Genomic DNA, 72,089 nt, shown 5'->3' with positions numbered 1-72,089 from the left:
GTATGACGGTAAGGAGAAATCATGCCTTAGTTTAAAGTGCAGGTAATCACACATATTTTTCTTTCACTCCCGCTACAGGTCATATAAGTAGTAATACAATACAAAATAATTGATACGACGAAGTTACATGGACTTCCTCATAGTTCATGGTGGTGCTTTTAGCAGTGGACTGTAATTTGAAGGTGATGGTGGATGGATTACGGATCTAAGGGGGGATTACACAGGATGCCAGACACTGACCTATTATTTTGAGAGGGCTGGCATGCGCTAGAGCTGGTTCGGTATTCACGCACTCACGCACTGGTAAACGGACGATTCGGAATGTCACTCTCACGGTTTCACTTGGTTTTGGGATGAATGATGATGACAATTTCAAGATGGATGATAGACACGACGTTCGTTCAAACCATATCAGATTTAACACAACGAAGTTAGAACATATGAGTCACTCCTTGGTTAAAGCGACCTCGTTCGTATCGTATCAGATAGAGCGCGATAGCTAGTTAGATAATAAGCCTGGGCGCATCAGCTATTTTGAAGTCACTCGAGCTAACTCAATGTCATTCAAGCACGGTCGACAGATGACCCGTAATTGCTGGTTGTCTATTCAAAATCTGGATTTGAGGTCGGTGGGGAAATAAGGAATGACGGCCACATAATTAGCCCAACCAGTTCATTAAAAAATATTTTTCACGTACGCTGGATTGGCCAATAGAAATAGGAATAGTCAATGCTTTTCTTCAAAATATTAATGAATTTACAACAACTTTCTTATTCATTATTCAATCGACCAAAATTCATCCTGTGATATTCTATTTTGTAATAATTCCCAATTCAATTATAATAAAATCATACTAGTATCACTAACAAATGTTGAAATACGAAAATATTTTATATGATTACATCTAGTTATAGTCCAAACCCATTGGTAAATGTTATTTTAAAAGTGAGATCAGGCTAATAGTTATATTGAAATGTCCTTTTAGCAGGTAGAAGACAATGTACGTTGAAAAGTTTGGGGTTTTCTTTAAAGGTGATTTAAAGCTTTTTATTCTTCTGAAAAATAGTGCCGGCGATAATAAATAACTCAGACTTTTAGAAATCAGTGTGCTATGTCAAATTCAGGAAAAGTTTCCCATGAACTGTAACTAAATCGTAAGCACGTCCTTCAAAGGGTTTTGGGTTAAACGTGATTCATTTTTAGAATTCAAAAACTTTTATTCAAGATTGAATTTAAAATTTACAAAAAAAGACTACTTACAAAGTAAATAATATATAAAATTCTTCATCATCATCATGACCGACTGTCATTCGCAAAAATATGCCAGATATAATAATAAAATAAACTACGTTACATACAGAAAAAAATGCCAGATTTTATAAAAAATCGAAAACTGACTATAAATTAACACTTTAAATAAATAATTCATGATTTTGAATACTATTTTACGAAAACAAAATTTATTGAAGGAATATTAATTGTTTTGTAACTAATAAAATCTATAAAAATAATCATCTAAGAAACTTGGTCATCACTTAAATATTGATGTTAAATTTCATTTATTGGTAAGATAATACATGTTTCAATAGGCCAGCATGCTGATTTTTCAAGTAAAGTGATGTAATATTCTAGCTTTTGGGTGAGCTAAGCTGTTTGCGGTATTGAAAAACGCTAGATTTAACGCCTAGCGCCAGATGCTAGATCAGGCAATAAAACTTGACTTAAAACTTAAAAGTTGACAACACTGATCATGACCCAGATGACTTGATCGTCAGCAGCCAGCCTATACCATATCCCTCTTGACATTCAGTGGTACGCGAAGTCTGTGTCAGTAGAACACCATATTTTATTTTCAAGAAAAATTGATAGTCAGTTTTTAAATTTAAAAAATACAATAAAACTGTCAATTATTCAAAAATATTACCACAACTTTTGTGAGAAGTTATTAAACTACACTATAATGATAAAAATAATCATAAAATAATATGAAATAATGATATGAATTTGTTCAACGAACGCATATTTTATAACAGATTTTTTGAAGTAATTTTGTTCTAAGTTTATATTTGAATTAAAATTATATATTTAATTTTATTGGTTTCAAATGGACGAATGGTGACGTGCCGCTTATGAAGTATTTTTTCAATGTAGACTTAATATGTTGAGCAAGAGGCAATTTCCCGTAAATAATCTATTCATAAGGTAATAAATATACCTACCTATATTTTTGGTTATCAACGTATTAATTTATTACATAAAACACTTTACAGTGTAAATTATATATCTAAATACGTACAGTCCGAGTAACAGTCCAAGCAAACTACGCTAATAATAAAAGTACCCGGTTGATATTTTAAATTTTATGATTATAAACTTTTCTAGTTGACTAATTTTATTAGGGTAATCCATTATTTACTTTTAAGAGGAGGGATATCATTGATCGCTATAGCAGATTAACATAGAGACGAAGGTCGAAAGTCAGGACCAGTGGGTATAATTTTTATTGCCTCTACTTTGAATGAAAATGAGAAATAGGATAGGATTTGATAACATTCTTTATACAACTTACCCTTAAATTTATTTTGGTTTGATTATATTACTGTACTCGTACATAAATAAAGTCGTATTAAATTTAATTGCTTCGAAGGATGATATTAATTGAAGCTTTGATATTTTTAAGGTTAGATTTACATCAACAAAGTACACAATAATATTTGTTTCCTGTTAAATTTTATTTATGTTCAAATTTACATTTTACTTAAATAATAATAATATAACTGATGAGTTATAAGATAATAACATATTAGATAACTTCTGATTGTTAGCATGTTATATTATAATAACTAAAGGCTTGTATGGACAACATCTTGGCCTTGCTCACTCACTTACCCTTTAGATTTTTTAAATATACATACATACGCATAATTAGCTGTATTTTTTTTTAGAAAAATATAATCCTAATAATAGATTTTAAAATCAAAAAACTATTTAATAATAAATTACTAAAATTACCAATTGTTAAGCAATGAGCAAAAACTTGGGTAGAGTACAATTTATATTTTACAGAGGACAGCATACAGTTTTAAGTAGATTTCCTCACCTCCTTCTCACTTGCAACCTTAGTTGACCATAACGTGACGATATCTCATCATCACTCCTTCTCAATCATCAGTAGCTTGCTGCTACAACTATAGCTGTTGTGGAGGTGGTTCTGTATACCCCTTTCAGAAATGGCTCACTGGCAGAACATTTTATCTCAACTGATGATAGCTGATGGAAAAAAAAATGTCGTGAGCCGGCGTCGGGCGGTATACGTTATCTGCTGAATGATGGCGCCACATGCTAACATTTTACATAGCATTCGATACTTTTTATACTGTGATAAGCTTAGTTCTAAATTCGAACTCCGGACAATTTATGATGGTATACCTATAGCAGTGACGCGATAATATGGTGCGCAGCCGTCTTTTGTAATGGTGTCGATCACTTCGCCCTGGCAACCGATGTAGTCCAGTGATAAAGCAGGGCAGATATACATATTAATCTAATATATAAAAATCAATATTTTGTCAATATCCGATTGCAATAAAACTTTGTCAACTTATTGCTTGCACTTGCGCAAAGAGTATAGGCTATATCGTATATATAAAAATGAATGTCTGTCTGTCTGTCCCGTATGCGTTCCTATACAATTCATCCGCTTGCGATGAAATTTTGGTAAGTGGTTGTATGCACACCCGCGAAGGTTTCTGAATTAGAAAAATCATCATCTTCTTCTTCTTCTTCATTCTATTTTCTTCTATTCGTATACCATTCATCTGATTAGGACGAAACTTTCGTCAGTTGTTGTACGCATACCCGCAAAGGTCTCTGAATTAGAAAAACCATCTTCTTCTTCTTCTTCTTCATTATATCTTTTATTCGTATGGTTCCTATACCATTCGTCCGATTACAATGAAATTTTGATCAAGTGTTGTGCTCACGCCCGCAAAGGTTTCTAAATTGTTACAACCATCTTCTTCTTATTCTTCTTCATTCTATCTTAATTTATTCATATAGTTTCTATACCATTCATCCGATTACTCCGATCACTTATTATTATTTTTTTAAATATCTAAGATAAATGTATCCACGAAGCGACCATGTGCGAAGCCGGATAGTTCAGCTAGTAATATTATATAAAATTATATCATAACCAATAGAAAAAAAATCTTTTTGAAAACAAAAAGAAATTAGAAAGTTACATTCTTAAATCTTGTGAATTATTCGTTGAATAAAAAATAGTTAATAATAATAATATATTGTTAATTTATTCATTGTAGTGTATCCCAAAATGAATTCATATTTTTTTTGTTACAAAATTAATTTACTTACCTTCAAAGAATTTAGGCACTGTAAGATGAATTAATCTAAAAATTTATTATATATATGCCTTTTTTTAAAGTATATATTTTACACTAATATTAAAATTTCTAATCAAAAAATGAACCAACGAAATTCATTATTAGATCGACGACCCTGAAATATCTGAAATGTTCTTTTGTACTTTAATAACATTAGATTATTGAATTATTCAGCATATAAGTTTTAATTAAAATGTTGAATCTTAATCAACGCAAGGTAAATCCAGAGTTCCTGTTTATAAACTTGAGAATTGTTCCGAATTTATTGCACGGTTATTGTTAAAACTTTAATTGAAAGGGTTATTGTTTTTGCAAATATGATCATTTACGCGCAACCTCCCCTTATAAAGTTGTGTTATTGCAAAAGTTACAATTTATGTCAAAATGCTAGCGTCTACTCTTTGCGGATATTTTAATATACATATCAAAAATATGCAAACTTTCCCATTCGAGTCATACTTTGAATAATTTATCTGAAGTTATACTTTTCTAATACGTACCCATTTGTTTGGTAATAATATATTTTTTCTTAAAAGTAGCTTTGAGTACCTACACTAATAATAATACGTCTAATTTGTAAATCAATTATATTAAAAATCAATAACTACTGTGCGAAAACATCTTCTTGGCTACGCTTCTAGGCGCTGTTGTTTACTAAATGGGAGGAGCTTGTTAGTTTATAATGGCAGTGCGGTTAAAAATGGGCAGAGCATGTTAGTTCACAGTTTTAACACGTAGCCAAGAAGATGTTTTCTTACTATACATCAACCTTTATTTTATTTTTACATTTTTAGAAACATTCCAAAAATTACTAGTTGGATTATTTTCTTACTCTTTTCTTAATTGGACCATATAGACACCACTCGGCAACTCCAAGAATCCCTGTCACTCATAAATGTTCTAGCATCTTCCCAGGTCAAGCTCATGGCGTATACACTTTGTGTGGATAATATTTAGCGGCCTTCCAGGACGCCGGAATCCAGTTGTCTTTAAAAACATGCAAGCAAAGTTGAATTCTATTGAGGAATCAACAGAAGGTGGCCGAATGATTGGATTATATAATATATTCATTATTGTGCATAGGATCGTATATAACAACAAAAATATTACATATAGGTACCTTTATTTAATTTGGAATTGTACCCGGGATTCTTTTACCGTTACACAAGCAGTTTATCGCCGGGCTATAGAGCTTTTAAGAGTGTACACTACAGCACCTCAAGATATTTTAAATTCTAATGATTCCAGACAATCTAAATTTAATGCACTGATCCATAGTCCTAACGGTAGATTTAATAAAATGATAATAACTATCTGAAAAAAATACAATTCTGGCATTTAAATAATTAATTAACGCTATGATGTCAATCGTAACATTAAAATCGCTCTACTGAAAAGTTACCATTTTACAGTTCCGACCTTATAGGTATGTAAGAGCTAATGGTCGGTTCGATTTTTAACGAATCTTATAGCTCTTCCTCTATTGCAACCATAACACAGATTCAACAGCGGATTTGACTTTCATTTCATCTCACAGTATACTGAAAATGAGTGTTATTGTATATTTTCCATAATTTCAAGACTTACGGATCTGTAAACAACAGAGAGTTTTTTGTTTTATTGCAATAATTGGTATTTTGGGGCGCATTGAAGACGTATGTTTACCGTTTACAGTAATATAGATAAGAAAACCACTACCATTAATATAGAGGTATTTATGGTACTGTTCGGTTATACGGAATACAGCGGAAAACGCATTTTGAAAATAGCCGATAAACTGGATTATTTGTTAGTTTGGGTTAGTTTAGGTTAGGTTATGTTAAGTTAGGTTAGGTTTGGTTTGGTTAGGTTAACCTAACAAATAATCCAGTTTATCGGCTATTTTCAAAATGCGTTTTCCGCTGTATTCCGTATAACCGAACAGTACCGTATTTACTTGTCATTATATTTATATCAACGAACGTATAGACATATTAATCGGTAAAACAATTTAAATTATTTAATAACATACCGCGTATGGATAACCTATATAATAATAATAAAAACTAGGTAATTAAAAATAATTGATCGTATTAGTATTGAGATCAAAGAAATATCGTGAAATCACGTTTGTTTACAAACGACAAATAATTCTTCAAATTTAATGAATAATTCTAGATTCCTTTACTAATGTTTGGCTAATGAAATCAACGATTTAATTTTAGCCTAAACTATAAAATATATTAAATACTAGATTATATTTGGTAGATTATTAATTTAACTTTCAATTATAAATAAGTACTAAAAATAGAACTAATTTATATTTGAATAATGGAGAGGATTCCCTATTTCATGCATAAGTGTTTAGTTAGGGAGGAGTGTGAATCTGCCCTTAAATCAGGACGTTTATAAGGGGCTTCAGATGACAGACACGCCCACTCGAGCAAAGAACTGTCAAACACACTGTGAGGTCATTATTTGCTTCGCTGGACTCAGCCCGTGAGAATATCCAAAGCTTTAAAGTGACGTGAGTGCCTATGACACTTTGGGAAAACATAATGGTAATGTGTTATCTTTGATTTTATGTGTGACTTTTCGTTTATATTTCTACATAATTATGTGTAATATTTCTTATGAGTATAATTTTGTTTGTATTTTTCATAAGTTTGTAACTTAAAATAATAGTGCCCAATTTAAGTTTTAGTCAGTTTGAATTTGCTAAATATTTATCAATACGATTTTGTTTATATATTGTGTATAATGTTTCTAGATATTTACATTTAATTAGACCAATCAAATAGTATATACTCATTATTATAATACATAATGTGTATAACAGATATTAATTATCAATACAGTTCTTAATTCCAATATGCTAACAATTATATTTAAATCTTTACAACACCATTACCAGGTTCGCTCTTAGGTCATTGGGCCGACTAGACTCAATCTCGCTTTACACCCATATTGACTAGTCGCAAAAAAAAATATAAGAATGATTTAATGGTGTATAAAAATCAATTCAAAATAAAATTCGATCAAGAAGGATAATAAAACTCTGTGAAAAAAATCGATAACGACTCGTTTCTAATGACTTTATTCAGAAATTTAATTGAAATTGTTAGACAAAGTATAATCTCATTGAAGTTGTGGGACATGCAATATACTATAAATCAATATTATTGACAAATAAAAGCGAGCAATATTATTTGTATGTTTAAAAATTTTATCTGTTAATTAAATCGTTACTGAAAAGCCTACGAGTTTAAATTTCGAATGAGTAAGTAGTTTTAGTAAAGGCACTATCAAAATTTCCGATAAATTATTGTAATCTTCCGTGTAAATGATGATTTTTATAAAAAGTCATTTCAATTAAACTTACTTTTCACACTGATCAACCCGTGATATAATATTTGTACCCCATACATACATAGCAGCCTCGGCAAAAGTTCCAATCGGAACATGCACTTGCTACGGCCGGCCCTGAATACTATAAATTATAATTTTATTCTAAAAATAAACACAAAACTTATATATCTGATTATTATACAAATATTCATCTAATCTATTATCAGTATTAAGAGTTTACGTGACATATACCTACTTAGCACCTAATAAAATGTATTTTATTGAAACATTATAATATTTTTAAGCCATATTTTTATTATACGGAAACTGTTAGTATCAATGATTGAATCGCGTAATATAATAGTTTGAATGTCTGTTATAAATTAAAATATGCAAGTCACGTGGGAATTATTTAACTTTCGACATTTGAATGAGATAGTAATTTTATTATCTGATTAAAGGGTGAACTCTTCTCATCCTTAACTAAGTTTTCCGAGAAGGACTTTCATTAATAAAACTAAGACCGTTACGTTGGATTGACTCTTTTCCAATCCGTTTAAATAGGTAATGGAAAAAGAAAATCTTCCTTGAAATAGTTTTCTTATCTGCAGGCTCCACTGTGGATGTTTTGAATTCGCAAAATAATACGGGAAGGTTTTCTCGTGAAACAACTGTATTGAAAGAGAAAAAAAATCTAAGTAAAAACAAACTTTTAAAACAATCCACCTTCTTCGCAGATCAGACATATTATCTGTTTATTAAACATTGTTATTGAAAAATTAAATAGTCTAATGGGAATAACCATAATAAACTCCTAATCAAAAATAATAAAATTAATACACAGCCACATAAGATATACCTCTCATCACCATCATTATAAACATCAATCCACTGCTGAATGAATACCTCTCCAGAAGATTCCTTCCCTCTTAATCCAGTGCGTTGCATTATTACGTACTTCCATAGAATTTAACAATTTTTTTCTGATCCGGCCACCTTTAGGTCTGTTTACCTTGCGGATAAATTGGCTATTTTGGATATCGCTATATGACTAGATTTATCCAGCAATTTTCTATTTGTCGATCTATTTATTCTGCTTATCTCCATTGTAGATATATGCGATTCGTTATTTTAGATAATCATTGTACTCATTGTCAGACTATTATCTTACTGTGCAAAGAACCTACTTCACGACGGTATGGGAAACTGCTACTCAGTTTAAAGCGAGGGGATTCATAACTTTTTTCATCAAGTTATACAACGAGTTCACGCGCACTTATCCTTGGTTAATTTGAAAACCACTTTTATCTAAACTGATTAATGAAATAAAAATAGGAATGGTTGCACAATGCTTCCCTTTTCAAAATCTCAATAAAATCATATTATATAGCAACTGAATGTACACGTTGTTTGTCACATTTTTACGACTAAATTTCAATATGGTACGATCGACCAAAATACATCTGGTGTACTTATATTATTTTTAAAAAATCACCTAATATACGATCATATTATTATCATATCGAGAGACCTAAATGGATGTGAATAGGTACTGGAGTATGCTATACTTACATTGTTTTGTAGCCCAAGAAAGAAGAAGATGATAATATATTCGGAATTTAAGGTTTGTTTTAATAGCGTATATTATAATAAATATACATAATTTAAAAACAGTTCAAATCGTCGTCATTTAATAAGATGCTCGTAACTTAATTGGAAAAACATACTGCCGCGAATCCAGAAGATACAGGTTAAAGTCCCGTCGGATATCATATGTTTTCTACAAAATGATTTTTTCTAGTATGTCTATGGATGTTTTCAAATGATGTAGGTGTATTCAATATATAGAATGTTACATTCTCAAATATTTTGTCTTATTCGTTGAATAAAACAAATAATTTATTATATTATAATAAAAAATAATTTATTACAAAGTTCACATAATTTACAATCACGTTTTAATAAAGTCTTCGGTTTACATAAACAGTTGATATCATAAAATATGGCAATAAAGAAGATCAAAACTTCTTATAAATTCGCCGAAATATATTCGCAGTAGAAATATTATTATTATTGATACTATTATGATTGCGGTCGTTAGGGCATTTTCTTTGAAACTTTATGAAGACAGATGGACTTGTTTGTTTTTACGCCAAAGAAATAACAAAAAAAGAGAAGTTCTAAAAAAAAAAAAAAAAATACGTAGGTATTTTGGAATGAAGAATTAATATTATATTATGGTTGCGGTACTTATACGGGATGTATTATTTGACTCTACTAATATTATTCGCCCAGAATTCTTCGCCTGGATTATTCTTGGGCCTAAAACATTGAATAAATATATTTTCAATAAATATTGACGCTTATATTACTTATATAATATTTACTTTAAGACGATACCTCTACCTACCAGATACACCTATCGGAAAAATACGAAGCTTGCAATTTGAGACATGTTTTTGATAATTTACAATTTAAACTGTATTAATTAATAAATTATGTATCTGAAAACATTTAAAAGAAAAATATTTTTTATTTGAAGTCAAAGATAAACTTACAATTGTAAAAAATGTAATAAAATGTGAATTTGTCCACCTTATTATTACGTAATATTATATTGTATGATCATATTTATTATTAAAGTTTAGTTCAGTTTTCTATGTGTTTTCGTAGAGATTTGTCATTAATTCATAGTTTTAATATTTGTATATTTATTTTAAAAAACATATATAAATGTGTATAACTTGAAATCCTTTTTATATTGATAGAGGAATAAAATAAGCAAGATGGTAGACAAATACTAGATGTTCTAAAAATTCAAAATGTATCTAGAAACTCACTAAAATTCAAAAATATGTCATAAATTTGGACATATTTTTGCGAAAACAAAATATATTTAAGGAAAATTGATTGTTTTGCAGCTAATACAATTGTTAAATCTTGCAACAATTGCAACCAAAAAATAATCAGGTACGAATCTTAGTTATCACTTAAATATGGAATGTTTCATTTTTTTGTGATTTTACCGAGGCTTTGACTGCGACTCGCTGTCATATCGCCTCTTCTCTTCTAGAAGGGGATCCGTCGATCAGGTCCTCACTCCTATTCTGTTAAACAACTTTACAATTTTGCCTAACTCTTCCGTGTTACCCACTGCCAGGACACCCTTCAATTCGTCGACATTCTCATAGATATCAGCAATTCGCAGCTGTACTCTGTGAAGTTCATATTTAGGACATTTCAGTGCTATATGTACAATGTCCTCTAAAACATGACATTCAGCGCAGAGCTGCGATTCGCTTCTTCCCATGAGCACATCAAATCTTTTGCCCATGGTGTGCCCTGTTCTTAGCCTCAGTAATAACTAAAGCTCATTCGTCATCAAAGAAGACTCTACAAACCAGGGTACCTCTGATGGTGATGGTAGAATAGACTTACTCCATTTCCCCTTTTCTAATAATGCCCTATGGTGAAAATCTATCCACATACTATGGCACATTTTCTTTTTAGCCTCATTCCAGTCCAGGTATGTTACATTAATTTAATTTATTTGTAAGATACAAAAGGATAGATATTGCGGTTTTTTGTGAGAAATTTTAAGTTATTTGCTTTGTCAAAAATACTAGATTTCACGCCATATGCCAGATTCGTATTTTGCAAGCTAGGTAGGTGTTGTTTCTAAAATACTAGAACTGTCAATAAAAACGCTATATTGACAACGCTGGTGCGGAGACATCTTCACTAACTTCTGGAATGACACATTTAGTTATTGGAGACCCAACCCGCCGACGAAGAAGAATACATTGTCACAATTTAATTCCCGAAATGTCCGGGTAGTGTCGCCCGGGACGTAACTATATCAAAGTCACGTGAGTATTCGTATTTGAAAATATTTGGACTAATGCATACGTAAATTTAAATATGTAAGAGCCATTTGTTAATTTTATTATCTATTGGGAAGGTAACAATAATGTCTTCATGTTCACTTTGGCGTAAAAACTAATCTATTGAGCATCATTAAATTTTATATAAAATGCAGAAACGCGGCCATACCTATATATATTAAAAAATGTAAAATACAGTTCCAGCAAAGCTATTCTATCAGGCTATCGACGGTAGCTTATCATATGTATGTACTTATTAAGTCGGTTAATGTGTTGTTAGAATAAGTTAACCGTCGAAACTCTAAACTGTCAAAATGTGCTATGTTTTAACAGCCCCTCTCTTGGCTTGGTTAACTTTTAGAGGGACATTGGCAGTTTTTACAGTTTAGACGGTTAACTTATTATAATAATTAACCGCCTCAATACATAAATATAATAAAGTGATAATATTGATCACTTTAGCCGTCGATAGCCACTCTGTGTATAAAATAGACCCACAGGTAGGTTTATATGTTTTAGATGCATTCTGAGAACTAATTTGTCACACAAAGTTACAATCACTTAATTACATATTAATGTTTCAAATGATGCAAATGTGCTAATATACGACAACATTAATTGATGCGTAGGTATAATAGTACCTATATAAACAAACTTCCAAATATCAAGTGTTTAATTTATTGCTAATGTTTACACAGTGTTTCTAAAATTCTAACATTTCATAGAGAACAAGAACAAATTTAACATTAAATGTTACGCCTTATAGTTATGCAAATAACCATACACCCCGCCCATTGCCGCAGTAGTTATTTTACTAACTCAGTTTTATATACGAAATTCAAAATGTTACTAGATGTACAAAATGACAAAATTCAATAAATATATTTTTGTTTATGAAATACAATTATTGACCTTATTGAATATTATATAATATTACGAATTCAATGCACTGATTTTAGAACGACGAATTTTGAATTTATTTCAATTTTTATCACACTTTCAAAATTTGAAAGAAATTAGGGTGTCGATAATAATGTGTCGTACTGGTAGCCATTACATGTATTAATTGGGTTGGAAAATTAAGGAATCAATGCAAATAATACAACTTATGATAGTAGCCTTTATGGAGTTGACAAAAATTTGCCAAATAACACAATGTAATGAAAACCACTGACGTACCTACGTACAAGAAATATTTAGAAACAATTTTATACCATTTAATGTGCTGATATACTAATGAGGTTATAATTCCAAATATTGCATCTTATTATTACCTTTGATGAAGCTGTTATCTGACATGACAATTGAATTATTGAAATCACATACATATCTCAGCTTAGCTCGTTTCAAAAATACTTTTAAAAAGATAGTATAGATTATACTAGATGAAATAAATGCGGTTAGCTGTGTGCAGTTTGTTTCCGAGGTTTGAGTAAATAATGTGCAGTAAACAAGAAAGACACTCAAAAGCGTCATAATTATGGAGGTAGGTATGCCATACATTACTTATGGCGGAATATCCCCATTCAAAAAATAGGAAAGGAAAGTGAATACTGCAACTTTTAAAATTAGGTTTCGAAGAATGGAGACTATTTTGTCTACAAGCAGCGCCAACAGGATGCACCTAACTTAAATATTAATAGGTGTGTATGTCATAGCTTTACTCATTTTTATTAATTTTGGGCATTTAAAAACAGATAATAAGTAGGTAATGTCAAAATACATTAAGTAAAGAGTTATCAAATTAGTACAAAAGATTTTGCATAGCACCCATTTTTTCTGATTCCCACCAAAATTAATATTTGTGTTCAGTATTGTTTGGAAAAAAATCATGGAAAGATACAAAATCATTCAGCGTATATACAGAGCTTACTATTGGTGATTTAATTGTCAAATTCTAGTCGAATAGTAATGGTTGTGATGTTAAAAATCCAATTCATCATAACGTAAATATACTGCTAAAAATATCGATGTTGTGAATCAAGGTGTGGATTAAAATCCAGAATAATCAATTTCAAGTCGTTCTCAAGAACTTGGAGTTTCTTATGGCATTACATGGATATTCTTCATAAAGATTTGTATTTAACTTGAAGGCGTATAAATTATAGTTAACACAAGAACTTAAACCAAACGACCATTTGGTGCGTCTAAATTTTGCTGTTTGGGCTTTATAATATATCTCTTATTTGATAACTTTATAGATACATAGGTAATGTATTAACCCATAGCTTACGGGCCACACAAAATTGTGTTTTTGCTAATTACTTTTCAAATGCAAATTAACACGTTAATTACAAAATTAATTAAAAGGGCCCATAAGCATTGTGTTAAGATACAATTTCAAATTAAAAATAGAAGGACGCAGGGTCTAGGGATTACTAGAGTGTTTATATAATTTAGGGAGCCGTAAAAAATATATAAGTATACACTCAGGCTGCCATGAAACGTTAATAATTGAAAACAACTTATACACACAGTGTAATCATAATACAGAGGATAATAATAATATAGACTCTCTTAAATTTCCATCTCTAGATTTTGTTATTTGTGATAAATTTAATATGTGCGATTTTAATTTTAAGTAAGTATACATTATTTACAATAAATTACAATATTATGTGAATATGTTTTTCCTTCAAGTCTGTTACTAAGAATTCTTAGAACGAAGCCATTGATGCTTAGTTGCTGTAAGTCAAAATACTGTTCTCTTTAATAATATTATTAAATCAAATTATAGAATCAAAATTAATTTGTTTCTCACAAGCGTTGTTATTTTAAGTTTATGTTTCTATAACATTTGGAATATTTAGTCATTCATGTTAACAAAATAAGCATGTTTTTGGCGAACGGTTAATTTTCATTGTTTCAAACTTATAAAAAGTTTTCTTTAATTATCCACAGTTTAATATAAATTGATGCGAAGTTCTTAGTTTACAGACGCGCTTATTCTGTATTACAAAGTTAACCGAGGCACAAGACTCCCGACAAGTGGTCGTATTGTATTCGACCATTTTATATGAGCGAGTAAATTGTTGGGGACAGAATTAAATTAAAGCTTTCCTTTCGGGGCTATTATTTATTACCACCCCTTTGTAATATTTCTACTGCTAAATGTTTATATCGCAAACTTTAGACACGCATAATCTTCTTCCACATTAAATTAACTCATTTTGTTGACAAAAAAATAATAATAACTAGTATTTGACGAGATATCTCTTTAATATTGTATATCGGTAGGTAATCTTTAAAATTTCGGACCATTTGTATTTATATTTTAAATTTGATTCTAGAATCCCGGTATTGGTGAAAACAAAATTATATTTTTTCACCACCATATTTTTTTTGTATACTTATATACTTGTTGAGTTGGTGCGAATAATCCAGCAGGTCACTTTGTTAGATGCGATCTGTAAACTTTTCAAATGAACTACAGTAGAACATGTCTCCAAAGCCACTCTCAGAGATGGGTTTATTATGTCAAGTGGTAGGCTGAGTGTAACCACCAGTTAGTATTACAGTCCTGAACAAATTTTTTAATCCCTGATCTCAATTTCAGATTCTCGGGATTAGTAAACACTTATACGTTCAACAAAACTATGAACGTTTCTTCATAATTTCACAAATATATATTTTTAGTATATTACCTATATTTATACTATCTTCGGAGGTGTAAAAACTCAGTTCGGATAGCCAAGTTATTAGATGGGGTGCATCTTCATCTTTGTTTGTTTGTGTGTTTATAAAATAACCACAGTAGATACTGAGACACCCTAGGAGGCGGGTGCATAACGTCAATGGGGAGGGATGAAGACAGACTGAGCGTAGCCGACTGGATAGAGATGTCCGGATGATGGTTGTACAGTCGGCTGATTGATTTTTAGTATCAGCTCAACTATGTAAGATTTTTTTTAACATGACATAGTTAGTGTCATGTATTTTTATGATTAAATAAAAATGGTCGAACCCGTAATCTCACTAAAATAACTACTTTACTATGCTTGATTCAAGTTTTTTTTTTAAATAAAAAAAAATTTAAACTTCTATTAATTATTATGATGACGACTCATAATAATTGCTTAATTTTACACATATTATTGATTAAGACGACCAGCTCATATAATTTTAAACATATTATGAACCCAAAGACATTATTAGAGGGAGTTAAATTACATTTTCCAAGACGTATAAAATAATATATTGTAATTAGACATTTTTCACTCTTATTTAAAAAAAATATTAGTTTACAAAATTACGATATTTTTGATAAAAACATAAAAACCAATACCGAAAACTCGTCATTCTAAAACTTTCAATATCGGGGAGATAAACCAAACGGGATTTTAAGATTGCAACCCCTAAACGCACGCAATTTTTTCATAACTCGAAAGATTTGTTTTTTTTTCAAAGCATGCGCTGAGATTTTTCTTTTTATGGATGTATATATTTTGACAATTGGATTTGGTGAAATGATAAATTTGACATTTCAATATGTCTACGTCTACAGCAACTACTTTTTTCCAACACTTTAAAGTATTGTCGATGTAAATTCATATCTTTATCAGTCAGCACAGACAATAGAATTATCTGAAAAAATAAAACTTCACTATACAGGTATAACTCATATTTCAGAATATGAGTTATATATTATAAATATATATTAAATTAATTATTTTCGGCATGTTTTTCAACAATGCATTTGAATATACATAATTAATAATTATTACAGGATAAGCTCTCGGCACGATGAGCTAAGACGTATAGGGTCTCGGCTTCGTTTGCCATAATATTCTCAAAAACGCCGATAATCTTGGCAAGGTGACTCACCAGCAATTATATGGTGGGTTTCTGACTTTCTGAAATGACCAAATGTAGGACGACACAGTAATGTATAAATAATCATCAGAACTGAGAAGTGGTGAAACAATTTGTAGACAATTATTATTATTGAGAGTAATAGTCCTAACTCTAATAACTCCACAGTTAGTCATAATGACAGCATAAAAGAATAACACATTATTTCATCAGAGAATTGAGAATGTATTGAGTATCTATAGAAAATGAATCCTTAACTCTTTGTTTATAAGTATTTGTTTTCTTAGGATATTGAACTTTATTAGGAGTTTATGTAGGTATTAAATAAAAATAATTATTTTTTCTTTTTATATTTATTGGTATAACGCAGAGGTCAGCAAACTGCGGCTCTTTGGGTATTGGCGTGCGGCTCTTTGCCAAATTCCCAATTCACAATTTTTATTTTTTATCATTGATTTGTACACTTATTATATTATATATAATGACATTATCGCGAAACGAATTTTTCCTCCGTGATGGTTGATGCAAAAATGTATGATTGTTGTTGTTTTAAATCCGCCCATTGCAAAAGTCGACAAATTAAATTTTTGTCCATTTGATATTTCAACAATAAAAACATATATGTACGTTAGTTTTATTCGGGAAATCTTCTTCGCTTAATAAAAAAACAATTATAAAATGTAATTAATTCATTTAAATAAATCATATTTATAAAAATATATGTAGGTATGGCTCTCGAATTTTTTAACCGTTGTGCCACAAATATGTGGCTCCTTTGGTCCAAAAGTTTGCCGACCCCTGGTATAACGTATTAAGAATATATTATTATTTGTATCAATATAAAAAGGGATATTGAAGCGGATGAAACAAGTCTGCATTGTGTATTATGTGGTTTATTTTAATTATACAGTTTCTCCACCAAAATTAATTGACAATAATTATAATAGTTATGATAGATTACAGGACGTATGAAAATGAATTAGTAGATCACTGTGAGAAAAAAATATTACGTATAATACAATGATAATAATTCTATATAACCGAATATGACGTATATAGTTAAATATTAAAATATTTTTACATAATATGCTGTATTTTTTCTATTATTATAAAGACTTAGCAATCTTGGTGAATAGCAAATTATAATAAAACAGGAGCCTTTAAATTCTGGGGATTTATATTATTATTAAATTAAACTATGTAATAAAGTAAGCAAGTTCGATAGGCATTCAAATATTTAATTTATATGTGTACTTACCTATATTTTCATATTATCGTTTATTTTACAAGACACCTAGAAAAACGATATTTATTGTAAAATACATTGCACAATACGGGTACAGTAAAAAATAATTGAAGCGTGCTTTTTGTTGATATCGAGATTAAAAATGCGACCAGTGAGCGGAGTTTGCTTGACTGCAATGACAATGTAAAAAAAATATAGAAAACAAAACGAGAAAAAAATAAACGGCCGCCACTGCACTTTTTCATCGTAAAAAATAATGGATATTGGATTACTCGCTGCCTGTTGTGTTGTGCAATGATGCTCGCGATTGTAAACCCATCTGGAAATGAGAATTGAAATTTATTTGAAATGAAAGAAATTAATTTGATTATATTTGAACCTACAAACGCTTTTTATTATTTTTTTAATGAGGTTACCTACAAATCTACCTACCATATATGTCAAAGCGTTCTGTACGATATAATCCGGGATTCAGTCGGTTGCCAAGAGTATATCAATGTACATATTAATTATTATAATCTGGCTAATCTACTAACTAGCAACTAACCTAGTATACTCTTCCATCATACCCTAGCGCAGTGTTTCTCAACTTTTTTGGCATGTATCTTCTTTTTGAGAATAATATTATTCTGTGGGACATAATAGTTTCTCGAGATAAAAGAAATAAAAATGAACAATAAAAATTGCATTCTTTATTAATTAAAAATTACAAAATCGATTTTTAATAAAAATATAATTATAAACTACATACTACTTGTCTAAATTATGTTTTTTTATTTTTAACGTTACTTTTATGTGGTGTGATTCACGTGACTGATACAAACTATCAACTCTTTTAATGTCTAGTTACAAGACCATATTGCACTAAATAGTCTAGTGCTATCAAAATATTTCCCAAAAACCCTTACGCACCTGATAACGCTTTAGATATTATCTCTCTAAATTTTAACAATTAATCATATCTTTATGTATTTATCTTTTCAAAATGATAATTTAAATATATAAGAAATAAATATTTTACAGTATCCAAGAAGTCACAAAAATTTGAGCGTAGATTTTTTACAATAAACCTATTTTAATTGTTGACATAGACGGCAGTTAGCAATGTCACTAAAAATTAATCCGGAAAAAAACATTAATAAGCCTGAAGAAGTTATCAAAAAAAAAGAATTATCACACTCTGATAAAGCGTCTCACGTTTAGTAAACCAATAGTCAACAGAATGCAGGGAGAATAGTATTTTACTGGCTTGACGGTATAAAGAACACATAATGTACATAGGTACGCTATAAGTTACCAATTATAAAATGATAGTGAAAGCCTAAGTATAATAAAGAAATGTAATCTTAAAAACACGAGACTTTACGTCAAACTGTGGCACTATAAAAGAAATTCATTTTTATTTCAAAACAAAATCTTTTTTTATATAGTTATTGCATAAAACTACTTTTTACGCTGCTAGCTAAAGCTACTAGTAATAACCACATGCTGTAGACTGAATTTTTCATATTGATTAAATATATTTTCGTACACGTTGTGTTACAATAAATTATTTGCAGTTATAATTTATTCGATGTAGAGTTGCATAAGGTGTATTCGCTAAGGTCAGGCACTTTGATTTTGGCAATAAACACTGGCATGTAACTATAACTAGTGGTATGATGCTAACCTACCACGACCAGTCATTATGATCTTTTGCGCATGGTCTTATACCCCTTGAAATAGGTAAAATCCATCAAAAAAATAAAGTATTTCGCGATTAAAAAATATTGAGAAACGTATCACCTTTTATAAAATGTACTTGCACTGCGTATTTCCGGTGACCTAATTTCAGTATGATATAGGTCTACCATCTGACACACACAACATTCGAAATTCATTCCATTGTATGACTAGAACATTGAGAATATATTCTCGGCAGTCATCAGTAATTTCGTTTGCTTTAATAAATTATTTTTATTATTTTAATACAACACGTATATGTAAGTACGTGGTCCATGTAGCCTGCCTGTGTAATATCATTACGTTCGACGTGTCCCTTGTTTGTGAGACTCTCACCCCTTGTATATATATATAGGTACATAATATTATATAGGTATTATTATTATAGTATGTTAGTGTGTAAGTGTGCGTACGATGCCTTGTGACTATCATTTTCTATCGAATTAAAATTCTGCCGTGTGGAAATTTACGGTATACCCAGGGTGACCAAAGTTAAAATGTGTGTAAAAAGGGGTTAAATTCCAATTGGTGAAAATTATATACAGTTCCATAAGAATCAATGTTACCCTTTCAGCGTCTTCAGGCGCTATGGTATATTATAAATATGATTAACACGTCATGAAAGAAAACGAATGACTTTGAGTGGAGAGCAATTAACATTTTTTGGTATTGTTCGGTTATACGGAATACAGCGGAAAACACATTTTGAAAATAGCCGATAAACTGGATTATTTGTTAGGTTAACCTAACCAAACCTAACCTAACCCAACCTTACCTAAACTTACCCAAACTAACAAATAATCCAGTATATCGGGTATTTTCAAAATGTGTTTTTCGCTGTATTCTGTGTAGAGTAATTATATTACCATTCATTTAAATATATCAATCATCGTATCAGATAAAATTGCAATGCACAACCTTATATTAAAAAAATTCAATAGCCTCTTCAATAGCAAGTTTTTTTTACTATTAGAGTAAATTTGTAATGTGTGTTAATCTCAGCTTCACTTAGATGATTGATCAGCCACGCCAGGCCCCTCCTATGCCCGGGCCCCCAGGCTAGAGCCCTGTCAGTCCCTCCCCTTGTGGGAACCATGGCAAAGTATATTACTATATATTAAAAGTGTAAGAAAATATAACCTATTGTCCGGCTAATTTGTAAGGTTTATGGGTAAGCTAGCAAGATGTCTTTTAAAAAATGCTAGATCTGGTAAAAAAAAATACTAAGTTGGCAACGCTATATGGCACCACTTAATCAAAATTTTACTATACGCGACACTTTTACTGTACCTACACGAAAATAAATTCGAAGGGAGGAGTTTGCGACGGCTAGCGCCTTCTAGATGGAACGATACTATCAAAAAAGCGACCGAATTAACTATAATTGGAACTACAAGATCAGCGCAGGATCCCTCTAGGTGGAAAAATATTGTTGGCAACACCTGTAATTTCCGCGATCACTTTCCTCAGCAAAGAGGCGAAGGATATAAAAAGAAAATAATTTGATTTAATCACTTATTGTCACGTTCTATAAGATTTAAGAGAAAGATGAATAATATTTCTATATAAAGTCCAATACATAAGGTTTTAATTAGTTCCTCATCCGGAAGCTATGTTTTTGATTTCCAATGAGATCACAATACATCTATGTGATTGTTTCACTGCAACTAGGTACTAGTATTTTATTACAATACTACTGGAATTTGAATCTCATGACCTATTTTAGTGTTGAAAAGAATAAAAAAATGGCCCATTGTTTCTTTAATATAATACAAACCTATCCATTTGAGTGTTTTCAATTGAAAAAATATAATTACAATATAATTTTTGAACATGGTTTAAGAAATAACAGAGTAATAAATAATAAAATAATAACATTATAACAAAATCAATAACCAGTTATCAGATAATAAATATTTAAGATTTCATCATTACCAATTTAACTAAATTTTATAAGCCTAAATAGTTTGATATTTTTAATTTTAAATAGTTTTTATTAAAATATTAGTTAAATGAATAAAATGGACGCTTTTCAATATTTATTTATACCGATTTATTGAAAAGCCAACAATTTTCTTCAATTTCATAATCATATGGATTTTCATATTATGAAAATCATTGAAAACCTTGTTCTGAAATCCCGGCATTCCTACAATTTCAATCTTCGGATCCCAAAATTAAGAAAAAAAATGTACCCCGGGAATTGATATCCCCAATTATCACGGAATAAGGCACGACTGTCGCATTAGACTGCCAAAGATGGCACAACCTTCTGCTTGTCCTATGTTCCAAGGCTGGTACGTGCCGAGTGAGATTAAGTATTTACCTAATACAAGGATACCGTTTTCATAATATCTGAATAGTTTTATGATAATAATATGATGAATATTACGCCATGTTATCTATAAGCATTTTATTTTACAGTTATGGTATTGTGGTATAAAATACTTGTATTTATTATTTTTTTATTCAATACTGAATAATATGGTTTAATAATGTCAGATTCAAGAGGATCGATACTTTAGAAGCAAAAGCATTCACCCGGAAAGTAAACGACGTGATTTCGAGTCCCACGTCGTCATTTTTTTTTAATATATTACATGTTTTTCAACCTTTTCAAAATTATGTTCCATATATTATGTATAAGTAAAATTAATACAATAGGTCAATTATCTATATATATTCTATATTATGCAATATACTAAGCGTATACGTCAAACATAGAAACTTTTCAAGAGATCATTTCCAAATTAATAAAATATGATAACATTCATTGGTTGATTTAAAAAAAAATGGTTTATTGTTTTTTTATATATATATGATGTAACTATATTCAATTATTAAAATGAAAATTCCATTTTAAAATATTATCTCGATCTCATAAAAATTATTTTCCTTAAATTTACAAAACCAAGAAACTAAAAATAGTTGAGCTTTAACAGATATTATTTTGTAATAAAATGCAATTCTGAAACTTATAGTCTTATTCTCATACGAAGATTATGTCGCGAATATTCAAATATTGACTAAAACTGGAAGGTATTTGTTACGTAGTGTGATAAAGCATGATATAAATATTTTAATTAAAGTGCGTAAACTCATGGACACAGTTTTAATAATAGCATAATATTATGAACATCACATCCTGTCGTCCCGTTTCCGTTTTGGGGAGTTCCGCGCGCGGCGCGTATGCGCGTCAGTTCACACGTCACTCGAGTGTAGAAGCAGGTGCCGTTAATATGTTTAAGGCTGTAGGCTTTGCTCATGGAGGCTCTATCTTAATTGACGACATACTGCCTTAATCAGGGTAGGTAAGACTCGTATATGCTTGCATGGTACTTAAAATTTGCGAAGCATATTATTATATGGAAAGGAAGCATTATGATGGCGTATTTAAACATGTTTATTTTTGTAAAAGTTTGCACTGAACAATGCATTTTTTTCTCTAATTAATAGGAAGTTTTCATTTTTTAATTTATTCCCACGTTTTAATTAGCTCTTATTGTTGTTTGTCCAGTACAATTTTTTTCTTATTTGTCCAAGATTTGTATTGGACGATTGAAGATTTTAACTAACTTCCCGACTAGCTGGACATTTGAAACTTTTATAATATTTCAGAACACGATGACAATGTATTCTTTTAATATTTTTAGCCATTTTAAGCAGAATTGAATTCATTTTCAGATAATTCTGCTTTGTATGGAAAGTTATTATTGTTGGTTTCTAAAGGGGTCCTAGCAACTTAATTATTAATATATACGTGCGTTACTATGGAAATCAATATGAAATGTCAAAATGAATATTCTATATTTATTCAGTATTTCTATCAAGTACAATAAAAGTTTTTATTAATACATAGCTTTGTCAAGTTTATATGATTCAACAGAAAATTTAAAAACGTGGTATATAAAAAGTTCTTTTTTATCTTGTAATTATTTTACAAGTTAAATTGCCCTTTTCCATTATAATAATATAAGGATATAGTACATATAGCGAAATAAACAGATACAAACAATGAAGATATATACCGATTCGTATTATTATTTATTCAATTTCTAAGCGCGCGTTTCCGTATCCGAACCTCACCTTGTATTGTTGCAAGCGCATTACTTTATAGGATTTTTTTTGAGATATTGAAAAATCGAAGTGAAATTTTCTTAAAACACTAAGATGAATCAATATTGGTCCAATATGTTTATTTAAAATCTATCAAACTCACACAGACTTTCATTATAGGTACTTATATATATATTATATATATCAAATTCTATCATAAGATCACATGGGCCTCCTTTGTTTTTACAAGAAATGGATATTGCTCACTTTCTCAACCTATCAGGTCCATACTCTGTACAACCACAACTTGAAAAGCAAGATGTGAATTTTCCACACTCAGGATTTGAACTTGGCATCCGTGGCATTACAATCCTGAGGCGTAACCGTTCAGCCATAGTGGGCGTTGTTAGTATATTAATATATACTAGCTGAGCCAGCTGGCGGTCGCCAGTCTGTCTTGCTAGGTCTTGCAGATGGCTTGGCGGTGTTGGATTTTAATATAATTGTGAAGTATGCATAGAGTTTTCCCTTCGGAATTGATTTTCATTCACCTCAAGACAGTTTGACATGTTGCTGATTTGTCAGTTTTACGATTTTCAAGTCGTCACTGTCAATATAAATTTGGGGTCATATGCGTAGTCTATTCTGGAGTCTGGCCTTCACAATATCGTCCGACACCACCTCAGGCTGATAGGCCAAGTAGAACAGCTTGCAATCGCCGATTGCGACCACTGACATTTTAATAGAATAAAATATGTGTAGTTATATAAATGTTTCGTTAAAACACGTGCATTTAAATATGATAAATAATTATACATCTCATAAATTCGAATATAAAGCAATGTATGTGATTATTATAAATGGCGATCCAATATAACATGAATATTAATCTGCCACGGGACCCATTTAGATAATAAAAGGTTAGCAGTATATAAATAATAAATGCTTGCAGCCGTTGAATAATATTCAAAAAATCAAATTTTGAATTAAAATTTAACCTTAAATAACATAGTCTTCCGGTGCGGGACATTCATATCGAAACAAAATTTATTTTGGGTAGGGTTTGGGTATTATAAATAGGTAGGTATATAAAATCACAAATTAAAAAAAAATTAGCAATTTATATGACCAAGTAGAGTAGAATTAGGTTGGGATAACCTTCATCCAGCAGTGGAATGATTCTGGTTGATGATGATAAAAACGATATTATGAATGGGTAAATATAATATCAACAATTTTGATAAATATAGCAATCGTTTAACCGCTAGTAGTAGAATCAGGTTGTGGAACCCTTCATCTAGCAGTGGATTGATCCTGGTTGATTATGATGACTATATAAATATGTAGATAAATAAAATATCACAGATTTTGATAAATACAGCAATTCAAATGACAGAAAGGAATAGAATCAAGCTAGGGAGGCCTTTATCCAGCAGTGGAATTGCTCAGGTCGATGATGATAAGTATGATAGAAATAGGTATAATATCACATTTTTTTTTAACCGCTAGTAGTTGAATCAGGTTGTGGAACCCTTCATCCAGCAGTGGATTGATCCTGGTTGATGATGAAGACTATATAAATATGTAGATAAATATAATATCACAGATTTTCATAAATACAGCAATTCAAATGGCAGAAAGGAATAGAATCAGGCTAGGGAGGTCTTTGTCCAGCAGCGGATTGGTTCAGGTCGATAATGATAAGGATGATATAAATAGGTATAATACCACACATTCGTTAAACCTATAGTAGTATGATCACGTTGCGGAACTCTTCATCCAGCAGTGGATTGATGATGATGGTGACGATATAAATATATGTAGATAAATAACATTAGCATTTCTAATAAATATAGAAATTCAATATTGTCAAGAATACAATCAACGTAGAGAGGCCTTCATGCAGCAGTGAATTTATTGAGGCTCGTGATAATAATGGCATTATATATAGATAGGTAGATAATAATATAATATCACTGATTTTGATAAATATAACAATTCATGTGTAAGTAAGGAGTAGAATAAGGCTGAGGAGGCCTTCATCCAGCAGTGGATAGGTCAAGATTGATGATGATAGGGAAGGCAATGGCAACTTTGTTAGTTTAATATGACTATATTCTGATCTATGGAAATTAGTAGCCTAGGTAATTATTCAATAAAAAAAGATTGAGTGAATAGCCACAAAGAAGTATTTTAAAAAATCAAATTTGGAATATCACGTTATCTATGAAATGGCGGACAGTGGCGTACGCTGCTGTTGAAAGATAATATACGTAGTGAATTGTACCAAGATTATTGTTTTCTCACCTGAAAAAAGTGCGCCAATGCCTACATTACGATATTTGAATAAAAATAATCGAATCCGTTAGTCAATTAAAGGATTAGAAGATCTTAAGCGACGAAGACGTCATTCTGCTGTACGTTAAAAGAAATATGGCGAATCGTATGCGGTATATGAGAAAATATCGGATATAAACCTCACGTACCTGTAAAATCATTGAAAATTTCTGAAATGTGGTCAATTCAATCGGTAGATGAATCGGTAGCACACATTTTGAAGTGAAGATGTAAAAATAACAATAAAATGTCGCTTAAATGGGCCGTTGGTGCGTTTTCCAAAATCTCTTAGGATAATAATATATAGGAGATATTTAACGAGAAATTATAAAGCTGAACTTTTGCGAAGATATAAAATTATAACATACGAGTAGATAGTCTACTATTGTTTTAATATGCTTTCTTACTTACTTTACACTTTATACTTTACTAAATCTTTATTTACATACTTTACTAAATCACAAGAAATTCAATTTATCTTTCAAATAAAATATTTTGATATTTATGACAGATTTAAAAAGATTTTAGACAGGACTATTCCCGGAGTGAATCATATTGACGTTTTATATTATTAAATTTAAAATAATTTTCAGAACTTTGGTTGAATTTATAACTACAGAACAATCAATTTGTCTTCGTTGGCAGCATTGCTATTAAATAAAATAGTAATAATGTGTTTTATGTTGTTACCTGCTTACACATCGTTATTAAAATAATAACAGTTTTTCAAACTTCACAAGCAGAGGAAGAACGTCCGTATTGGAACGACTTAATGAAAGAGCTATCTTGTGGCAGCCTTCACTGGTAAATTTAAGAAAGAATGTTTTAGTATTTTGGTATGTAGGCATATTTATTAGATTAATATTATATTCGCTCAATGTATGAAAAAATCAATATTATTCAACATCATCATAATTTTGTATATGCTACTCGTATAACCAGATGTATAATAATGACTAAGAATATTAAAGTTTCTCTTGGGCATGGCCATTCTTGTTTACTATTATTTGGAGATGGCCTGTAAGAGTAGGTACCTAGACTGTAAAACAAACCTTTCAAAAACGGGAGACACCCTTCATATCTCGGTCCACTTGTGCGTCAAACATCGGGTCGGCGTGAAAGCCTATAATTTTCCACTTTTCCATCGTTGTGGGCCTATTAATAGCAGATCCTTTTTCACAAATTGGGCCCAAAGACTCAAAGAACCCTATCTTAATTATTATTCCTTACCCTTCGTCGACGTGTTATTAGTTTACTCTGGATATTCAATCATTTCACCCGGCGTCCAATCTTTTTAAGGATGAATAAATTTAAGGTATGCAATATCACTATGAGCCGTTTCAATCATCAATACACCAAGTAAATATTTATAGCATACTTCACTAGTCAACGAATTTAATAATTCCAATCGATACATAACAAAATACTATTATTGTCTTCGTGAATATTTAAAATCCAATAACAGTATAATAATCATTAAATTTACTATATTAATTTATAATTAATATAAATGTTTACGCAGACATTGTTATACGTTAAAAAAATCATGAATTCATTTTTTTTATCTAAGACTGAATACACAAGATTGGATAAAATTTTAAATGATTGAAGCACAGATTCTGTACGTAAAGTATCGTATTTTGCAAAAGCAATTTATCTTTTAAGTCTATTCACAATATAAACCGAAAATTCTCTAAACCAAAAATCAAAAACTCCATAGCTAAAACATGTTGTTTTCAAACACACAATACACTGGTTCTAAGCTACGGATTTGCAAATGTAAAATCCTTCATTGAAAATACATAATATGGAAAAAGCTTCGTCTAAGACCAAATAGGACCTGAGAAATATCTTTCACTTACCGTACAATGACTCAATTTAGCACAACTCTAATCAGATACCGATATGATTTTTATAATATGAATATTTCTATTAGTAATAGTTTTTCAACTAAATTAATAAAATTATAGATCTTAAGATACATATTAATTTTGTAATCATTATGGCATATTTGGTTTGCAATTATTTATAAGCATCTATTTTAAATAATGATAATAAAACATTCCTTTATAATTTGTACTTTTATTAATAATATTTTAGTTTAAATGAAATTATTAGTTTTATGAACTTATATATTATATCTTGGTTTGTTGGGTATCCCTCGTAAAATGATAATATTATAGTACAACTTAATATAAATTAGTAATTATTTTATACTTAGATGCTAACAATTTATAATTTTCACTTATCAATTAAACTACCAATATATTGCTTTTAATAATAGTACCTACAGACTGTCATTTAAAATAATATGAATAATTAATATATAACTAATAAGTGTATAAATGCTTTTGTAATTAAATTATCTTAACACTGTAAACTTACATCAAATAATATGCGACAATTACTATATTATAATAACTACTACAGGAACACTTTGAAAAGGTAAAAACACTTCTTAATTTTCCATAATTTAACAGTTTTATCATCACTCATCAAATGATAGAAGAAATTCATCATCACACCCATTAATAATTATTCAAAACTCATGAAAAATAATATGTAATAAATTTCCATGAATAATAATTAATAACAGTGAATTGAAAAATCATAAATATAGATATATTGGTCCTCTTACAATACTTATAATATAAAATGTTTTTTTTTTTATATTTCGTGTAGGATTTAATTTTATGCAAGTAAGTAAGCCGAGCATTATTTATTTTAATGTATCGTCATCTCAATACTACAACTAGATAACTTGATTTTCACTGTTTTTGAGATAGCTCTTGAATATGATTCTACATTTCGTTCTCTACGAAATTATAAAACTAGGTAAGTCAGAAGTTAATGAGAACAGTTACTGTATGAGTGTATTTTGTGTTTGAAAATATTAGATAATTTTAAAACCATAAATGCATTAAATAAATACAATAAAATATTTACAATATTTCTTTCATTTATTTGAACATTATTTAATTGTTCACAATTAGACAAAAACAATTTTCCATTTTTATTTTAAATAAAAATTATAGCCTAGCTAGATTTATGTTAATCAAGTAAAGAATAGAAATAGAAAAATGTACGTATACTATTACTACGATATAAAAGATGAATATTACATGATATGCAAACCACTGCTTTATAGTGTATTATTTAAAGAATATTATTAAATGACTAGGTACGCTTAACTTTATAACTTTTTAATCGTGAATAGTTATTAAAACCCTTATTTTAAATAATAGAATAATAATTAACTATCAAAACTTATTGCGATTTCAGAACAAACGATTCAGCTTAAATTAAAATTGCACGTTAGACTAGAAAGCATATTTCGGGTTAATTAATTTTACATTGTTCCACTCCACCGTTCTATAAAAACTTGGTAAGGGCCCACATGCCCAACGTAGGTCAAAATGGAGGTTTTATGGTATTTTCAGAGCATAACCCTGGACATTCCTTAAACGTTGTAGATAATTTATTTATATAATTTTGAAGCCTTATTATCCTTTATATTTATTTTAAACATTTGACGGCTGCATAATGTACTTTTATTACATAAAATAGTATTCTTTTAAACCTCTCGATATAATGTTTTAGAATATAGTCATATTTCAGTACATCCATGTGCAGTGGTGATGAGATTTTTTACATTTATTAATTTTAAACGCATTTATAAAACCATTAGTAAAATTAATATTAACATTATATTATAGTGAAATATTTACGATAAAAAATTATATTTTATAATCACTGTGATCCGAAATTTGAACATGTACCGTTTAAAAAATACAATTTTTTTTGGTTAGATACATGTTTAAATATGCGCGTTAACATAATCTTACTAATTACTTCATTTATCGTTTGTCAATTTACAGCTACGGCCATCTGTTGTAGTTGAATCACTGGGAAATACCAATAGAAATGGAGTATTTCAAAAAATTACTACCTTATTCTTAGGTCAATAATTATTATAAAACAATCATTATTCAGAGGATATTTATCAAATTTGAATGTTCAAAAATATAGCTTATAATCAGTATCTTTAGAATTATCTTCAATTGTGTTAATCGTGCCCGATTTTTGAATAATAAAATGGCTAATTCTTGTCAAATTTGGGATCACAGAGATTATAAAATATTATGTTTTATCGTAAATATTTCACTATAATTTATGTTAACATTAATTTTACTAATGGTTTTTTAAATTCGTTTAAAAATTAATAAATCTAAAAAATCTTAACACCACTGCACATGGGTGTATTGAAATATGACTATAATCTAAAACATTACATCGAGTGGTTTAAAAGAATACTATTTCATGTAATAATATTGTATGCAGTCATCAAATGTGTAAAATAAATATAAAGGATAATAAGGCTTCAAAATTATATAAATAGATTATCTACAACGTTTAAGAAATGTCCATAGTTATGCTCTGAATATACCATAAAAGCTCCATTTTGACCTACATTGGGCATGTGGGCCGTTAATATTATTTCACAATATGTATTGTTTTCTTGAAGATTAAAACTAATTTTACTTATTTTTAAATTGAACTTTAAGAATAAATGATTTTTGATATTCATTTGCGATGAATCTCTTTGGTAAGTAATATAAAAAGTTAATAAATATTTGTACAACTTAACATATGATTAAAGTATCGTATTAGAAAAATGTGCATTTACTGACTAAATAGACTCAACATTATATTATAATAAGACATAAGAGATATACGATATAAGAAATATAAGATATAAGAGATATAAGAAAATATAATTATAATAATTCTAAATTTACGCTCATTTATTTGAAACTATTTCTGCTATTGTACCCACGTTACAATTGAAATTATATGTACATTAGTAAGTCAATAATCCTATGAATATAATATTATAAAAATATTATTAACAATACAACAAACATATAAAATATTTACCTTGTAATAAAATGTGTTTACATTGACGATAAAGAAAGACTATCTATTTCTATAATATGTCTATGTCGTCTCTTTTTATTTGTTCCATTTAATTCTTTCTGTATCTGTTCCAGAGTCTTTCCTTTGGTTTCAGGAACAACGAAGTACACAAACAAAGAAGCCAATCCACATGCAACACCAAAATTCCAAAGAACCCAACCAGTTCCAATTGCATCCACCATGTTCTGGTAATATTTCGTCACCATGAACGCCATAAACCAATTAACACCGGCCGATATGGCCGTCGCTCGTCTTTTAATGTTCGACGGGAATATTTCTCTCAGCATCAACCAAGGAATCGGGCCTACGCCAATCGAGTAAAAGCTCACAAAAACTGACAGACATACGATAGGTATCCACGTGTGTCCTTCAGTTACCATTGTCACGTGTAGATGAAAGAATACTCCTAATATTGCAACACTAATTCCCATCATAACATTTGAAACTATTAGCATCAACTTTCTTCCTGTGTTATTAAAAAATGCCGCTGAAAAATACGTTGAAACTAACTGCATTATTCCTACAATAACTGCTGCTAGTTCCGGAGAAACTGATGTTCCAGTACTGTGAAATATTTTCCCAAGATAAAATATTATTGCACTGATTCCGCTGAATTGTTGAAGTGTCATTAAGCAAAAAGCTATGAATAATGCTTTGACATTTGACTTTGTTGCTATCAAGTCTTTGAATCTTCCTTCGTTAGACGTTGATTCTTTAATGTAATCCTTGATCATCTTCAGCTCTAGATCAATGTCACAGCCTATTCCACGAATATAGTATAACGCATTTCTGGCTTCAGTTTCTTTTCCTTGTGTCATAAGGTAAACAGGAGATTCAGGCATGAAAAGGAATGCGAGAAAATATACCGCAGGGACTATTATAAGAATAAGTGAAAGTATTGAAACGTTTCCGGTCATTCCTGAAATTAAAAAAACACACTTTAAGTTTTCATTAGAAATACTTCAATCCCTCTAATTTCAGTTCTTAATCTATCTACTCCAAATGGTCATTTTTTTAATAAATAAATAAGTTGGTAGCAATATTTTCAAACAGATAAATGATTGTGAGTAGATGCCTAGCTGCATCACTTTATGTTTGAATTTGTACCTATATATAAATATAGGAACCCTTACAACATAAATATTTTACATACTATCTCGTTTTATTTTGGCTATTGTTTCGGTTGTTATATTTCAGAAGAAAAAAACACTTTTATATTGTCTTCACAAGATGATTACATTTTTTTCGGAAGCACTGTTTCTTCTTGCAAATGACAAAATATTTGGGAAGTGCTTTTGACATGCTTTGCATAACACATTTTTGGCGGATACTGTTTTTATCTTCACACAGAGGATGTCTTAAGTTTAACTTATCTCGTAATCAACATGGTGTCCAATCACCATAAGATACTTTTATAAAAGGTTCTATTATCCATAATAAAAATAAATCTACCTCTAGCAATTTAGATACCATGCACTTTATAACATGGAACAAATAATGCTTTAATTTTAATTGTATATTGTAATAATAACATTAATAATTAATTATATTATATAGATACTTTTATTTAAAACTAATAAATAAAACATTTTAAAAAGTTTAAGAAAAATTATAAAACCATAACAGTAGTTTTTCATTGCTTTTCCTTTTGTAGCACCCTTAGTATGCTTTTAATGATTTTTTCATGGCGTACTAATTAATTATCAAAGTAATAAGATTGAAATTTTGTCTTGCAGAACAAGATTTGAGATTATTATTTTTTCCGAGCTGCCAAATTTAATAATACTGATAATTTATACTCCAATGGATATTATATTACGACTTCCAACATTTTAATGAGATAAGGGCCAATTATGAGTTATTAAAAGTATAATAAACAATTTGAAGGACTGTTTTATAAAATAAAGGATTATAGTTAACTGTAGCGATAAAGAAACAGCAGTTTACATATTCTTATCGCCTGAAGAAACAGTCACAAAAAACATACGAATCTATCATTGTGATTCGCATTAATAGAGGATTGTCTGTAATTATTATTTGCTTTGAACAGCTTTTGACGCATATGGAAATGACTGGGGCAATGCTCACTTTGAATACCACTATACTACACAATATGTAATAAGAATAAAATAGTATCACGATTTTGTAAAATTATAAACACAATTCTTTGACCCAAATTATTTCAAAAGCCTTCTATTTTACCAACGAGTTTAATAAAACAGAATGTTTTCATTTATTATATTCCTCGTCAAATGATCGTGGAAATATTTCTGGAATATTTTTATAACATTTTTTTCTAAGGATTCAACAAAAAACGCGTCTGTTTTTAACTGAATTAAACTATTTTCCATAATATCAGACACACTAAATTCATACGCAAATTTCAACTAAATAATAATCCTACTATGTAATATTATTACAAAATCGGAGAATGAAATTTGAATGTGTATGTTAAAGCCAAATTTTCTCGTATTAGTGTGTCATAATTTTAAATTGAAATCAGGCCGTAAAATAATAATGATATCATGGCGGTGGCATAGGTAATATCCTTTAATTAAAATAACTTTACCTGCTATTTACATCCATAATGTAGCCTACATATTTATTGTCAGTCGTGAATAACAATGTTATTATTCATGGCAATATGTACTGCTTATGTAATGTTTCAATTACAAATGCCAATCAATGTCACATCTTTAATAACACTGCTCAACTAAATACATATATTATACATAAGAAAACTGAAATATTATTAACAGTTTCATCGTTTGTGATGTTTTCAAGATTGTCCACGCGGCCGATGAAACCGCGCGAATGTAAAAATTTAGGCAATCATTACTAAGCGAACTTACAATTCTTTCCTCACTTTCATGCTGGGAGAACGATTGACTGTATTAATAATTCCTTTATCTAGTATAAGCATAGAGTTTTTTTTAACATTTTTTTAAGTTATGTATAAAGTTTTCAATGTAACTAACAAAAAAAAATTGTTACAAAATGTGTGCTATGACATTGAACGACTTCCTCAAACTGTGTAATTATGCCATAATTTTTTTAAATAATATCATTTTGGTGATACTACAATTTTATTATTATTAATCAAAATGTTATTACGATAAAGTGAGTATAAAAACAAAGGATAACAACTTCCATGTCTTCATTATTTTGACGCAGTTTTAATAATTCGTTTAACAAAGCTTTTAAAATACCTCTGAACATTTGATTTAAACAAAACTAACGCAAAAAAATGCCTAGATTTTATTAGCAATCGCTATCTTTCAAAAGATTTATTTGTTTGGTACTGCCTATGCGATGTTCACAATTATTATTTTAATAAAAACGAGTTTTCAAAAAACTAACCTTATATTCGAACAAATAAGTCAAAAAATGTCATTCTGTCTTTCTTTTTCTATATGAGGAATATAGAATAATAGAATGTTGTAGACAATATAGACCACACTCGGTTTTGTTTACTCAAACGGATATTTTCAACTGATAAAACTGGTCCTAATATTTAATTATTTAAATTTAATATGGGAGCACTAAGAACTGTCAAACGTCGCATTAATATTATATACAACATACGATGAAATGGTAATCGTAACTAGGTAATCTAGTAACTAGGTAATATCTTTTTTTAAATACAGTTTTGAGAGTCGTTTTGAATGTCAGTTTTTTTTAACAGATAGTTTTTACAATTGAATGTAATTAAAGTCAAGAAATTTTTGGATGCAATAAAGCTTAGAAAAGCTTTAAACTTGGATAATTTTATTGTTTCAAATTTTATGGACTTCCTGAAATTTTGCATGTTTTGGTGATTTTTTAACTTCTACGATTACACTACTGTTTCACTACATAGGTATTTTATAAAATTTGTTTGTTTAATTTTTAAACCTTGTACACTTAAGCCTTGTTTATGCCTGTACATATATATATATATATATATAGCTCTAGACATCAAGACACACACATTGGTTTTAACGATGTAGATATAGAAATATAAAAATAAAAAAAACATTATTGAAAAGCTTAATAACGTGTACGGACAATACACTGTGGGGTTCACCAGGTCCTATAATCATAGCACAATATTGTTTATATTAATAAAACAAGAGAACGATTTAATAAATTTAATAAAAAAAAGTCAAAATATATATTTTTTAAATTTCCCGGCGAATGGTGCCGATGATGAATTAGACATGATGAATCGATTATTGTGACTTCTCCGTAAACAGATAATAATTATCTTAATTTTATTATGTGATTTAGTGTACATTACGTTTGTACTACTTATATCAACTATTATGCCGTATATTTTTTTCTTCTCTGTCATTTTTCTTTCCATAAGAAGTACTTATTTATTATTCAACTAAATACATCGCTAATTAGGTGCATCACTAACTTTAAGAGTGTATTCATACTATTACTTTGCATTGTCTGCTATTCAAGAAAGCATCCTGAAATATACAATAGGTGGCATCTTGCTTTGCCTACGCTATTCCTATTGAATGCTTTCATCCTCTTAATGCATTTCTATGCTCTGCAACTCAAAGTCAGGTATCTCTAAACCACACGCATGTTTAATATAATACTAATTATATAATCATGACTGTTGTAGAAATCTATAATTATTCTTCAATCTAATAATAAATGACGTGTACGTTACGAGGGTGGGTCAATAATTCCTTAGAAAAAAGCATTAAAACAGGTTTTATTTTTGTATTTTTTTTTTATTTCTCAACATAATTTCCTTGGAGCTCAATACACTTGGTTAGACGTTTCTCAATTTTTTTTAAACCGTCAGAAAAATAAGTTTTCGGAAGGTCCTCAAAATAAGCATTTGTCCGATCGATGACTTCTTCATTTGAAAAAAAACGTTGTCCACTTAGCCATTTTTTTAAGTTTGGGAAAAGGAAAAAGTCACTGGGGGCTAAATCTGGCGAATACGGTGGGTGGTCGACCAATTCGAACTTCAATTCTTCAATTTTAGCCATTGATCGTAAACATGTGTGAACACGGGCATTGTCCTGATGAAAGAGGATTTTTTTCCTGTTTAAATGAGGCCGTTTTTCTTCAATTTTGTTTTTTAGCTGGTCCAATAAAGATGCATAATAATCCCCTGTTATTGTTTTTCCTTTTTCCAAATAGTCAACGAAAATAATTTCACGTGCATCCCAAAATACAGTAGCCATAACCTTACCAGCTGATTTTACGGTTTTCGCCTTCTTTGGACATGGTTTGCCTTCGCAATCCACTGCTTTGACTGTTCTTTCGTCTCGGGAGTATAGTGGTGTATCCATGTTTCATCTACAGTCACAAAGCGACGAAAAAATTCATCCGGATTGCGTTGCATGAGCGACAACAGGGCTTTAGAGGCCACCACCCTACTGTGTTTATTGTCGACTGTGAGCAAACGCGGCACCCATCTTGCAGAAATATTTTTCATGCCCAATTTGTCATGTAAAATAGAAATGACGCTACCTTTTGAGATCCCTGTAACCTCAATTATCTCACTCAACTTTAATCTTCGGTCACTTAACACCATATCGTGGATTTTATTGATCATTTCTGGTGTAGTCACCTCTACAGGACGTCCTGAGCGTGGTTCATCCTTTGTTGATGTACGACCACGTTTAAATTCATTTAACCAGTTATAAATAGTTGCAAGTGAAGGAGCAGATATGCTGTGAACTAAATCCAACTCATTTTTTATTTCCTTTGCTGTTAACCCTTTTATATTAAAATGTTTAATAACAACTCTAAACTCAATTTTCTCCATTTTCCATTTTTCCATTTTCCACAAGCAAATTTTTTTTTTAAATGTACGAGAAACACACAACAACCCGACCAATCTGATTGAAACTTCGCAGCATACTAAATCGGTAGTGCCGCTGCATGAAAACAAACCGCTTGCAGTACTAGTCGCGCCACCTGTCGGCTTTTCTAAGGACTTATTGACCCACCCTCGTATTATTCAGGTTGTAGAATGTAGACTAGAGAATCATGCAAATAATGAAATATATTTGTATTTAGATAGTATATTATAGATTATAGGTATCATATAGAATGGTGTCAGATTCTTATTGCAGTGAAGGTGACGCATTTAATTGTTGATATCATTACATTTAAATGACACTAACACCATTATAAAGTGATTTTTTCATGGTCGTAATGCCAGAAGAATTTGTCCTTCCTCTATCAATATTAATTGCATATGGATAGGTGTTATATGATATGGGTGTAGGTAACTAGCTATCATTGGCGAAGAATGGAGGTAGGCTGTGAAGATGGGACATTTAGTGCACACTAAACTTTGTCAGTTAAGCGTATGTTTTTCCATAGAATTAAGACTAAAATGTGTAGATAGTATTTGTTAAATTTAAACCCTGCCAAACCATAATAGATAATAAATTTCAAACAGACTTTCATGACTTTCAAATATCCTATCCATATATCTTACTTGTATAGAAAAATGCCAAAAAGCATTCTTTCAAAGTCTCAATGTGATTGGTCAGAATCATAGCATATTAAATAAAACGTTTCTACTTAAATATAACTCATAACTAATATGGTACAATTTTCTTTCACTTCATTAAATATATATTTTATAAACTATGCTTACGCGCTCCATTGCTTCACATTATATTATATAATTTAGAATAACTATTTTTTATTATAGAATATTATTTTGTTAACAATAAAATAATTATTTCAACTTTTCTTTGTTTCCTTTCATATTTTCATTAACTAAGGGAATTCTAAGCTAGTCATTAGTTTATTAACCACTTTTTATAAAGATTTCGTCTCAAAAGTCTCAATGTTTGACTACTATTATTTCAAACTATTTGTCATAGAATAAAATTAGTAAGTATATATTAGGAAATATCAATATGGATTGATTCCATCATAACACTATAATATAATATTAATAAATATTACTGATATAATTATCAACCGTTTTCTTCAACAATATAACTTACTGCCAGATATCTCAGTTTTGAAGGTTGATAAACAAACTAAACATCTATTGCTCTAGAATTATATAATAATATTATATTAAACTTGATAGACTTAAGCCATAGTTTGAAACTAAGCAATTTTAAATAATATATTTACTATTGAACAAACTTGCTTTTAGGAAATTATTGTTGTAAAGAGTTGTTTAAACGAAAAACGTAGAATAAACCGTTTCTCTATGGACGAATCCTGCATACTTATATTATAATTATGAAAGTAAAATTTAAAAAAAGAATTTTTTGTTATCGTGTGACGTGTATTCTTTTTAAGGACTCTTTATTCTTTATTCCTCACTACTAACATATGTAAATAGATATAATAATATGGTAAAACATACGGTCAGATCATGACACAAAGACAGTCAAATTTTCATCGATTTACCTGCACAAATGTAATACTTACTATTATGACATAGCCGGGCATTTTTACATTTGTTTCAAGCACTTGTTCATGTATGTTAGACCTAATTCTGACAAATAAAATGGTTTATTGTGGCGTATGCCGTGCTAACACTATTGTAACGTATTAAGAGCGTACTTCAGTGAATTGACAAATAATTTTCAACAGTAGGTGCGACGAAATTTCTCACTAGTCGCCAATCGGAGACCGACAATCAAGGTGTCTGCACGTCGATTGTTGGATTTTTATGACAAATTATATTTCGTTCGGCACGCGTTATTTGCACAATCTGCGCATCGCATAGCCACGATCTTTTTAGATCATGCCTCAGCTGAAGTATGGCCTTAAAAAAATAGTATTAATACATCATGAGCTTCAGAAACAGTGGATATATTATGCAATAAATCATCATGAGTCTGATTGAAAAATTTTAAAAATGGCGGGACATTTTGTTCACATTCCTACTTGAAAATTGATTTGCCAATAAGTATTAAATTTAATAATATAATAAGTTTGACGTTACAGCATGTCCTGCTGAGTTAGGAGACAAGTTAAGAAGAAAGGCGCCTAAGATTATTGACCCAGAACGCCGGTTTCAAACGATATAACTAAATAAATACTAGAACTATATGACGACAACTTAAATATTATAATAATCCAATATTTCTATATTTTCCGAAATTCTTTAATGAGCCAATTATTATCAATAATAGGTACAGAGTATACCTAATTTGCTTTTTTATTAAAAAGGTTTTGTTTCTACTAAAAATTCCAATTAGGTACTAATAATACCTACGAGACTAATTGTGGAATAAATTGTATTCATTCAAATAAATCATTACATAATATGTTATGATTTATTTATATATATAATCATATATATGATAATATTCATATTTTGAATACTAATTTTATTGTTTTTTATTATATCACATGTAATATGCATTATTTGTACATACGTATGAGGTATAATCATAACACACGAGGAAGTCATAAAATATCAAATAATATTTTCAATGTATCTACAAGTCTAATTTCTTGTTTATTTGATTATTAATATGTACTTATTATAATAGCGTCTGTACACGTGCATGGATTTACTTGCACCAATAATGTGTATTTTAAACTATCGCGATAATAACTGTTAACACGTAAAAGTGTAAAAGTGCTAACTATCTCGCTGATCTCATTCTTCAAGAGTAAGCAAGACGCGTCATTTTATGGTTTGACAGGTCGTGAAAATCGATTAACATCTAAATGAGCCTTTGCACGGTGTAGTTCATTTGTTACCGGTAGGTTTGCTACTATTGTTCTATTACGTAGGCGCAGATATTGCACTGTCCAATTATCGCATGAAAATTCAGAAGCTTCAAGCATTCAGAATTCAAACGCCACTGAAACTAGGATTTAGGCTTATCTTACCATCTGTGGGCCGTCAAAAAGTATCGATTCTTTTTTATTCACAACAGTTCGATACGATACCGATACCGGGTACTTTTAACTATTTGACGGCACTAACCGTCTGTCTTATACGCATACGTACGGTCAGCTATACAAGTTCGAACGCTGCCCAAAGAAACGTGTGTCAAATTATATGATAAGAAACGAAATAAAGGAAAACAGATAGGGTGGGCTAATAACAAAATATTGAATATCTCAAACATAGTAGTATCAGACATATTATTATTATGTAATTGAAAATATATATTTTTAGATAAATTATTACCTGCAAGATATCCAAACAGAAGACCAGCGGCCAGCTGAAGCTGATAAAAATTTGCAAGTGTAGCGCGCTGAGCTGGCTGAGCTAATTCCAAAACGTATGGAGGAACTGCAACGCTGACTGCACCTACAGCTATGCCTCCGACAAATCTTCCCACGTAGAAGCAGTATACTGATGTGCTGAAACAATGGTTTTAATTAAAATCAGCTAATCTTATCATTTCACATGTCAGCGTACGTCTAAAAAGCGTAAGTGTATTTTAAACAAGTGCTTCCTAATCGCTGGTCAACGGAGCGGTGCCGGTCCCAAAAAAAATCTTTCTTGTGAACCGCAAATAGATTTCGCTCATTTTAAAATGCATATGACAAAAATTCCTAAGTATACAATTATTATTATTATTTGTTTAGTCAGCAATAAAATCAAAACAGAGAAACCAAACGGATATCAATGCAGCACCTCGTCTCATCGAAACAACACTGAAGCTATGGTTATCAACTATGGAAATATGCAACAGTAAATGTCACAGAAACTTAATATTTATTTCTAAAAAATTCAGAATTTCTACCATTAACAATTTATTTACTAATCATTTTCTGATCACTTCAGTTAAATAACCATCGCAATCTGGACACTTTGCATACTGATAAAGCTACCGATAAACTCACTAATCACGACGAGATTTCCTCACAGTATGCAACTGATGTGTTATATGTAATTTCATTAATAAGTAATTTTACATTGCATTGCATTTATGGCAAGGATATATTGTTCACTAAAAAAATACACATTATATTATAGAACTGAAATATTCGAACAGGCCGTTATTTTTCAATGCAACAAAGCATGGAATAATATTATTTTAGAACTATCGATTCAACCGTACCCACTAAAAACGTTCTGAAATTACTATTAAGTGATTTTAATACAACAACAAAAAAAATCATACAAGTCCCTTTTTTATTCGCCTTACAGAATTAAGGCTTTAGTTTTGGTATTACAAAAAATGTATTTACGTGTAACCCATATAAATAAATAACTTAAATTTTACAAAATGTAAAGTCTTAGTACCTAAAATAAATTACACGGCGCGCGAAAACAAATCGGATAAAACTTTGCCGCAAATAAATATTATTTTCCGCGCAGCATGTAAAAATATTACGAACATTGGTTAGGTTGAGTTAGTAAATCTAAATGCCTGTTTTTAGAGCATGTCTAAACTATTAGATTTTTTTCTATGTTTGTACATTCGTACACGATGCATTTTTTGCAATCATTGTAAATCATCAGTTAACTTTACATAATAGTGTGAATCCATTTTATTTGCTCGGACCACGATTGGAAAATGTGATACGACAAATTGAAATTGACACAATAAGTCGTCACGTTGCAAAACATATTATTAAAGTATAAGAAACATTAGCAATATGGTATTTAATTATTTAATGAAATATTCTAACACATCATCTATTATATTATGGATTCCGTATGAAGAAGGTATGTGTAGGTTTATTAACTTTATTTAAAGATTTTGAAGAGTTTTTGTTTTGAAACCAATGCTATTGGTAATTATAGCTCATTAATTAATTATTATAAATGTGCAATATTTTCTATTTATTTATAATACTTATACCTACAAGCATTTATACGATACAATAATTACATGTTAATAATAAGATAATAATTATATTCATCAATCCGATACCCAATATTAATAAAAAGTCTAAATAATGTAGAATTATCAATTAATTAGATTGAACTATTATAATAGAAATAGTATGTTATGTGTTTTACTTGCATAATGCATTAAATTGATGCTAGAAACTTTTTGAAAATTAGTAATTTTACGTGATTAATTATCTAAATAGTGATTTTAAATCTTATAAAAAAAATATGTTATGCTTATAACACCATTGCAAATGTTTTCTATCTCATTCTGGCCTAGCGCATTAATGGCAGAATACTGCAATTCAATGCAAAATAACTTCCGAGTAATTTATTGAATCACCTTATTAACGTTTTTCAATTTCGCTTTTGTAATAAAATAACGAAAAATGGTTTCATTCAATATCTTTGAGAGTTGTGTTTTATCTACTTATAATTTAATAAAAATAAGAAAGTAAGTGTATTTATACTTTCACATTTATTATGGGGACTGTTTAGTTCTTTAACGCTTTCGCTGCTGAATAGATAATGAGATTTTAATTGCCCCCTTTAAAATGCACGTTAATTACATTGATCGGCCGCCTGGTCATTACGCGCCATGTGCGTCTTCCGCGTCCAAAGTATTAAATATCATACATAAACCCATTAAAATTTATTATAAGAATAATCTATTTTGAAAATAAGATTTTTTTAAATGCCGTAGATTCGCATACATTTATTAAATTAATATTTTATTTTTATATTGTATACCAATAACAACCTTTCATATTATGTTAAATATAAAATTCTATGAATAGTTTTTAACTTGAAAACCATACTCCACAGATACAATGTCGATTTCCATTTACAATATGTAACGTATTCCATTTCCTAAAACATAAATAGATATTGCATCAATCTGAATGAATGTGTATGCGTTGGGCTTTAAATTGAATTCAGTGTAGATTTTACTTACACAGGTAGATATTAAATAAATAGAAATTTATCATTATTTTCTTATGCGATAATTCTTGTTGTAAGTATATTTTTTTTTCTCTAACATTCTTTTTACAACGTTTTTCTTAGGTCGCATTCTTATTTGTCCAGTGGTTGTTTGTCCGGTACAAATCTTGCAATCTATTTTTAACTAACTTCTCGACTAGCTATACATTTGAAACTTTTAGAATAAATCAGAACACGATGCCAATGCATTTTTTTAATACCTTTAGCCATATTTAAGTAGAATTGAATTCATTTTTAGTTCATTCTGTTTTGTATGAAAAATTATTTCGATACCATTATTGGTTGCTACGGGGTTCTAGAAACTAAATTATTATAAATAATAAATAAATAAATTATATATACGTGCGTTACTATGGAAATCAATATGAAGTGACATTTCATTATTCAGTATTTCTATCAAGTACAAATTTTTTTGATCGTTTAAGCTAGTCAAGTCAAGTTAATATGATTCAACAGAAAATTTAAAAACGTTGTATATAAAAAGTTCTTTTTATCTTGTTATCATTTTAAATGATGTAAACCACAAATTTTTAATTATAATAAGAACTTTGTAAGGATGGCGATAATTGCTGGTTAACTTAAGTAAAAATTTTATTATACAACTTTTAGCTACATTATTTAAATTCAACAAAAGTATAAGTGTGTCTACATATTTTTTTTTTTAATTTCTTAGTAAGAAAATCATTTTACAAACTGCGTGAAAAAGTTTATGAATCACTTATATGCAGAAACAAATTTATTTTCAAATATCCATATAATTTTGGATGCAAATAGTAATCCTGTCAATAGATGCGTCACCATGACATCTGTATAATGATTTTAATCGAAAAAACATTTATTATTGACGGTGTATAATGTGCAGATAGATTAAATTATGTATCTATGAATAATTTCAAAAAACCAATCCCTAAACTCTAGAGTTATTCAACCCAAAATGATAAATATGATGACATTAGACTATTTTCATATGCGTTATAAATAAATTATTAAATGGTATTATACTTTAACAAGGTATTTTAAAGTATTGCCTGCATAGACAAGATTTTTTTTATGTATACATTGTATCATAAGGAGCTTTCTTCTTATTAAGTAACTCTATTGTCATGAAAAGATAGAATTTTGTGTTATATTTATTATCCCTACAGCAATTTCACAATAATTTTGTTTCTGCACGCTACAGAGTGCGCAAAAAACGAATGATTAATATCGTAGAAAAAATCTTATAAAAGATAGTTGAATTCTACTAGGTTTATATTTTTCGGATACTACATAATGAATTATACAAGTATCTTTTTAAAATATCAATATATTGTTCAAGTCTGTAAGTATATAATCAATAAAAGATACATCATTTTGAAAATACTCATACCTTATGTTGTTTCTTAAGCATCATTTTCTCTATAAATTTCATGAATCTCATTCCAAATACTTTTTAAAACACAATAATTATTAACTTATCTATGTAAATGGCTAATTATTATTATATAGGATTGCATTTTTTGATACCAACGAATCGTTATCTTTTGAATAGCTTATCAGAACTATTGACACCTTCATTACCACCGTTAATGTAATCAACCATTGTTGTAATTAATATATTTTATGACTAATTTAAAAAAATAATTGTACTTTATTAATAACTATTTATGTTGGATGACAAATTCATCTTACTTCTGCTTTCTTAAATTATTGATAATTGATTATTTCTTGAAACTAGCCATATAATTAATATTATAATCATTATCACTAAATGCATAACAAATTCAAAATTGTTTTGAAGTTTAAATGTTATATATTAAGTTATTTATAATATAATAAAAAGAGATACCTTCATACATGTCGAAAATGTCACACAATTTTACGCCCTTTCTGTATGTATGTGATATAAAAAATCCATCAAGGGAAAATTGCAAGCAAAGCCTTCAGAAACTACACATTTACGTTTTTCCGCGTCAGCTGGATTTTTCTAAAGGCTTTTGAAAGTTGTTTTCAGGTGAAACCGTTGAAAAGAAAAACGCCTCCTTCCATCCCGCCCTGTTATCTTTTCTATGCGCCCGCCTGCCTAGCTGTGGTATTCAAGCAATTTTAAAGCGGTTTGAATTTCACTCAGTGTGAAGCCAATCTTGGTAGATATTAGAGCCCTTGCAACTGAATTATAATAGCTTTTACCACGATAAATTTCTGTATATCTCTACAATAATAATAATAGTAATGGTCCAATCTACTTATACTAGTATTATGATTATTATCTTTAAGTTGATTTGTAATAATAATGAACTTATTAATACGTATATGTTGGCAGTGGATATTGTTTCATAGTAACATGGATAATATCGTAATAATCTAGGATCGTAAAGAAAATCTTTTTTAAAGTATTTCATTCTTTCTGGTTTTAATACAATTGATATATACATATTTTTCAATACATCAGCAACATTATAATAAGAGTCTACAATAAATAGTTTTAAAAGAAAATGCTACCATTGAGACTTTTGTCTATATCCATTGCATTACAAGCATTTGAAAGCTACCGATGCACATACCAATCACGATAATACCTCAGTTGCATATTGTTAGGAAATTTTTACGTGATTTATATGTGAATCAGCTACTAGTGTAGCTGGAGTGCGATGGTTTCATATCCCATCGGGTGTAAATAATTGTTGTATAATATGTATGTTTTTGATGTGTTAAAAAAGTGTGTTAGTAAAACAACCACACTTAAAGTAAAATAAACCAGGTAAAACCACGGATATTATCCAAAAACTTCATGTAAAGAATTTTAAAAAATGTCCTATGAACCCTCTTCATCATAAGACTGTACTTTAACTGATACGGATCTCAAACGATCGACTTACTCAGACACAATATGCATATGTATTATGTGTTATAAAAATATGAATACATTGGAATTAAGAAAGCTATACTATAATTATTAATCATTTGAAAAAAATGTTGATTTTCAATACATTAATAAAGTAAAAATGACGAAAGCCGTGAAGTTCATTCGATTAGTTAATTATGCAACCCGCATCATTGAAAACAGTATACAAACACATAAGAAAAAAATGCCAAGAAAATACTTTGTTAAGACGAAGTCTGCCAATTTTTGATATTGTAAAATTAACGTGAATGAATCCTGCAAAGGTACTAATAATATAATGTACAATTAATAGTTGTCTCGACATTTAAAAGAAATGAATTTGAGTCGTTTAAGAATAGCCTTAAAGACCTGCAAAATGACATAATAATATTATGAATCATTGATCATTATATAATATGATAATTATTACATGCAGAACTGAAGTATTCAAATTGTGAAAATCAATTGTTTCTGTCAATAGATAGATGATCGAATTCGACACGAGCTGTCGAGTGCAGAATAAAATATATAGGTACCTAGTTGAAACAAAATTTTGTTTGTTTACTATCCAAACAAACTGGCTATTGTGATGGGGTAGGTACTTCCTTACTCCATATTATGTATGTATTTTCTGATTAATCGATAAAAGCATATTAACAACTTAATATAAATTGCAATGAAAAAAATACAATTATATAATAATATGATTAAAGAACGAAAAATATATATTCAAAATATTTTTTTGTATAAATATAGACATTACGTAGGCAGAGTGTGTCAAAAAAAGAGTATTGGGCTGCGACATTTACTTGAAAACTCCTCTACCATAACGTATATCTTTCAAGATAGATTGTCTTGACTACGTGAGTTTTTCTGTTAAACTATTCCCGGGAAAATAATATGATTTTCTATGATGGAAAAAAAAGAAATAAAGAAAATTATTTCACTTCAAATATCAGGAGCACGAGAAACAATAAATCAGCTCTAGGCTGTTATACCATATATCTCAGAAAAATGCAAACATGTCAGCTATAAAGTAATATATTATGTGCTGTGTCGTTGGTTCATTCAGACATTCTTGTGAACTCCTTGATAACTTTTTGCAAAACGAAACAAGCTCGACTTTAACTTCTGGCTAAAGGGTTTATATTATGAAAATACTATGAATGGAAAACATTTATTTTCTCCTATTTATAACATAATATACCGGTGAAATATAATTTTATTCTATGATATTTAAATAAGTTATTTATATTATATATTTCATTTACAATCATACATGGATACAATCTCTATTGTTAAAGCTTTCAAATTAGTTTGCCAATTTTATTAACCTAGATATAGATAAGTATGTAATAAAATATTTACCTATTAATGATCCTAATTGCATATAAAATACTTGGAAATCATTCTTATCGATGCGCTCAATGCGTATAATGGGGAATGGGACAACTGGGCGCCAGGACAATTGAGCGGCGCACTGTCGAATGAAATAAATAGACGTTCGTTTTTAGATTTATACAGAAAGTAGACTAGAATTTTGATCAGTATATATCTACTATTTAGTAGTTTTAATTAATTTTGCTCTTAACATAATATTTTTCATTGCGGATTGAAAATTATCTTGCCTGAAACTTTATATAAAAAATAAAACAACTATTTTCTCATTGAAACTTAAACAAATGCACAATTAAATCATTATTTACGTGTGCAAATTTAAATATAATAATTTAAATATTAAATAATAATTTTAAATATATATTTATAAAGTGACTTTTACAAACGTCTGTTTGTTTTCGAATTTCATTCGATTGTGTGACGCCCAGTTGTCCTAGCGCCGAGTCGTCCTAGACCCGTTTAATGTGTTCAATGTGCAAACAGATATGGAATGTGCGTGCATGTGTGTGCATTATTGCGCGGTGTTGTGTGTGCTGCGTTACAGATAGATAAATCAAGACTAATATATACCGTAATTGGCCTTTATTTATTGAGACGAAAAAGATTATAACTTTCTTAGGATGTAAAAAATCTTTCAATTAATAAACATAGACCGATATGCATAGATTGTCTACTGTTTACCCGTTTTTTCGGTGAATAACGATGGCATGCAAATAAAACCTGCGTTTTGCTTATAAACGCTTTATATACGTCTGTGTTTTTTTACATAAATCTCAGACGAATTAAAAATTATGATTTCCAAATTTTTAAAACCCAAGATGCCATCAGTGTAATTAGCAATAATGATACTATCACTTTTAAGATTGTATCATTAAAAAAATCACAACTTTAAAGCTAAGGCGTTAGCTTTTTGTTCACAAAGTTAATTTCACCATGGATGCGTGTTTGTTTGCAAAACTCTTAGGCTTTTTGTGATTGTGATCTATTTTCGTATATTCGAGTGATGAATGAATCAAATTATTCCGTCCCTTTTTGCGACGACTCGTATATTTTAACATAATTTTGAATAATATATTCAGTAGGTACTCTCTCTTTGCCTCATTGTGCGGCACTGTATGCGGTTTTCGAGACACCTCACCTCACCTGCGTTACCTACCTGCCGCTAATCAAATTCAAAACTTTAGCGGTGGCTCTGTGAAATAATGATGTGTTTTTCGGCATTTACTTTTCTAACCGTAAGGCTTTATTTAATGCCATTTATCTACTGATTTTTAATGAATAACTACTAAGAAATGCATATCATATAAATACTCTTTCTCACTCTTATTCTTACATGTAAATATAAATTAAATTAAAATAAGAATTACATATTCTTACACTTTTTGAAATTTCGTCTAGTAAACTATACAGAGAATTTACTAGAATATTTTAAGATTATCTTTATAAGCCATTCACATGACTCAAAAATATGTTGTTTAACTGTGTTTCACTTTGACTTGCTTAGTATAGAATTATTTTACTCTACTTCTTACTATGTGCAAAATAAAAAAGGGGATAATTCTGTAATATTTAAAAAAATATATATTAAGCTTTCCACATTAATCATATATGGACAACAACAAAAAAGGATACGACTTGGATCGATGGCTTTTTACACATTTAAGTATATATTTTTTTATATAAAATAGCCTATAACTCAATCTTTCTTCAACTCTCCTGAAAAGTACTAAATTTCAACTTATCTCTCTTTTACTTTTACACACAGTATTATTTTATAACTATGCTATAATTATACATCAAAATTGACGCTTAGTTAACTGTAATAGGGTCAACCAGAAAGTTGTGATTAAAAAATATAAATAAACTTTTTTATCATTTATTTTTGGACTTATAACGATGAAATTCGTAGTAATTATATGGTAAGTAAAAATATGGTATGCACTAGTATTACTAATTATCTTTTATTTTTGTGGTAGCTCTACTGAGTAGTAAACTATTAGTATCATTATTTTTTAATTGATGACTAGTGTTTATGACGATACTTATAATAATCTATAACCGTTCACTACGTACAGTAATATTTGATAACAATATTTAAGTATGATTATTCGGTAATTTTGAATATGTTTATTTATTTAAGTTTAAGTTTATTATTGAACTTTTGAATAGCGAATCAATTACCTAAGGAATAGTTGAATAGGAAAATAAATGAATTAATGTCCAATTTTCAATATGTTTGATATATTATAGACTTTTCTCATATACTGTGGAAAATAATATGTCTTTTCGAATTTCCTCAAATGACCTCCGAACACTACTTCAATAAATATTTTCTTTAGTGGTGTTAAACTGTCAATTTTTGGGAGAAAAAACATTATATTAAATGAAATAAAATACAAAATTGAAAATGTAGTAATTAATTATTCCACATAATTGTAAACTGATACAAAATATACAACACCAGTAATATTATATCAGTTAAAAAAAAATTATTGAGGCGGATTAAACCAGTTCTAATTATTATTGAATTACGTGAAGTAATTACTACATAAAATATTGTGTTTTATTTTATTTAATATAAAAAAATAATATTTATAATTAATTTAATAAATATTTACCTCAATGCTGTTAATAGCCACGACATTGTCATGGGCAATGCTAAACAGAGAAGTGTCTTCTTCCTTCCAAATCTTTCAGCTATAAGACCAGTCGGTATGGCGCCTGCTAAAGCTCCTAAATTTAGTAAAGAAGCAATCCATGACCCTTCGTGACCTGTCACCTGTTAAAAATAGTCACATTATCTAACAGATGATAACTTTTTCATTAAAACACTTTTTTCTAGTATACCACTAGATTTAAAGAAAAAATACTAAAAACAAGTTTTAAAAAATATATATAATATATAATATACCGGTTGTCCTATATAATCATATTGTAGCAGTTTGTGAACGATATATAAAATTGAAACGACACATGAAATCACACAAAATTACATGGTCATATCAACCAATCCTGGTATAATAGTCTCGTATTGGCACTTTGCTTATTAAATTACACTCTGTCTTTACTGTTTGCACTGCTGAAAACTGCAGATTTTAAGCCAGCTTCAAACTTAACTGCATACTTGAGCAGTATACTTGCGCATTTATGTACAAGTATACGGGACGGCCATATTACCTCCAACTGTGTTAGTTTACTCTAAGCTGTATTATTGAAAAACTCAACAAAATATACGTGACTAGTTCCGACGAGCGCAAGTTTCTGCTGCACATGTTCAATTAATCTACTGCAAGTATACAGAATATAAATATAAACATGTGCATGTCATTTGTTTAGCCAAAAAACTTGCACAGTATTATCATAAACATACTTCTGCAAAAAATGCATTAGTACACCGCTTGAGTATGCATTTACGTACGTAGTAACTTTTGAACTCATTTTTATCCGCATTCATTTTGAGTTTAATGAATGACTAATTCAGTGGCTCAATCAAATCCTAAATTACCCGCCGAATTTCAAACAACATTCTTCCAAAGTAAACCTTTCGGACAATACTATGAGATAGTATTGTTGGCCTCAGTGGCCAGTCATGGATTGAATATAGGCAGTAGTAGAAAAGAAAGTGGAAAGGTTCTAGGTTATGTGATTTTTTCTTATTAAATCAATAGTTACCTACTATGACGAACTATGATTATTTCTCAGACTCTATTTTTTACTCATATTATCAGTGTCAATTTTCCAGATGCCCTATATTGATTATACCCTAATTCAAGTTAAGTAATAAAATTTAGTTTTAAAAATATTTCTACTTCAATGTGTGAATTATATTTTATTTATTATAGGTGCTTATTTCTACAAATATTATACTACAATGAAACTAAATTTATTCCAATGGCAATTTTTGATTGATTATAATAATGTAATAATTGTAAAAATATAAAATTGTCGTATTTATTATTTTTAATTATATGTCCTTCTATCAAGAACTAACATTGAACAAATGAATACATAAGTAATATTAAAAATCCATACGTTACGTGTAAGTACTATGTAGGTATTTCTAGTCGAAGTTTAAATAAGCCACAACATTCTATTGTTTTTAAATTATTGAAAAAAGTGAAGTATGTTTATTGTAAAATCCTTTAAAACTTACTTTTATATGAGCTGCGTCTGATTGAAGTAAAGGTAGTGCCGATGATGTCCATGACAGGAATGTGCCAGACGAAAAAGCTCCAATCGTTACTATTGAAAGTTTGAAAAAAATATTTAAAATAGTTTTTTTGAACCAAACTGCAGAAATCTCTCCATTTTAATAATTTATATAATTTTACAAACTTATATCATTCAGGTTTTTTTATAAATAATAATAAATAATGTCAAATAATATGGTACCTATATACTTGTCAGCGAATTGCCATGTAAAAGCATTGGTAATTAACTTTGAGTTTTTATTAAAATATCTTTCAACGATCGAGCTTTTCAGCTTTAATAAAAGGCAATATCATTCTTGAATTTATAAATACGTATATAATTATTTATTACTTATATCTTACTATAATTTAGTCTGCATAAAAATATAAATTATTGCTTAATGTATTTTTAACACATAGCTACAAGTGGCTTACATTATTATATAGTGTATTTTGTTATAAGTCATTTTTGATTTCCTTTCATTCATTTTTATCATTCATTTAATCATTGATTGAATGAATAGTACAGGCAAGATTACGATTTTGAAACTAATGAGCAGAATGAGATAAATAAAAAAAATCCTTTTAATCTTAATTATAAATCCAGTAATCGATTCAAAATTATTTAAACACTAACCGATAATGACCGCTAAATACTGCGTAGTTTTATCTACGTCATATTTATCAACTTTTGTAACTTCCAAATCCATGCCGTCTTCCATTTCACTGTCATCCATTACTCCATTATCCCCTAAATTGACAGTTTTCAGTTTTATCTCAGCTTCGCTTTCATCTTGATACGGAGCCATCGTGTGTGTAAATTTGCAATTCAAAACAAGACGTCTTCAGGGTATTAGGATGAATGTCAGTTATTGCATTTTAGTGCATAATTTCAACTTTTATCAATATATTACATATTATAATATATTTATCTTCATGAAGTATTCAGTGGATACTATCTGAAATGAAAACATTGTAACGTCAGCCTATTTATATATTTCTCGGTCAAACTATGTTTTAGTTTATCGTAAAGATTTCAATAAAACAACTGTCTCGCCGCATTAAAATGAGTATAGGTTTAGCGTCTGAATAATTAAAGTATAGTTAACTTTTATTGTTAAGATTTATGGTTTTCAAAATATTTTGTAGTTTCGACATTGAATTTTGTTTATTTTAGAGATATGGACATTCTTAATATTGCGGGTAAATGGAATGTTGTAATGTTGTAATGTTGTAATGGTGCATGAGTGACCATCTCTCTAACAGTGAGTGCGGGTGCAAATACCATGTTTAGAAAATATCTCGTATTGTTTTTAATGTGTATTTGACCCAAAGCGAGTAATCGATGTGTTAGATTAATATGTTATAATAATTCATCGTATTACGTTAATAGCCTCTGTTCTAAAAAAACCCTTATTATTCTCGGGGCGAAATTGATATTTTTTTAGATAGAATTTTGTTAAAATGCTTTTCTTAATTATATTTGGTTATTATTTTTCTTATCTTAAAAGAAATAATCGAAAAAATATATCATTTCTTCTTCCCATAGTAAATTCATCAATACAACTCTTTTGACTTACACTGACACTTGACACTGACTTAAATAGTAAAAAAATCAAGTAATTTTTTTAAAATGATTTTAACATGCATTTTTGATGGATAATTAAATTAGAAAATGAACGTATGATAGACATTGCTCACTTATAATTAACAATCATAGTTTAAACTATCTTACCAATATTATCTCTGCATAATACCTAGATTATCCCTATAATAATTTTCATGAAATGGGTAAATTATAATATAAACCAATAATGTAACCAAATACCTCACAATGTTGTCAAATGCACGTTTACGCAGCTATCATAAATATAAGTATATTGAAAAAAAAAAAACGATTTCAGAAACTCATTATTTTACACAATAATATTAAAAAACACTTTTTATTTGATGTTTTAATTTATGTTAATATTTTTAATTTAATTATCATTTTTTTGTACAACAGAAATTTTATTTAATTTTTAAGAGATATTAAACAATGCATAGATAATAGTAAGTTTCATATTACATAACTAATGCCAGGGGTAGGTAGGTACTAGCAATTATTTAAGCAAAAAACAACACTCCACAATATACTTAAACTTACACCTTTTTTAAAATAACGGTTTACTAATGAATTATAAACAAATTGAATTTTCACAACTTTTACAACTATCGGACAGCGTCCAATTTAGTGTAAATATGTTTATAGTGTTTAAAAAACTCTGTGTATTCATTGAATAATCGTGTCTGACTGGAGTCGCGTTGAGATAGAGCGATATTTACATCTTATATTTTTCCAGACTTAAAAGTAAAAACAATGATATACTTATTGACTGGACAGTGATAAGATATATTAATAACCGTTGGCTATAAGCTTATCAAGTTATTAAGTTTTGTACTTTTATTCATTTGACAAAGCATAATATTTTATTATAATAATTATATATTTTTGATTATTAAACTAAAAAAATATATTTTGAAGTAAGTTGATAAATTTCTATGCCTTTTAATTTTTTGAAAGCTGTCTGCTTAATTTAGTTAATAATAATATAGTATAACATATTTTCTGACTCATACGTAGTGTAAATGACAACTGTGCTATTTGTACGTATTAGTGTTGATCTAAGTTTCCTCAAAAAATCTTTAGTACCTATCGGTCATGTGTTTTCTTAATTTGCGGAACTAACCTCCCATTGTTAAGGATAATTGGAAAAGCAAAAACTCCAACCAATCAAATCCACTTCATAAAATCCTAGATAGTATCGCTCCATATCATAGAAAAAATACATATTGCGTTCCGGTTCGTGAATTATTAAAAAGTAATACAATACAATTAGGTACTATAAATATACTTTTTTAATACAAAATAATATTTATGGCGTCTCATCAATCCCATTTTTTGCAAGCGGTGCTCGCAAATTTTGTTGAATGTTCTTTTTTATCTTTTTACTATAATAATTATTTATTTAAATCATTCAATGTCTGTACTTGTTTAAACATTTTTATGTACTTATCAATGTATTATAATATTATAATAATAGATTGATCACACTTTTATTATTTAATTGTATTAATATTTCAACGTGTTGATTTTTTTCCTTTTTTTTTCTTTATGAGCACTTCCAATATAACAACGTCTACACGTAAATAAATAAATAAATTGAATTATTGTATCCATATGACCACAAACATTCACTCAAAAAAAAACAGTTACAGGAAATATTTTATCAGTCATTAATCTGACGCCCGCATGCAAGGCTACAGGAAGAAGAAGTATCCCCTAGGTATAACGTTTTTTATTTTAGAATATATTTTATTTTTATAACATCATGCTCATAAATTCCATAGATTTTCGTGTTCCTACTTACTCACTTTATTTTTGTTAGTCAGTAAATTAAATTCTATGAAATATTTCAAAAAATCATGGAAGTTGATGTTAATCAAAACATATTTTTTTATCTATTTACCTCTTACTTAATATATTAGTCATTATAATTTACATTTAAAGGGTTAATATTCATATATCATCATAAATATTTTTTTAGATTGGTATTTTGTTATATCACCCAACAAATGTTGACCCCTTTTGATAAACTATAAGATGTTTAACTCTCTTCCGTCGTCGCAAGATAACACTTTTTTATATCAGGTTGGCTTATTATCTATTAATAAAAATATAACAATAATATTATAAACATTTCATCCTATATCTATAATCTGACAAAATTGAATCTGTAATTTATTTCAGTAAAAATGTTGCATTAACGAGGGATGACTGAATGGGAAAAGTCATAAGCGCTCATGCACTATATCGAAATATGCGAGGGTATTTAAATAATTGTCAATTAGTTCACATGTGACAGACATGAACCTGGATTCATTATCATATGTGATAAAAGTTATAACGTTTACCCCACAGTAGGTAATTAGTGACAATGATCTAAAATTATAGTAGTATAAGTAACTAGTTGAACTACTATTGAATATTTCACGTAAGTGCTCGAGTGAGGGAAGGTCGAAAAAAAAATATTAATAAGTTACCTGTGTAGTACAGCTGACATTATTCTAAATAAATTGTTGGATGGCTGTAAATTCACAAAAAGTGTGAAATGTCCTTTTAATTGATATTAAATGTATTGAATTTACATTTTTTCTTTATTACATTTTGTCGTGATTTCATCATAGTTCACCGTGAGCCGTAGCATTGGGAAAAGATGACTGTGTAGACATGAGATCAAAAAGTGATGCAGTGTTCGTATAGCAGGGATATTTGACACGACCGCCTACATACTAACCAACTTCTGAATCATTTATAATATATTATATAAACTATACGACATAATTATATGTTTAATAAATTTATCTACTTATTTTATATTTACTTTCTCTAGTATTCCGGTAGTTTTTATTGCGTGTTTTTTTATGTATTTTATTCATAAATTAATTTAATCTCAATACTATTCGACCATATTTTTCCGATACTAGCGTACAAGATTACAAGCTCATGGTGAACGTCCAACTGCATGCGTACAATTTCCTGACACCCTTTAATACAACTAGCGGTCTGTTGGGTTAGGGGTACCATCTTGGGCTTGCTCGTTCGCTTAATCTTTCATTTTTTTTGTAATATAAAGTTTATTTTTGCACTCATCTTGAAAATACAAGCCATCAAACACCGAAATATCCGCATATATATGCATAAATATATTGTTGTCTCGTTATGCAAGAAATATACAATATAATATTTTTATCAAAGTAAGTTATTATCAACCGTACGTACTATCACTATAATTATGTCTGTGTGATTACAGGGTGAAGGATCATCTAAAATTTTAAGTGTACAATAATTCTACTAATACATAATAATAACGTTGATTAACTCACACATTTTAGCCATTGTTGCCGAGAAATACGCTATTAACAACAACTCAAAATAAATCTGTATTATGTACTAAGAATTTTATACTTAACCAATAATACACTCCTACAATCATAATACATACCTACGGGATGGTTTAAAAAAAGCTTCTCTTTTCTAACATTCAAATAGTTTCCTAACTATTACAATTAATATATCTAATCTAAATCTATTTTATGTATTTTTTTTTTATTCCACAATCTTTGAAATATTGCTATATACATCACTATAACCACGTGTTCACAATAAAGTTATCGTATTTGTGTTTATAGGGCGTCTTTGTAGTACATTGTATAAAACATTGGGTTCCTGATGAGGTCACTATGTATTTTTGTGGTTTACTCAAAGCCTGGGTGTTTATGTGATCGTTTCGCTTATACTACTGTACAATAACTGTAATACACTGCTTGTATTGTTCCCCAAAGCCTGTAGTAGTGTTTATTATTACATTTTGTTGTATACATTATTATATTAAATTATAAATATTGAAGTTGTCACTAATAACTGTCACTATCAATACCTAACCCAATAATTGAAAAATTAACAAAAATTTTGAACATAAAATCTACCATTCGATTCATTGTGGTTAGTTCCCACATATAAACTAAATCTGAAACAATGGTAAACTCGTTGTATAAATGAGGACTTTTTATATTTTAATAAACTATTTAATAAAGCAATTATGTACATAATAAATAATCTTTGAAAACAAAATGTTTACTTGAACGAACTCGAATATTGCTGCATAATATAATATATATGTTGTTTTTTAGATATAACAAAACGTATTTATTACATTTAAAAGCTTTTATAAAAATAAATTACTCTTAGATAATATACCTATTTATTGATGGTATTTTCTCTTTTTTGATTTTCAACGACGCCTTACAGCACCGGAAGGGAGTGGAAAAAACAGGCACCGCTTTTTTATTAATATTTTTACCCAAATCTAATACAATATCCTGCCAGTCTGATAGATTTCGAATGTAATAAAGTTATTTGATTGGACCAAAAAAACATCATAAAATTGAGTAAAATGAAAATAGCAGGGTAATTTTATTTACCTACGTTTTTTATCATATTATAGCCATTTTTTTCAATATTCTAAAGTACTTAATTGAGTCAAAATATTGATAACAGCGACTAATAATTGACAGATAAAAATTTATTTAACCTGAAATTCTCTGACTCTTTACTTTATTTTCTATATGACAATAATATATTATACATTTGATACTAAATATGTTGATTAAATATATATAATTTAGAACAAATCAGAAATATACATATTAGAAGAGAAAAAATATTGATACAGAGGGACACATATCTATTGCATTCCGGTCAACGTGATTTACTAATTAAACACGACACATTTAATATACTTGCGTTTAAAATCATATCAAGTTTCGTATCGGTGACAATCTATGTATTTATACAATAATATGTATTTATCTTAGACGGCAGGATCTCTCCAAATTCTAATTCAATATTTTTACTGTAGCAAACTTGTTGTGGAAGACTTTTTTTATTTGTGTAGCTTACCCAATTGAGACATCAGATTAATGACAAATGAAAATATTCTCTGAAATTTGAAATTTTCTGGAAGTGCTTTCTGTTAAGAGAATATAATACTGTAGTCATATGGATACGGCAACTCAATTCATTTATTTATATACATATTTTGTTATTGATACGTCACAAAATTTAAGAATGTAACATAAAAATAATACCGTCGAATGGGGTGGATAGAGACACTTTTTTCCCTTGACGATAATGTATCTGCATACTTATTCCAAATTATATCAACACGATTAGCTTAAAACTTGTTTTTATAGTCCTTCTACATGTTTATGGACATATTTTTCAAATATCCTTTAAGGTTATTAAAGAACAGCCAATTTTGTTCGATGTCTCTATTTAACTTGAATTGGGGTAAATAGAGACGAGAGGGGGGTGAATAGAGACTTGGAAGGTGAATAGAGACAAAATGTATAGGGAGGTAGGTAGATGTAGGTCATTTATAAACATTCATACATTTGAGATTATTAAATCGAATTATAATGTTACAAGTGCAATTTTATAAAACATAATATTTATCAATATATAAAATATATAAGCGTTTGGTTTCCTTACACTAACTTTACATACATTTATGGAATTTATAAAATCAAAATATTTATTTTACAATTATTGCACTAGGTTTCTTTTTGAAAGATAATTATCAATCAATTATGAAAATATTATAAAATAGGTAGGTATCTAGTTACATAAAATTAATATTGTGAGTTTATTAGGTAGATGAGTAGGTAACTGAAAATTAAAAATGCTCAAATCTATGGAGTTTAGGTATTAAATGAAATTATTAATTTTACATGTGCACTATTTAAAAAGATATTTATCAATGAATAAAATCATTATTATTTAGTTATTAACATTAATTAGTATTATTGGAAGTTTTCCCAATATAATAGCTTGTACAGCATTCTTCAAAACCTATGGGTTGTGTTTGAGGTGTCTTTTGGTGCTTCGGGGATCTGGTTTAAAACACTTGGCATGTTTATATTGTACAGTGATCTTTCTAAAAAAAGAAAAAGAAGAAATATTATACCAAACATAGTCACTTTTCAAACTATTTAAATTTAAGTTTTCTGTATCATCACTGTCTCTATTCACCCACAGGCTGTCCTTATTCACCCCGTATTGCGTCTCTATTCACCCCTTATGGCGTCTCTATTCACCCCCTTCTCGTCTCTATTCACCCCAAAATATGTGAGAATTTCAAGTTCTGTAAAAAGAGCCCAATAATGCCGAAATTCGATGAAATACTATACAAACTTGTGTTTATAGTATAAAAAACACTTGCAGTAAATGTAAATTATTATGTTAACACAGTTATACTTACGTTTTCTGGAATAATATCAATGTTTTTGAGCAGTCGAAAAGTAACGATTCACGGACACCGAAGTCTAACGCAGTTGTTTAAATTTTGACAGATTATAGAGTTGCTTTGGTGTTGTCATCCAAAATATGAGATTACCAGCAGTCAAAAAATATTCACATACTCATGATAAATACGTAGGATACTTATTAAAGTTGTGTTGAAATTCATACCATGTTTTTGTCTCTTTTCACCCCACAGTCTCTATTCACCCCAAACGACGGTATTCAATAAAAAAAATGTGATATACGAGTATGTGTAACTATTTAAATGAGCATACCTACATCCCATCGAAGGTTTTCATACAAATCTGCTTTTTGTTTATGTAGATAATAAATAATAATATCATTGGTTTTTTTAAATCTATTTTTAATTTATCTAATTAATTAATTTCCGTAGTGTATTTTTAGAAGATATTTTATCGAGGATCTTTAATCAAGGTTAAATATCTATTTGTATATACATTAAAGGTACCAATCATGTTACTTGTTGTCTAAATTGTTCGTTAAGATACAGCTTAAAATTGAAAACGTTATGTCAAATCTGTAATATTGTAAAATTGCCAATATGGCCGCGATCGACCTATCTTTTTTATATCCATATTAAATAGTAAAATTTATCAATTTTCATTGATTCTACTGAAGATTATAATTTTTTATTTAAATTTCAAATAATAATAATAAATATGTTACTTCCTAGATATCTACAGTTTTTTGTTACAATTATTCTTATATTATATCGTTAGAAATTGTTCTACAATACAAAAAAAAACTATTTTCGCTTGTAACTTTTTTATCGATCTCAAAAAGATGTAGTTATTAATAGTATATGTGCATTACCAGGGCCGGTCCTAGCAAGTGCGAGACCCGAATGGAAAATTTTCGTGAGGTCGCTAGGTGTAGAAAGAAAATATTATATTATTACATTTCAAAAATGGGTGACGAGGATGGAATGGTAAGGGTGGGGTTGAAATACAGGGATGTAAATTTTAGGAATGAAGTTGGTCAATTATTAGGGCTCTTTTACTTTTTTATAATATTTGCCCGGGAAATTTTATTCTTTCCCATGGTTGACCTCAAGTATCAATCAAAAATAAATTACAATATGGCCACTTTTATTATTTGAACAATAATGCTTCGAACTAATTTTGAATGCATGCATTTACAGAGGTAGTGGTCCTGAATATTTTTATTATAATATACGTTGAAGATATTCTTCAATAATTGGTTATAATTTTCTGGAGAATTCTTTAATAATTTTACTGCACAAAAGCGCATTTTCGTCATGTAGTCTTTTTTTTTTTTTTGATTTCTTGATCAGCAAGGATCTACATAGGACGCAAGGAATCCGCGTTTTAAATATTTTACAATCAAAGGTTTTATTAAAAATATTTAATTCACCTCTAAATTCATGATGGTAACCATTTAATGTATATATTAAACATTATTTTTTAATCGATCAAATCACATAATGTTTAATATCACTATAAATTAACAGTGGCACCTGTGAATAAATACTATAACTAAGTTGTCAGAACATTTTGTCTACTGCAGAGAACTGTACATTTTAAAATAAGATTTCATGTTTACAAAAAAAAAATATTACAGTTTGTTCCTCAAAGGCAACATCATGTAATTGATGATTAAAGATTTTCGTGTTTTTTGATGCGAGGCCTGATTGGGCCCAATTGATCCAATCGCCCTAAGAACGGTCCTGTTCATTATACTGTTTGTTTATATAAATAAATAATATGTACCCTAAATGTAAAGTCTATATTTCATAATCAGTAACAGTCTCAGTCTTATCACGATATGTCACGCCACCGTTCTTTACGACGATATTATGCTCAAAGGTCAAGTACCTACGTATATCATATGCAACACAATAATAGTATTACTCAATAATATATTGTAAATTATTTTAATGTATTTACAACTAAATGTATAATGTCTACTCTAATTCAACAATTATTAATAGTTGGTATTATTTGTAATTTGTTGTTGGTAACGTAATAACTTAACTTCTTAATAAAAAATAAGTAATTTAGATTTATTAGTACTAACAAAGACATCATATATTTAGTTATATTTTATTTATTATATGCGATGGCCGAGGGGTAACGTAGCCGCACTTATAAAGCCATTGATTGGTCTTGGTTTCGAATCTCGGGTCTGGAAAATTGTATTGTATTGAAAATAGTGTGTATTTATTAGACCCAGTGTATAAACTTAATAAGTTCAGGGAGTGAGTAACATTCATTTCTCGTAAAAACAAAAATCTCTTCGTGATGCTGCTAAGATCCACACCGGATTATTGATCCAATCGATATACCCGTATATATATATATCACCCCTACTTGATTCTAGAACTAATATATTATAAACAAGACTGGTTTCATTCCAAGGGTCATTTCTAATATGACTAAAACATATTAAAGCTCTTGTTATTTCTAGTACAATATCTTTCTAATACCCGCATATCAATTTAATTGTTTTTAATGTATTATTAATAAAATTACAATTTAAAGATTTTAAATTGTATTGCATTAAATTTTTGAATGAATAATAATTTATTAAAGTAAGGAATAGAAACGTAATATAAAAATCGATGGCGAATGAAGACCAAGTAAGGAAGTCAGGCCCTATTTTAATGAAATAATGTATTCGCCTTTCACATGAGTAGATTAAATCGATATCTGAAGCAATTTCATTGAAATCAACAATAAGTATACTCACAATAATTGCCATAATCAATGACAGGTTAATTATACCTGCAACTTAGGATAGTAGAGGTGAACCTATGGTACGCGGTACCGTTCCGATTTTGATTTAGCAGACGGCCTGGAACAATGCGTGGAATCTGAGTAAATTGGCAAACATATAAGATAAACTTAAAAATAGCTTGAGAGAATTTTAAAAAAAATGATAGCCGAACGAAAAACAATATCTGCAAGATAAAAGCTAAAAAAAGTTATTTTAAGTTGGATTCTTGGATGGACTTTTATTATACAAAACCGCTCGGGTATAAAAAACGGAAAAGAAATCTAAAAAAATATGGCTAATGCAGTTCCTAATTATTGACCACGCGCAATAACTAACATTAATTTACTTCTCATTGACACGCCACCCATTTATTAAATATTACTTATTCTAATTTTTTAGCACGTAAGCAAAAAATATGGTTCACAAATACCGCGTTATCGGAGCAAGTGATACTCCGAATTTCTTAGATATAATGTATCAAAGACACAGATCAACACTTGTATTTCTCATGAACACCACAATATACAAGTCGGAAAACAACAGCTCGTTAAATAAAGATATAAACTACAGTATGTACTACGCCTATAAACTGCAGTATGTCCAAGAAGTTATAAATTTACAATGATGCAATATCTATAAATATTATGGATTTATTGAATATACATTATTTTAAAACACCCCTCTCTGGAAAAATTACTACGCCGGAGTAAGCTCGAACCCGCATCCATTGAATTCCGGCTAATGTGCTTAACTAATTGTGCCACCTACGTCCTACCTAATTACAACGAAATTAAAATAGTAGTATGTATATACAACTGAAGCGCGTTTCAAATTGCTTTAATATTCATGGTAATCGGCTTTTGTGGTCTGAATCAAGTTACCAATAATAGGTACTTACATTAATTGCTAGCCAACGACAGGATCTTTCAAAATTTCAGTTTATTATGCAGTTTCAATGAAGGTGTCATAATCTTAAATCTTTTGAATTATTCGTTCAATAAAAAAAATAGTTTATGCCTAACGGATTAAATTTGGCTATGTTGATTGGTTAAACTTCAAATGTAATTAATATTTTTGTATAATATGGTTCACTTCCCGTCGTTACAAATTTATTATCATTACAGATAAGGGTATAATTTACTATGAAACTTTAATAGTTTATGTACTCAATAAAAAAAATATAATTAATAACAATCGTGTACATTTTAGAGAATTTAGAATTTAAAAAATGCTCAAATTGTTAAAATAGTATCAATAATAACACATTTTATTTCACTTATTATATTTTATTCACCTTAATTTTCATTTAATATTATTCTTAATATTAGTATAAGTGTAAAAAATATATTTTTTTTTTATTTTCGAAATATAAGTAAAATAGTGTTCTGAGAATTCTTCTTTCAGTTTGTCTCATTTTTCTGAAGAATTACAGGCATCTTTCTTATAATTTTTAATATATTGATATGGAGTGTGAATGGTGTAGTTTTTCTTCTACTTTATTTATGAAGTGGTAGGACTATTGGCCAACGTGGCAAAGTCGATGATACTGAATTGAAACCATGGGTATCGTCGGCTGCATAGCTCACTGTGTGCAGTTGACCTAAAATCACAAATTTGTTACAATTAATTATAATAGAATATTCGTGGTACATGTGAACTAAAAATATTAGTATAATAAATTAAAGACTATTTAAAGATAATATAATACATGAAGAATACGTTCATAACCGTGCATTTAAGTTCAATAACAGATAGATGCCATGATGCCTTTACTCTGGAATGAAATTATAACTTCTTGCATTTATTTTAGTGCACTAAATTGTAATCAGGTATAGTTTAATATTTTTTATTAGAATTACATAGTACCTTTTGGTTACATTTTTTTTAAATATGTTCATAACAAAATAACAATGGGTAAGGTGATCATCGCAATAGGAAATCTGCTTCATTCATTAAATACTATTGGTAATATAAGATGATTCAATAAATGAATGATTTTGTGATGAATTTTTTTTCTATGTTTTAGATAAGACTTTCATTGTACAGTAGAATAATAATAATTTGGTAGATATATTAAATTCCGCAAAATTGTTTTAATATCACGGCTATAGTATCAAGACTATAAGAACAAACGATTCGTCTTTACTTCTGTGTTTTACTGAAAGAGTGACAAAAATTTTACAATTCACTTTAGTGACGTTACAAATTCAATGTATTATTTTTTATCGATGTTAGCGGAAATGATCTATTTATGGGTTTTAAGACTTTGAAGAAATTACATTTATGTTTTTAATAATATGTTAATGAAATGACAACACCAAAAGCATTCTTATTTGAAATTGCTGTTCAATTATCTTTTACCGTCTTTTGACAGGATATAAGCAATAACAAAATAAATAATGTTTATTGTTGATAATGATGTAACAACAAAATTAGCAATCGAATATTAAACTAATATGTGGAATGTAGTATTATGAATATTATACAGTTGCAATAATTTATCGAATGTTATAAAAGGTTACATAATATTATATAATAAGTCTTACCATAAGCATCTGGATAAGAATAAAATCCCCTTGTAACCACATCACCACCCCTCTTCTCCTCTTTAGCGCCCAGTTGGTTATTATACCCATACACGTAATTCCCTCTATCATTTTGCAAGTGGTATTGAATATTTGACAGTCCAGTAGGCACAAATGACTCCTGCCTTAACAAGGGACCATCGTAAATCATATACGGTGATGGCAATCGATAGACGTTGTCTCTCCTAATCAACGGAGCATAGTTAATACGGTTCCAAACATCGTTATTGTTATACGAGTATTTTGGTAACTGATTAACTAAGAGTAATTCATTGTTGATAGAAGGCGAATATGTCACGGGTGTATATGTCGGATTTATTTTTACTAATGGATGTATAAAACGTAAAGGAAAATCACCATTGTTTATGGGGATATTATTGTATTCCAGGGAGCTTCTGTCGTTTGTGTTTTGGGGTATTATTTCGGCTGGAGGAGACATAAGACTATTCAAAGTAGAAATGTCGTTTTTGTCGGATCCCGGTATTGTTTGTTCACTTTCATTCTGTGCGTCTTTTTGGGGGGTGTATTTCCCTTTCGTGTCATTGGCTTGTATATTTTCCGCGGCTGGTTTTTCTTTGGCAGGTAATTCATTTAGGTTTCCTGCGGCTGACTGTATTTTTTTCAGCAAAATAACTTCATTGTTCGGCTGAGGGTTGTATTGAAGTGACGTAGCCTGGAAAATCGCAAATTGTAATGCATTTATTGGAAGGAATATAATAAAGTAAATTAAATTTTTATTCTTTTTTTAACGAAAGGCTTGCAATAAATTTAAATGTCTCCTCAATGTTTTTAACATATTTTACAAGCATTTAATTAAAATTTTATTTAACATTTTTAAAATCAGTCTTGGATAAAAAGAGCGTCAACCCTCATATTTTTAGTTTAGACAAACACTAAATGGGGTGGAGAAGTTCATGTATCTTGGATCCAGCCTAAATACCCAAAATAAGACAGCAGAGGAGATAAAAATCCACCGTATTCCAAGAATAAATGCTGCCATGCCTGCAAGCGACTGGTGCTAGGTCTAGGTGCTAGGTCTAGGCCGAAGAAGTAAACTTCTAATATATAAAACAATTATAAGGCCAGTGGTCACTTATAGTTGTGAGACTTGGTGATTAACTCAAAACGAGGAAAATAAATTAAATTTCTTCGAGCGTAAATTACTCCGAAAAATCTTTGGACCCACGTTGGAAAATGGGAACTTATGAATAAAAATGAACCACGAGTTGGAAGAGCTGATTAAACAGCAGTCCCAAGGACTACAATGGGCGGGACATTTGGAGAGAATGCCTGAAGTTAGAGCGCTAAGGATCATGACGAAGTGGCTACCCCAACGGCAGAGACCCAGAGGCCAAGAAGGAGATGGGCTACCACCGTAGAAGTGGACTGGCAACTTCATATAGGAAGACCCGGTAACTGGAGAAGTATGGCGAGAGACCGCAGTGAGTGGAGAGCGGTTGTGGAGGAGGCCAAATCCCACCCCAGGATGTGGCGCCATGGAAGAAGATAAACACTAAATTTAAACTTCATTATTTAACATACATAATATTAATCATGCTGAAATTTACTAACTTCCGATATATATATAATTTATATTGCTATTTTCTTTTTAAAAAGCAGTATTTTTGGTATTTGGATAGATAGTTGATAAATAGTATTTTTCAGAATTTCGGCTTTCAGGATATCGACCGGCACCTATATTATTCTGCTTCACTATCGCAATAGTTCAAACCCCTGCTATAAGATATTGTATGTTTCAGTTCATTTAAATCGGCAATCATTTATTATTTGACAGTCCATTCATTTTCATGCCTAATTTTACTTGCAGCTGTTTTTCAACATTGTATTAGAATAATTTTGATCGGCACTAGCTATATTAAACCGGATACTCATCAGTGAGTCATAACTGCAACCGTTCCAACGCATCTATTCTATACACAAGACTGCAGCTAATTAGGGTAGGAAAGTATCGAAATATTAACGCTCATTGTAACAATTACAATAAGTTAGCTGTCTGAACTATCAAAACTGTCTATCTCACTCTAAAATTTATCACAGCCAAGAGAGGTGCTGTTAAAACATAGCTCTTATTGTAAAAATTACAACTAACTTATTGTAATTGTTACAATAAGTGCTAATACTTGGATACTTTCCTGCCCTAGATAGCGACCGAAAGCAGTCTTATGTATAGAATATATGCGCAGATACTTTAACCAACTCTAGATACGAAATAATTATTTATTAGGTGTGCGAAGTAATTATTTCGCGTTCACACTAGTTACTGTATCTACAGCGGTCACATTTACAGCTCGCTAATGAGTCCCTGGCTTTAACTACCTAATTATATTATTATAGCGTTTAATGCATGTTTTTATGCTCCAGTACAATATCATCGCTTAAAACACTAACATGATTGTGGCTGCGTTTTTCGCGTCAGTATATCGTATTTATTAAATAAAAATACGATGATAAAAAATGTCAAGAAATTATTTCACCCATATGTTATCCTAATAGGGGGATGTGACCGTTTGGTGCCATCGACTGGACAATTCCAACTGGACTCCCAATAACTGGATGATGAACCTACTACAGATTGATGAAATTCATGAATAAATTTCCGTACGTTACGACTTGAACAACTGAGTAAATAAACTCATGTCATATTATAACGAACTCTATAATAAAACGAGGTTTATGGTTGTTGCAAACACTCATGTCAATAGAGTGATTTCACAATCCAATATTGCACTAAACCACAACTATATTGCAGTTATCGATAGAGACAAGGCAATATTCTGCAAATTGCGCAATTCATTTCAACATCGTTATAATGAGAGGTTGTATAATATTATTATTGAATAAATAGCATAATATGCACAAACTCCCAGTATAATCTCTAACCGAGCAATAGTACTGTTCAGTATTTGATATTCATCAATATTGAGAACATTAAATTTATGAAAAATATGCGCAATTTCAGTAATTGCACATCTAGAGCGTCGATAGCTTCAAATACCTGGGGGTACATATCACGGGAGATGGCATTTTGCAGAGAGAGCTTGCTATCCAAATGGGAATGGCTGGAGCAACATTTATCTCGATGCGGGGTATCTGGGACTCACGATTGTACTCGGTAAAAGCCAAATGCCGCCTATTTGACGCTTGCATTCTGACGGTGCTGCTTTACGGTAGCGAATCATGGCACCTTACGAAGGCTCAGAGCAACCGTATACTGAGCTTCGAAAACAGATGTTTGCGATGGATACTGGGTGTGCGGTGGTATGACTTTTGGAGCAATGAGGAGATAAGGGAATCCACCAAGCAGCCTCTCATTACGCTGAGAGTGAAGAGGCGACGTTGGACCTGGCTCGGCCACGTGCTGTGGATGCCAGAAGAGAACCTCAACCTGACTTGCCTGTTCTTCAAGCCGACCGGATGTCGGCGTCCTGGAAGGCCACTAAATACCATCTATAGAGTATATACGGCGGAGCTACGGGATACTTGTTTGACCTGGAATGAAGCAAGAAGACTGACAAGGTACAAGGATTCTTGGAGGCGGCGCGTGGTGTCTAAATGCTCCGGCTAAGGGGCGGATATGGAAGAAGAAGAAGAAATCACGTAGTTCAGTTAAGTGTAAGATAACAATATAAAAGCAGATCATCGACATGAATTTTTATTATACTTTCTATTAGGTATAGGTAGATATTTTATATTCGACTTGCTCATATACTAGTTCTTTCAAGTCGTACATGGATGTATTCCAATGTTTTCTTTCATCTATGCGGTGCTTCTTTCATCCTGTGTGTATCGTCCAGTATGCTTTATCCAGTTGACGACGCCGAATTGTCATAAAGCTTCCTAATAGCATGAAAGAAAATATTATAAGTACCAGTGTTTTTCTTACAAAAACATAATACGTTGATCGACAATGCGATAAAATGGCCATTATAATGTTGTCAGCTTTTTTTGTATTTATTTAATACTAAAAGTATTTGCTCAAGAGACATGTTGTGCCAATTTGTTTGATCGTCTGTGGAGAAAAAGCTTTATCGCTTTCGTACTGCGCCATCTAATGATATTTTAACACCGATATGAACGAATAAGTATAAAAGAATAGCAAATAAGTCCGGCCAACTATTTTGAAATTCTTAACGATATTATAATCTAAGTAAAGCATAAAATGTTCAAACATTCATTAGACAAAGCTCTCTATGAAGAAAATTTTCACGTAGTTTCTTGGCAAACAATACACCAAGTTTTCAAATACTTACGTATTTTCATGCTTTAAACCAACTTCTTACTAACAATCAGGAATACATATCGTTATAATAATACAGTTGTTTAATTACATTATATTATTTTGAAAATATATTCTTTAGTGACTCTAAAATGCGTGATGTTTACATTTCAACAAAATGCTTAAAAATCTTGTAGACTTACTCTTTATTTTAAATAATAATTTAGGTAAAATCAATATTTGTACAACAATAAATTTACCATTTTTAAATTTAAAACACCAATTATTGTTCTTGTTAGGTAAGGATAACGGGAAATATATATGAGGAAAAAAGTTTGTATATCTTTTTAGATAGGTAGCTAAGTAAATTTTACCGATCCTGTGACGAATATTATTAATCTCTGTCTTACATTAAAATCTAATTACAAACACAATAATATACCAAATGGTAATAAAGCACATCATTATGATGAGAATTTTTCATCATGAATATGGGAATGGGTATGAATCCAAGGCCATTTATCGCTTGAAACTTCCTTTACCGGTAACATATTATTATCGCAGCGGTCGGGTTGGGTTTATCTATGAAATATTTGCCAGTTTCGCCCACAAAATGGCTTGCCACTGCATAATATAAAAAAAGTAAAACGTTTCGTTAGTGTTATAGATATGAGTACCATTACGTGATGCGACTCTCAAATTATTTTTAACTTTACTAAAGTTATGACAGCAATATGGCCACACTCGGTGGTTCAATATTTCACCGTATAAGTGCTCAAAGCCTTTGTGTCACAATGGAATAAATAATAAAAATATTTGTTTACATAATATAATGTATATTTTTATCGGGTGAATTTAAATTTTATTTTAGACGTAGTTACACTAAATTAAACCTGAATAACACTACTGTTAGCAGGTGGCTACATATTTTTATCAAATAATTATATACAATTAAAAAACACTATGAGCGCTTAATGCTTATATTGCGGGTAAATTAATGTTGATTTAAAGCACTGATAATAAATGTCTACATTTTTTAATAATTATTCGTTGAAAAATAATATGTATAATAGGAATATATCCAGTAATAGTAAATATGCATGGTTACCCAGGATAATCATACATAATTTAAAGGCCTAGTTTATTTGTTAAGCCAAACCATTAGTAGAGTATAAGTACGTTTCTTAACTTTGCACTTTTTGCACCTTTTACTACTAGCACTGATACGGCTCTTTCCCTGATTATATCGCATAAAATTAGATCAACTGATATTCACTTGTATAAATTATATGTAATAATAAGGAAATTAATAGATAATAAATGTAAAAAAATATTTTTACAATAATATATTAAGTACATAATATTATACTCTACTACCGATACCATAGCGAGGATACCAAGAAAATATGAGATCAGAACAGTGTTTGAAAAAGCTTTAAGGGTGAAGATTTTTCACAACCAAAAAAATACTCTCAGTTATTGTATGTTATATGGCGTGATAAATATTGTCGTGAATGTCCAAAGAAATAGATTGGCTAAACCTCGTGGATGTATAAAGTATGTAAATTAGCACGAGAAAATCAATCGGTTGAAAAATTACACACTGTCGTCGACTGCTGGACACTCAATAAATGCAGGTCACGAATTTAACTTCGAGCCGAAAATACTGTTTCGAAACACTATCAATATATATCTAAAGTTTGACAATATTAATCAATAATAACACAAAAAGATATCAATACCTTTTTACACTACCCGTCGTTATTTGTCAGCTAGAATACTCATTAATTTAATACAATATCTATTGAGAATGACTCCGACTCCGATAAGCCTGACAGTTAAACAGTTTAAAAAATGTATTCTTTCATTTCATTCATTTTTCATTTTTCGTTATTTTAATAAGCTAGCAAGGATACACAACCACCCTCCTAGAAAGAATGAATGAATAAATAAATAATAATGTGTGTTATATTTTATTACCCAATCCCTAATAAATAAATCTCAACACCAGTTTTCTGTCATCCATTCTAAAATTACTGTTAAACATGGGGTTACAGTACATACCTATAGCGGATAAGGATAATAATATGATCAATTGCTTAACACTAGAATAAAAAATATTCCATCGTGTGATATAGCCGGAAGACAATTTTCGCTCGAAACGATATTACCGAACATTGTAAAATAGTTCTTATATTATTTTTGTTATACCTACTTTATTGACATGGCGTGTTCTACGCTTATTTAAAAACTATTATTCAGAAAAGCCGCGGTAAGTATTCGAAACTTTTCGAGTTGGGGGTGGACGGCGAGGTTATTATAACTTATTTTATGAGAAAATTGTTGACAATGTAATGAAGTTGTTTAATTTTAACTTTTCAGATTATTTCTGATTTATTGTGACGTTTTTTCAAAAAGCAGTAGTCGAAGCATTTGTTGGCTTCTAAAAAATCGTTCAATACATTATGTCATTTGAAAGCAAAATATATTAATTGAATATTAAAGAGGAAATCCGGTTAATAAGAATATTTTAATTTTTATAAAAATATGTAGTAGGTGTTTTTTTTTTCTTTTCATAAATTTTATTTGCTTTTACAATAAAATAATAATGCACGTAAAGAGTCTCAATTATTATGTGTACAAAATTACAATATGCACCCTTACACATTCATCCATCTCAATCTATGACATTTGCATCAGCAGACCCAGATATTTATGAGCAGGGTCATATACGGTGTTTATTGTTAAAAATCTTCAGCAATGTATATCAGGTAGAGTGTATGATTATATTCTTAGATAAATGCAGTATAAAGGATATTATGGTTATGCTGTAGGTGTATTATTGAAACAGTGCTCAAAAATTAAAATAAAACTTTTTATTGAATTCAGAGTTTATTTTGTGATGAGTCATTATATTTCAATATCATTTTGTATTCATAATAAATTATTCATCAGCACGCTCTAACAATATTATATTACAAACGTAGTTTGTCCAAACATAGAGTTTGATACCTATATTCTACTTGATAATTTATATGAAGTAGACGAAATATGTGTCAAACACAAATGTACGCATTATCACAAGGTGATGACTAGGGAGTCCAATCCCAGACATTTTGTAATATCTATGAAACCCGGGATTAGTAAACATAATCCCGTAACTTTCGGGATTGATTTTTTTTTATCAATCACAATCAATTGGTATGTATGTTCAAAATTATTATATTAGTGACGTGCTTACTGATAATAGATAGCCATTTTTGCTGTCATACGTGACCATAACAATATCAGAAAAATAATAAATCCGTTTATTCAACCAGTTAAACGCCACTGACGTGCTGGCACGCAAACGGCGTCTAACCGCCAGTCCTATGGACGTGCAGGGACGCATTTGTTTCTATGTCGAATTGTATCTATATATGTATTAATTTTCTCATTGAATTTAATTCAAACATACCCACGAATAAATAGCAATTTTTATAGTCTCGGAATGTTTGTGAATTTTATTATTGTGTATTGTATATTTTATTTTCAACACAATATGTTACTTTTTATGATACGAGTAATTGAACTAGTATTTGTTATCTT

General features: G+C 29.6%; 1 protein-coding gene across 2 annotated transcripts; it reads right to left on the bottom strand.

The window, feature by feature from the left end:
• Positions 1–28,069: 28,069 nt before the first annotated feature.
• Positions 28,070–53,309, bottom strand: LOC147067284 (facilitated trehalose transporter Tret1-like). 2 transcript variants are annotated; one of them, XM_085954410.1, is made up of 6 exons: positions 52,848–53,309; positions 51,657–51,978; positions 50,983–51,071; positions 49,448–49,608; positions 39,908–40,083; positions 28,070–31,684 (listed from the first exon to the last, which is right to left on the bottom strand). In XM_085954410.1, the coding sequence occupies exons 2-6, from the start codon at positions 51,826–51,828 to the stop codon at positions 30,744–30,746; spliced, it is 1,539 nt and encodes a 512-aa protein (XP_085810536.1). In that variant the 5' UTR covers positions 51,829–51,978; positions 52,848–53,309; the 3' UTR covers positions 28,070–30,743. The 2 variants fall into 2 exon arrangements, with proteins under 2 accessions (XP_085810536.1, XP_085810537.1); XM_085954411.1 differs by having other exon boundaries at positions 53,166–53,309.
• Between the last annotated feature and the right edge of the window lie 18,780 nt (positions 53,310–72,089).

This window comes from Rhyacophila brunnea, unplaced genomic scaffold, assembly GCF_057557595.1.
Source record: "Rhyacophila brunnea isolate RB1 unplaced genomic scaffold, BYU_Rbru_1.0 scaffold_4, whole genome shotgun sequence".
Taxonomy (NCBI): Eukaryota; Metazoa; Arthropoda; class Insecta; order Trichoptera; family Rhyacophilidae; genus Rhyacophila; species Rhyacophila brunnea.
Note: the sequence above shows the minus strand (reverse complement) of the source record. Positions and strands in the feature narration are given on the sequence as shown.

Coding starts and splice junctions, on each gene's coding strand:
- LOC147067284 (XM_085954410.1), bottom strand. CDS start 51,828: ATGGCTCCGTATCAAGATGAAAGCGAAGCTGAGATAAAACTGAAAACT. Junction 51,072..51,656: donor GTATTTAGCGGTCATTATCG/GTTAGTGTTTAA, acceptor AACTTTCAATAG/TAACGATTGGAGCTTTTTCG. Junction 31,685..39,907: donor TCTGTTTGGATATCTTGCAG/GTAATAATTTAT, acceptor TTTTAATTTCAG/GAATGACCGGAAACGTTTCA.